The sequence below is a fragment of the Ochotona curzoniae genome, unplaced genomic scaffold (assembly GCF_017591425.1).
Source record: "Ochotona curzoniae isolate NIBS_2020 unplaced genomic scaffold, NIBS_Ocur_1.0 scaffold_3171, whole genome shotgun sequence".
In the NCBI taxonomy this organism is placed as follows: domain Eukaryota; kingdom Metazoa; phylum Chordata; class Mammalia; order Lagomorpha; family Ochotonidae; genus Ochotona; species Ochotona curzoniae.
In genome coordinates this window covers 3,679,043-3,751,131 of record NW_024467104.1, presented here as the reverse complement: position 1 = coordinate 3,751,131, position 72,089 = coordinate 3,679,043, and the positions used below count along the sequence as shown (strand labels likewise).

Sequence of the window (72,089 nt, the reverse complement as noted above, 5' to 3'; positions counted from 1 at the left end):
CATGCGATAGAATCCCATACAACACAGTAGTATGAAAACCCACTGTGAAAGTTCAGACACAAATCACCCTGAGCAAGAAAAAAAGGAAAAAGAATACGGATGATGTTATGTCAGCATCTCTCTTTCTCTTATTAGAATTTAGAGATTGATATTTGAAATTCCCAACCAGACCCTGGAATACTAGATTATTGTTACCTAATAGATCTTTCTGTGATTATTTAAATACACTTCATGTTATCCAATATTGTAGGTGGCAATTGATAACCTGAAATATCACAAGTACAATCAAGACAGGGAATTTTAAATCTCATTTAATTTTACATTGTATGTAAATCAGCCATGTGGCTCATGGTCACCATATTGCAAAGTACGATACAAAATAATGTTTCCAGGTGAGAAACATGTGGGTTTTGTCACACAGAAAATAACCCCCACAATGAGCATGTAGCAGGCTCGGGGAGACAAGATGTGGCTTCAGGGTAGGTTTACATTCACCAGTGACATCTAGCTAGTTGTGAATTCTACTGTCCTTACGTATCACACCAGCCCTTTGAGACTGTGTAGAGTGTCGCCTCCAGTAAAGGTGAGTTGCTTCAAGACATGTTGTTGAGTTATTGTGCCTTTGACCATCACAAATTCCAGGAGCACGCCCTTTAATCAGCATTTGTAGAAATGTGATTCAATGCCGTAACTGCTAAGTTCTAAAAAGAAGCACGGTCTTATATGGTATTGAGTAGTGGTCTAACGCACAGCCTTGTGCAGGTCCTGGAGCATGCCTGCCTGTAGCAATAGTTCTCAGATCAGTCTTCGCTTAATCTGTCTGTTCTGTGAGTTGGAGTGGAGTGGAAGCCGCTTGTGAGATCATTTTATTAATTCTCCTGAAGTGATAAATGTGCAAAGGAGACCAAGGTTGGGGAATGAGACTGAGGAAATGGACTTTCAAGGAAGTGGAGAGAGTTAAAGTTAGTGCTGTGGTCAGAAATCACATCCTAAGCATTCCATTAGACCATTTTCTTCCTCCTCACACTACTGTCCCCACCTCAAAGCACTCCAGGTCTGTTCCCAGAATTCCTCTGTAGCCATGTATATATGGCCTTGAATATGCCATCCGTGTAATGGAGAGCCATGTAACCACACTGACATTCAATTGGTGTAATGTTTTTCTCTTTCATAATTTTCTTATAAATATTTACTTATTTTTAATAGAAAGGCAGATTTACAGAGAGAAGGAGAGAAATAGATAAAGATCTTTATTTACCGTTTCACTCCCTAAATGATTACAACAGCCAGAGCTAAGCCAATCTGAAGCCAGGAGACAGGACCTTCTTTCAGGTCTCCCACATGAATCCAGGGTTCCAAGGACCTGGGCCTTTCTCTGCTGCATTCCTAGATAGTATGCAGGGAGCTGAATGTGAAGTGGAGCAACCAGGACACAAATCAACACCCACATGGGATCCTGGAGCTTGTAAGGGGAGAATTAGTCAATTGAGCCATCATGCCAGGTCCTCTCATATAATGTTTGTTAAAATTTTTCCACTATAACTTCAATTGTTGATATTTTATACAATAATGTATCTGCTATTTTTTCCTTGAAAGACTAATAATATCACAGAGTGAGGAATTAATAAAAATTAATAAAATTAAAAATAATTATTAATTAATTTAAAAATTAATTAATAAAATTATCATCTGAAGCAGAGTATATTGTCATCTTCATAGTATGATTCAGTGAAGCATTTTTATTTTTAAATAACAAATGATATGACAACCACAAAGAACTTTTATACTAACTCTATCAACATCCACAAATAAAAGAAAAAACGTGATATTTGTCTGTTTGAATCTGGCTTATTTCTCCTCAGTTCCATCCACCTTTTTGCAAACATCAGTGCTTTATTTATTTTTTATGGCCTAGTAATACACCATCATGTATGCCTAAAGCACATTTGCTTTATCCAGTCATCCATTGGTGAATATCTAGGTTGAGAGGTGTGGTGTTGAAAGAGATCATGTGCAAAGCAGAGCAATCCACCCCCTGCTTCCTCCGTGTGATCGATGCTCCCAAGATGGGTTCCTGTGTGGGCTGCAGGGGCTGCTGTTTGCTCAGCCTTGGTTCACACTCTCCTGCAAACCCGTAAGACATAACCTCATGAGTCCCTGCTGTCTAAACAGGGTAAAGGAGCTAGAAGAATAACTCACTCTTTTATACCACTTCAGTACTGTCTGGTGGCATCTTATTTATGCGTTCATTTGCTCAGCCAAGTTTTGCTTTTTAAGATGAGAGATTTTTCTAGGCACCGTGAAAGGATACAGAAGTAAATGATGAATCCTAGCATGCCTATGGGAAGCTAATATGCAAAGTAAATTCTTGAGGTGTACTAACCAAGTGGCACCCAAGTCATTGGCCAATCCAAGTGGCTTGTGAGGAGTGGTTTTGATGGAGTGTTTCCTGTCCAGGTGCACAGCAGCCTGGCCACGAGCATTTTGAGTGTTCTGTTTGCTCTGATGGGTTCCATCATCCTCTCTGTCAACCTGTTGGCTTTGAGTCCTGCCTCCCAGCAGTGTCAGCTGAGCTTGTCAGCTTCACCATTCGCATATCACGGGGATTGTATCGTAGCCAAAGCCACTTTGACTGTAAGTATTTGTATTTTTTAAGTTTTCATTAATTTCTAGCCGTTCATAGATACAATTCTAAGAATATAAATACAATGATATTTCTTTCTTACTTTCCTTCCCCCTTTCTACCCTCCCTTCCTCTTCCTTGAAAAATCTATTCATTATAGTTTGGGTAGGGGAAGGCCAGGGTTACACAAATGAAAGGATATTTCAATAGTGAGATTAAGGGGTTTTGGTATGGTATTCTATACTAATATGAGTAGTGTGTAAGTGATTCATACATGTCAAATAGATTTGATGACTACAAACAAAGCTTACCATTGCTAAGTTTCCTTAATGTCATTTAGAAGCGTTAAATTTGAGCTTTTCAAACTGGGAATCTTTGTTTATGGACTGATGACTTAAGCACCGCATAATCAGGAGATGCCAACAATTAACCTTGGTCTGTGTGCAGTGGGAGCTTAAGTTAGCCTAGCTGCCTCCAGGACCAATCATGAGAAACAAAAAGTAGTGAGGTGCGGAGTTTGAAGGTAAGGACTTTCCTTCTTCCGCCCGATCATGAATAAGAGCAATACTAATCAGGTGAGAAGCTAACGTTGTTTTTTTGTTATAACTTAAAGAAGTGGGGCTTACTAACTTGGGAGATTGGACATAGTAGGAGATGGAGAATGTTAACATAAGATGGCTTTAAGGGAAATCTTCTTGGAAGATGGGAAAAAGATGTTTGGCTAACAGAAACAGTATGGATGAGAGCTCTCAGGAGATGCATACCGTCAACAATGCACTGGAAGAAAAATGGGTGACAGAACAATATAAGGGCAGCAGAAAACTTATTTTCCATAACTGAAAAAGAGATATAAGTCAAAAATTCATCTGTATGGTGGCGACACAGAAAACTCTGGTCAAACTTGGAGTGGCCACCAGGCACTTCTCCCTCAAGTAATGACATTATGATAAGAGGTGCATGCAAATGAAGGTGAGAGAAATTCATTCTATTTCCTGTGCAGCCAAGTCTGACCTTCAGAAAGAAGTAGGGGTTTTGCTTTGTGCATAATGCATCAATTCATGCTGAGATAATTTTTCCACTATAAAGGAAAAAAAATTATGTTGAGTTTATGGCTGAGATGTTTTTTGGGTGATGTAGAAAAGTTGCATCTCTTTTTTTATGTGTAAACAAATGAGAGATTTATGCACATCTCCCCCCTTTTCTGTGAGATGGTCAGTTCTGTATGAGGGTTTTTCATGTAATTGTAAAATTTGCCCTCTTGATCACATGCCCTTGGTTTGTGTGCAACTCTAGCAGTTTGCTACCTGCATGGTTTTTTCAAACTTTTACTACCACCAGAAGCAGACAAGAAAATTATTCATAGGGTTCCTACAGAAAAATGTGTCACTACAAATTTTTGCAAAGTATTTGCTCATTCCCAATCTTATTGGCCTCGCGAATAAATTAGAAGGAAATATTATTATGCACATTTGATAAATGAGAAAACAGAACTAGAGAGATCTAAGCCCATGTGGGTACTAAGTGATAAAACTGGGGCTAGACTGGGATATCAAGGAAACAAGTGGTTTTTAAAAAGTAAAATAAGTCAATTTTTAGGTTTGGGAGTAGAAATTTCATCTTTCTGGGAATGTTCTGACTTCATTTTCTGGTAGTTGCAATGGTCTTCACTTCTACACCCAACTTCCACCCAGGCATGAAGGCCTTAGGTCAACTCGAGACGCAATGCTTCTCTTTGCTGTGTTTCAGGGAGCCTTGTCAATGATGCTCATTTACACTATGCTGGAGTTGTGCCTTGCAGTCCCTACTGCTGTGCTATGGTGGAAACAGGCTCATTCCAACTTTGCTGGGGTGAGTGCGCTGACTGGCCTCGTTGAACTTTGGTGTAATTCTCAGATGCATCGGTGCATAACACAAAGGGTGGGCTAAAGAATGGTCAGTCAGTCAGCCATTAAATAAAGCTGAGAGGTGGTTGAACCTGAAACAGCCACTGGTTAGAATAAGCCATTTTGCAAATAAAGAAAAGGCAGTGTGGGGGAGATAAATGCCTTTCCACGAATTATGCTATGGGTTTGGGCTTATGCTCAGGATGCTATGACCACCTTATGCTGTGCGTTTTCCCTTCCTCTGAATGCAAAATTTCAACTCCCTGCAAAGACAGTAAAGAAATATTATTGAATCAAATTCCACAGAATGTTGCTATAGCACTGTTCATCACTATACACTCATTTAAGTGAACTGAAAGTCTTTTGTTTGGCCAATGCATCACTTACAGAGAGTGGAGTGTGTCCGAAGCTGATGAACAGCAATAGTTTTTCCAGCTTAAGATGTGCTACATTCATCTTGGAGTAGTGAAAAGTCTATCCGTAAGAGGAAATGACTTCTAGATACACATGGAGCTGAACGTGAATGAAAATCTATGTTCTCTTCTAGGGTGTGCTTTTCTTGCCGGGGAATTACAAGAATAAACCAAGCATGTCCTCAAAAGTGATTGGTGATTGTGACTATGAAGAACTATTGACTTCTTAGGAAAATAAACAAGAAGGACATTCATCAGAAAGTTGGTTTTCATGAAGTACATAAAATCTAAGCATTTCAGGAGAGAAAAATTTGAGTTCTCTGAAATATTGGCTTCTTATAGAATAAATATCAAAATATTGCTGAGTACTAATGGTTCTTGATCTTTCTGATACTGACTTTAGCAAAAAGCCCAGTGTTATAAATATTGATGCACTAGAGCAATCAGAGAGTCACATTCATTTCCCAGAAAACCAAGCAGTGTGGAAATTCAGTGGATCACAGCAAAGCAAAGGAAAACCTTTTTCTTGTACCCTTTAATTACTCAAACTTCAAAGGAGCCATTGATTTGTTGTGTCACCCCAACCCTTCCACAGTAGGTGATAATGCCTCATCATATGTGTTAGACTTATTAATGCATGGAGCCAAGACCCTTCCAATAAAGTCCCAGGTGCTATAGAAGTAGTTGTTTTCAAAGCAAAATTTTAATGTAATTGTATATATTGGGGTAGTGTCTATTTTGTTAGTTTCCTTTAAACAAACACGAGCGAGTCAAATGATATAAAATTAAATTCCTCTTTACTATCCAATAAATATCCGAACAAAATAAACACATAAAGCTAACCAGGACTACTTAGCTATTATTAGGAGACAATAGGTTTATTCTTTTCTTCTGATTTCAAAATATAACAAACAACTGTCCCATTGTAAATGCCAAACCTCAGCACACACATATCCTCAGTTTTGTAGATACTCCATTTCTTTGTAATATCATGTCGTATTTTTTCCTGTTCCGATCTACATGGTGACATCCACAGTATAAGGCCTTCTGATTCTCGGTTTTCCTGTTGCTTTCTTTATAACTGAGACTGTAATGTCAGTTTCTTGGATGTTATTCTTGGGTTATACCTGGCTGGGTTAAGCTGCAACACCCACCAGTAAGCTAAGACTATGTGTGTGGGCTATGCGAGACTGGTTTGGAACACCCATCAGCACATCGAAGACCTGGGGCTGGAAATGGACTTGGTAGGAGAACTCTAGGGACTCTGCACTGATGGGCTGAAGTTCCCACTGATAAATGCAGGAGCCATGGATAATGCAGGCTGTAGTTAGTCCAGGTTGACAAGGCTACAGCTCATGTTGACATGCATATGAGCTGATTCTGGGGTGGGCCCTGGGTTAGGTTCAAGCACCTGCTGGTAGTCATGAGAGCCAGAATGGTTGTGTGGCAGGATAGGGTGGGTAGCAGCACCTGCCGGGTCACGTGAGAACCAGGTCTTATGTTGGTTGGGCCAGGCTAGATAGACTGTCTCAACCATTAATGAGAGACAGACCTCCCCTGTGGATGCAGGAGGGGAAAAAAGAAAAAAAATGCAAACATTTGTCCCATCTAACTCCCTCTGTACCTAAACTCCCATACCCTGGCCTGAGGCCAATATAGACATGCATCACTCTCAACTATGTAAGCGATATTAGAGAGAACGTGAACAAAAATTTTTTAAAAATTAATTTGAATCAAGTAAGTTTGAAGGGGATGACAATAAAATTAGGAGCATATTTTATGCTGCATAAATCTATTTGAGTAATACTCTCTTCAGCCTGAAACATATAGAGAATCAATGTGTGTATATGTATATATGAGAGAGATGCAGACACACAGAAAAAAAGTAAACTGACTCTTTCATTTGAAAGTTCCATCTCACCTGTGTCAATCGCACAGTGACATCTCCCCACCACAAGAAATAGCATCCAGAACACACAATTGTATCCATCCACTGTGCATCCCACCCTGGTAACTAGATCTTCAAATTCGGTTATGGAAGAGAGATCATCTCTACCACCTCCACAGAACTAAAAGAATTAAAAGAGAATACAATGAACAACTAATGCCAAAAGTTCACACTAGTTGACATAACGGAAGAAGTCATGGGAAGGCATAAGTTACCTGAAATGACTCAAGAAGAAATTGGAGAAAGGACAGAAATATGAATATAGCCATAACAATAACAATAAAAAGAAAACATTCAACAGCGACAACAAAAAACATCATTCAAACACCTTTCCAGCAAGTAAGATCCGTGCCCAGATAATGTCGCTAGTGCATTATGTTAAACTTTTAAGAAATAAAAACACAAATTTCTCACAAACCTACTTAAAAAGACAGAAGAGGAGGAACACCCAACTCAATCTGTGACGATAACATCCTGGAACCACTGTCAAAGACATTTGAACAAAATAAAGCTACCAAAAATATGTCTTGCAAATGGCATTTAGACCTTTTTGTGGCCTCAATGGTAAAATGTCTGTCTCTGTCACTACAGTATAAATCGTAATCAACGTGAGAAGGATGCTGATCAGAATCTTCCATTTTCACAGACGTTCCATGGGGCCAGCCAAGGCAGACTGGCTTCTGTGGGCTCTGACTGTGCGTTTCACAAAAGTGGGGCCTCAGGGCCCTGCTCTCCCTTGGGCAGGCACCACTCACACCCCCGCCCCTTAATTCATTCTGATAAATTCCCCAGGCCCATTTTAGCACGAATGGCAAATGAATCTATAGAGTGCTCCAGCTTCCTTTGTTTGGGGCTGGACCCACCTGCCAGAAAGGAGTTTACATTTATTTTCATTGAATGGGATCACTAAAGAAGAATTTTTAGTTCATCCACAGCATTTTTATGTAAGTTTCCTTCTCTATCATTTTGCTATATCTTGAGATTTTCTTATCACTTCCCTTTTTTTTTTAGATTTATTTTTATTGAAAAGTCAGATATACAGAGAGGAGGAGCAGAGACAGAGAGAAAGATCTTCCGTCCGATGATTCACTCCCCGAGTGATTACAACGGCCGGTGCTGTGCCATCCGAAGCCGAGAACCAGAACCCTCTTCCGGATATTCCACATGGATGCAGGGTCCCAAAGCATTGGACCGCCTTCGACTGCTTTCCCAGGCCACAAGCAGGGAGCTGAATGGGAACTGGAGCTGCCGGGATTCGAACTGATGCCCATATGTGATCCTGGCGCGTACAAGGCGAGGACTTTAACCACCACGCTATCGCACCAGGCCCAAGATTTTCTTATCACTTTCATACAAAACTGGAAAGTTTTATTGTAGATTGATTCTAAGTCTTTGCTACTTCAAATTAGAGTCTCAGTTGTCACTCCAGCATTACAATTTGCTTCCATTCTCTAATTTTTTTTTTTTAGAGATTTTATCTTACTTACTGGAAAAGCAGAGATTCTCTTTCTCTCTCTATCTCTCTCTCTCTGTCTCACACACACACACACAGAAAGAGAGAAACACAGAGAGAGACACACACACACGCACACACAGATTTTCCACCCAAAAGGCCCTAACATCCAGGGTTGGACTAGGCTGAAGCCTGGAGCCTGAACTCTATCCTGGTTTCTAATGTGGGTGGCAGAAGTCCAAACACTTGAGCCCTCTTCTGTTGCTTTGCCGGTTGCATAAGCAGGGAGCTCTACCGAAAGTGGAGCTGTGAGGACAAAAACTAGCACCGGATAAGGTATATCAGTATCAGAGATGCCTCAAAGCCAACCCCTGTCCCCATTATCTTAACCATGCATGGTTTTGAGAGTAAATAAATTGTCAACAAGCATTATAGCTAAAGACAACTCTGGTCTTTCAATGAAATGATATTTCTGATGGTAAGTGCCCTGAAAATGGCAGAGTTCAGTTGCAAGGGGGACTAAAAGGACCCTATGTGACAGTGTTTACAAATTTATGGTTTGTTGCAGTGACAGAGTACACCACAGCAACAACTTCAGGGTTAAGATGAACATGCCAACAAGATGTCCCAAAGTAGAGATCAGAAAGGTCAGGCTTGAGTTTCAGCTTCTCCTGGGTCTCTAACGTGGATGCAGGAGCCCAAGACCTTGAGCTATCCTCTATTGCTTCCCCAAGCCATCTTCAGGGAACTCATTCAGGAGTGGAACAGCTGGCATTAAAACTGGTATACACACAGGATGCCAATGCCACAGGCAGAGTAACAGCTTGCTATACCACCATGCAAACTCTGAAGTAACTTTTAAATTAGTGTTCCTTCAAAGATTGACACAATCTCCCAATACCATATTCATTCCTGAGTTTTGGAATCTTATCCTAATGCTATTCTGCATCCCTACACATCTGGGGTGCATCCCTATACATTGAATCTTTATTTGACACAGTTTTCACATATTCAAAGTGATAATAGTAACATAAAACTCAGTGGCAGATTAAATATTTAACATATATCAGTTAGGATATACTTGTATTGTAGCAGCACGTAGCCAAAGACCCAAACTAACATAGCTTAACATGTTTAACATCAAAAACAGCATCATTTCACAATAGCTCTGTGACTAGTCATTTCCAGTGTTAACTCAGTGATGTAAGGAGTTTATGAGGATCACGGGTAGGCCATCAGACCTACTGACACATCTTGTCTTTCATGCATCTTATACAAAGAGGCTTGCAGAAAAAATCATGCAAAGTGTAATTATAAGGCATATTTCCTATATGTTTTTCAAGAAACGTCATAGGCATAGGTCATATAAATTATGGACAAAGCTAATGAACTTGTCACTATTGACTTGGACTAATCAAGAGTCACTTCTGTGGCTAAGAATTGTTCACCCTACTCTGAACTCAATACAAAACTACACACAATGAAGTTTTTAGCAAGTAAGAAAAGGAGACATGGTTGATATGGGGACAAGCTATAGTGGCCAGTTCAGCACATTCCAGCAGTGTCAGCCTATAAAATGGAATTGTTATTTGGCAAGTTTTGTTTCATAAATTTAATAAACATAACTAAAATTGTAATGAATTTAAGGAAGCTAAAATACGTTTGTCCAAAACAAAACACAAGGGATTTTTTTTTTCTGAAAAGTGAGTGTATAACTTGGATATGTAATATCATGTTGCATTTACTGAGAAGACGGTGATAAAATATATAAGCTAGATTTATCCTAGAAACAGGGAACAGATTCAGCTGGGTGGGGTTTCCATTCAAAATGCTGGGACTGAAATAATTTACTATTTTATTATAGAGCTGTTTTTTGCGTATCCCGTTTACAACAAAGTATAATATTTGATGAACTGTAAATGCAGACGTGTTTCTAGAATGTTGCAGAATATATGTCTGATAATTATAATGTTAATGATGGCTTTCATTGAATTATTGCTGTCATCTGGCATAGCTGCACCACAACTTCTGACGGAGGTTTTATACTTATCCTTATTTTACTGATGAAGAAATTGAGACTGAGAGATATTGAGCAATTTGCCCAACTTACTCAATTTACGCAACTATTTAGTCCAGGAATCGGGAATCAAATAGTGTCAATCCAATTACAGAACTTCGTACACTTAGCCTCGCTAGTTTTCTGATTCCCCTTTCATTTCCCTTTCAAAACTTTTTTTGGAAGACAGTTTATGTAATGCTGTCTTTGGACGTGTTTAGTGCAGTGTTAGAAACTGCACCAGCCGCTTGTCAACTGAACTGTCATTCAGACTATTCTAGGTATCCCACCAGATGAATCTTTGCTTAGTTGAAATTTTTATTTTTGCTACTAACTTTATATTTCTTCAAATCCCAGGTATAAAATCTTCTTTTCTCTTTTCTACAGTATAAGTAACAACTTTTAAGTAGTGTTTTACATTGTAGAGTTTTATTTTTTGTTTATTTTTGTTTTGAATATTCAATTTTGGTAGTTTCAATGTTTTATGTTTTTTTTTAATACAGTTGAAATTGAATGTTTTTTGAGAAGCATGTTATGTTGCCACAGAAATCTATCTGACAGAATTTCTTTGTTCTTTCTGAGAAAAAGAGAGATTTACTTGGAAGTCTTCATATTTCTTCCAAGACAACTATTCTGTCAAACTTATCTCTTTCGTTTAAGTATAAATTTAGGAAGCTATGATTGCAAATATTTGTTTAACAATTTTATTGTACAGTTCTCCTCTTTTTCTAGTTTATTGTTTCAGGAGCCTTTCAAGTGCAGTAGAAACTAGAGTGACAAAAGATCTGACAAGTAATAATCTCCTCCCCTCCACCCACATTTGCCCTATGCTACCAAATGAGGTAAGGTTAATCAAATAACTAGCCTAGCAAAGAAAAAACATTTCTAGCAGACTTTTTACTCTAAGTGAATTTTAAGGTAAAAATATATATACACTTAAGGTAGGTATGATAATATTTTATATATACAGTGAATTGCTTAACAACTGACAGTGTCGACAGATCTGTGTTCATTTCTGTGAACTCTGGGGAAGAATCAGCATTCTCATCTTTTCTGGCTATGTTGGTCATTAACCCCATCAACATTGTTTAAAGAAAGCAGTGCAGCCCCTATACGTTTGTCTCAAACTCTTTTGCCTCCTGTTTCCATGTAAAAGAATGCTGTAGTATCACTCCAGGATAATCCCTGCTCTCGACTCAGCTAGGAAATCTCCTTCATTGCATCTGCCAAGTTAGCTCCTCTCTGCCATGTTTGTTGGTAATGGGGAGTGTGATGTGAACCTACTTGGAGGACTACCTTCACAATCATTTAGATTTTAAAAATCCTATTATTGTGTCAACCACATGGAATTACTACTGCTTTAAGTGGCTAATTTGATAATTATCTTTATACTCTCTCCCACCCTAGTTCTTTCTTTGTTAAAATATTTATTTATATTTGAAAGTCAGAGTTACAAAGGGAGGGAGAGCTTTTCTGTCCTCTGCTTCAGTCTCCAGGTGGCTTCAATGGCTAGGGCAGAGCCAGGAACTACTTGTGGGTCTTCCACATGAATGTAGAGACTTAAGTGCTTGTGCCGTCTTCCTCTGTTTTCTGAGATCATTAGCAGGGAACTGGATCAAAAATAAAACAGCTGGGACTTGAACCACTGCCCATTTAGGATATTGGCATCACAGGTGACCACTTCACCTGATATGCCACAATGCTGGTCCCCGACCCCTACTCTCCCAAAGCAAGCTTCACATTCTGCATTCACAATAGTATTGAGGTACAATATTGAGGGGGGAAATACTGTGGTTGTTTCACCAAGGAAAAATGGCAAGAGGATAGCAAGTAACATTCAGCTCTCAATAATGTATCAAGACTTTCTGGGAATTTGGCTGAAATTAGAAGCCAATTTGCTCTTCTAACTGGTGGCCAATACTTGTATCTATTTTGGCATTGTAATCAGTAATCAGTGTTTGGGAACTTGACATCTCTGTCCCTTATATTACTTTGTTATTAATTTACTGCCAGGGTTTGGATGATATAATGTTCCTTTTGAAGGTGCTCAAGTGCTGCATTGCTGCCTTTGGATTCAAAGCAATCTGCCTGGTGGGGTAGTAGTGTGCCCATATACAGAGCATTCAATATGTCTATATTCATTTTTCTTGCTATATAATGAGTTATATGATCTTAGATGTTCAAAATCACACACATTTCTTATCTCCAGTTTCCATATATCAGGAATCTGATTACTGCCTTACAAGTCCTCTATTTAGGGTCTCATAAAGGAATTACTAGAGGTGTTTCCTGGGACCTTGGTTTTACCTGAGCTTCTTCTGGTCTTTTTCCAACATTGCATGACAAAACCATTGCCTCTCAGCTGTAGGTTGCATGACAATGTACTTCCTTTTGGAGGAAAGCACAATAATGGAAATTTCAAGTGCTTGAATGTCTGTTTAAAACACTCATAGAGTGAGATTGGGTCCATGCATGATGTCCTTTTTGAAAAACAGAATCGGCCCATGCACAGCAGTAATATCCCACCAGGTACACAGGACTCACACAGCCCCAAGAGGTGAATCCCAACACAGACGCAACACTACAGTGAGCTTTCACCTCATCTGAGTTAGAACGACTGTCATCCAAAAGTCAAAAAATTACTACATGCTGACAAGAGTGTGGAGAATAAAGTATCCAAACACATCGTTAGTGGTAATGGATACAAGAACAACCATTTTGGAACAGTGTGTAAATTCCTAGAAGTGAGATACGTCTCTCCTTCTCTCTGTATATCTGCATATGGTCAGACCATATGCAGATATACAGAGAGCATATATGGTCATACATACTGCTGACCATAGGTTGTTACAGCATAACTCTATAAAGCTGATACTACAAGATTTTCTTTTCCTCTACACGTTTGTGTCCAGTAAGTATGTATATTTAAGCAGAGGAAGCAGTTTTGCAATTTCCTTGTGGTTTCCTTTCTGTGTATTTCCATGGACACTTTTTAGCCAAGATGACATTTTTCCTCTGTGCACATTGCCAGGACAGCTTGTTTTAATTCTTCCCGACACCAGATGCAGACTCACCCCAAACAGTCTCTGAGTTGCTCTCGTCCCTGGAGTGGGAGCATTCAGGTTGCCCTGGAGGGACTGGGCATGAAGAGGAGGAAAGCCACAGTTTGGGCAGAGCCAAGGACCTCACTGCTCAGTTATTCTTTAAACGTTAAGATCAATAACTATCAAGGTGAATGTTTTTGTAATTAATATTCTCTCCTCATCTCAATGAAAAAAAGTAGAGGGCAATGAAAACTTTCCCATTCTACCTCCAGCTCTGAAAGTGTAGAAACTGTGGCCAAGCAGAAAATTCTATATGATCCAAGTTATGTATGCTCATACATATACATATGTGTACTATATACTACATAACCATGAATACCCAAAATATACATATATAAACTACATAAATACTTGGGGCTCTAAAAAGTGAGGGCTTCTTTTAAAATTTTATTGAATTTCACCACAAGACATACTACAACCATTCTCTCCAAAGTTATAGGCTGGCCTATCAAACCCAAAAGAGAAAAGAAGCAAATAAAATAATAATAAAGATTTTCAATTTACTATACTGCAGACTTCTCAGTGAAAGCCCTGTGGAACAGCAGGATGTGGCATGAAATTTTCACAACAAAGAAGGAAAAGAAATACAACTGAAGAATGGTGTGCCTAGCAAGTTATCTTTGATATTAAAAATAAGAAATAATAAACATTACTACACAAACCAAAACTGAGAAAACTTATCATCAGAAGAGGCTTGCAAGAGATGATAAAGGGATTTCCTCAAAGTAAAGGAGATACTATTGCATAAGAAGCAAGTATCAGAATGTAGAAAACTCATTCACTGCCAAGAACAATTATATAAACAAAGGCAGAATGCTCTAATGGTGGCATAAGTGTAGTAAGTAAAATATTCCTATATTTAGTAGGAATAACTACAGGACAATGCAAGAAATACAGAAAAAACAAAACAGAAAAAGAAGTCCGAATACATAGAGTTCTTTATTTCTACTCCTTATCTATTCTCCTTTGCTTCTTTCCCTATCTTCATAATGATTACGTTGCTAACATTTCACAATAGCTTATTATGACACAAAGAAGTGAACTGCAAGCCGCATGATAACCACAAAGTACAGTCTTTAAAAGACATATCATTATAGTTTCCAGTTGTGCCCATTTAGCCACAAAGAACTGCATTTTGTTTTTTTTAATAGCTGAGTAGTATTCCATGGAGTAGATGAACCAAAGCTTTCTTATCCAATCTTCTGCTGATGGGCATTTTGGTTGCTTCCATGTTTTTGCAATTACTGATTGTGCTGCAATGAACATAGGGGTGCATGTTGGTTTGTCGTAAAACAGGTGTTTTGGATATATTCCTAGGAGTGCTATTGCTGGGTCATATGGTATGCAGATTTTGAGTTGTTTGAGTGTTCTCCAGACTGATTTCCATAAAGGCTGTACCAATTTGCAGCTCCACCAGCAGTGGAGTAGGGTTCCCTTTTCCCCACATCCTCGCCAGCAAGCGTCGTTGGTGTTCTTGTTTATGTGGGCCAATCTTACTGGTGTTAGGTGGTACCTCATCGATGTTTTAATTTGGATTTCCCTTATTGCTAGGGAGCTGGAACATTTTTTCATATGTTTGTTTGCCATTTGGACTTGTTCCTTTGTGAAATGTTTGCCCATTTCCGTGCCCATTTCTTAAGTGGCTTGTTTGTTTTGGTTTTTTGGTTGTTTTGAAGTTCTTTGTATATCCTGGAAATTAGCCCCCTGTCGCCTATATCGTGTGCAAAGATCTTCTCCCACTCTGTGGGTTGCTTTTTTACTTTGTTGATTGTTTCCCTTGCTGTACAGATGAAGACATGGAAGTGTTACCAGTAGGAACTTTTGATAGGATCATATGATGAGCTAGAGTGAAAACCTGGGACTTTCTGAGAACTCAGCTAAAACCAAAGGTTTAGTAATGACATTCTCAATGTGTTTATAAGAATGTAACTCCACCATAAGTCACAGAACATCTATATTTGCTGCCAACAGATCTACTCTGAAGTAACTGCTAACTGATGGTCTTGATAGAAAAATACTAAAAACGAAAGATTACTTGAAATGCCTAAAATGAATGAAGAATAATGAGACTGGAAATATATGCAAAAAATATAGTAGACTGCTCCTCTGAAGCTGCCTGCAGTGATGCCTGCTTCTGTTTAAGCATCAGTTTAAGTCCAGACTGCTCCACTCCCATTTCGACCCTCCAGCTAATGCACCAAAGAAACAGTGGATTTGCATGTCCTTGAACCCTACTGATGTGGGAGATGCAGATGAAGGTCCTGGATCTTAAGCATGGTCCAGCTCTGGCTGTTGCTGTCATTTAGAAAGAGAACTGTTGAATGGAAGTTCATTCTCTTTCTCTCTCTCTCTCCTCTCTCTTTCAAATATTTTTATAATATATATGTAAATGTAAATATTATATAATATTGTGTATAACATGCCTGGGTCTGGTACACTGCTCAATTGTCTAATGTTCCACTTCCAAGCACTGGGATCCCATACCTGTTTGTGGTATGGGAAAGCAGTGGAGGATGGCCCAAAGCCTTGGGACCCTATACCCACGTGGGAACCCAGAAAGAAGCTTCTGGCTCCTTGTTCCTGGCTCCTGGCTTCAGATCAACTCAGCTCCAGCCCTTGTAGCCATTTGGGGAGTGAACCAGTGAATGAATCTTTTGCTCTGTCTAACCTCTCTGTGAATTTGCCTTTCCAATAACAATAAATCTTTTAAAAAATTATGTCTAATTACATAATTAAAAATTTTAACGTTGGACAATATAGTTCTAAATACCTATAGATTAATAGTTAAGACAGCTAGAAATGTTATAAATGTGTTATAGATGAGATGATGTGAAGATCATTTTCTACTTGAGACAGCTGTATTCCATAACAGAATCTCCTGGTTTGAGTCCTAGTTCTCTCTTCTGATTATTCTGAAGTAATAATCAAGTGCTTCTCTTTGTTTAAAAACAAAAAAGTCATCTCTAAACCAAGAAATCTGAAACCAGTTCCTCTTTCATAGCCTCAGAGCTATTCCTGCTGATAATTTAGACTCTGCTATGTTCTGAACATTCATGTTTTCTACAATTCAAGTTGAAATGGCCACTCACAGGGCCCTTCACAGGTGATCCAGTCACTGGCGTTGGTCCCTCCTGAATCAAATGAGTGTCTTCGTGAAGAAACTTGAGATTCCTCATTCCTTCCACTATGGGAAGGCACAGCAACAAAGAGCTTTGTGTAAGCTACAAAGTGGGTCCTCAGCTGATACCAGATTCAGAGGCGCATTGCTCTTGGATTTCCCAACCTCCAGTACTGTGTGAGATAAATGATTGTAAAACACCACTGTGCTACCATAATTTTGTTAGCAGTCCCAGAAGACTGGGACACACTTCTAACCTTCAAAACTTTGAGAATGATGAATTCTGGACTCGAAGCAACTCAGTCCAGAGCACTTTATTAGAGTAGCCCTGAAAAACTCACACAGCTTTTGGGGGCAAGAAAGTGGTAAAGCTGTTGTTCAAAATATGGGTGACTTTGGAATCACGTGGATGGGTAAAAGCTGGGAGAATGTGTTAGTGCCACACTAGAAAGGGCTGTGTGAGTGGGCTTGCTCTGGTTCTTCTGCTCTACTCTCACGTGAAATAGGCATATGAAAGAATTATCTGCATCTCCATGTATATAGCAACACACATCACAAGATTTGGAATCAACAGATATCCATCAACTGATGACTGAATAAAGAAATCATATTTGTATGTCAATGGAGTAGTCACAGGATGTAGTTAAGAACTTGCATTATTTTTAATATATTGTTACTCAATACTATGTCAATTAATACCATAACATTGTATATTGTTGCTGATGTTATATTGGGGCTTTTGATTGATTGGGATTTTACTCTGTTGGCTCTGCCTTCAGACCAGAGAAAGTCTCCCCAAGAAGCCATTGAACTTATCTGGTCAATAAGATGCTTACAGTGAAGAAATCTCAACTGAACTTGAACTGTGGTTATGCAACAAGGTGGAGGAATCCACCACGGGGGGAGGGTTATGGGAGGGAATCCCAGTACCTATAAAACTGTGTCACATAATACAATGTTATTAATTTAAAAATAATAAATAAAATAAAAAATAAAATAAAACACAGAAAAATCATATCTGTATATATCAATAATAAATTCTATGAATAATTATGAATAAGGAAATCATATTGAAGGATTCTTCAGGTGTACATCTCAACAGTTTACTTGTCCACAACGTCTTCCATTAATACGGTAGTACTACTAAGTCCAAACTTCAAGGTACCTTTTTCCACACAATGCAATTTGTTCTGAATTTACTCAATTGTGTGCCTTTGGGCTTTTGGGTAGTAAGCTACTCAAGGGAGAAGACGTTATCATATACACATGTATGTTCAGATATATACACTCATATATACATATATATACACACACACAAACATATGACTTTTAATAAATAACCTACAGCCTCAGGCATCTGTCAAGGATGACTGGAGCTTGGCTTGGCATCTTCCTATGCCTATCAGGCGGGTGGCCCTGGCACCAATGGTGCTGGGCAAAGCCTTTGGGCTACCTGATAGCATACTCTAGGGACTTGCGGATGTGGGGTTACAGGGGGTCTGGGTGAAGGCACAGGGGAGGCAAGTGGAGACCTGAGGGTTCTCATCCAGGTGAGGAATTACTACCGAGCGACGTCCATAGACAAAGCTACTGTACATGCAGGTAAGTCAGGGGACTGAAATCAAACGCTTTGGAGGGGGGAAAGGGAGGACTTTTTAGGGTCTGATCAAAGTACCAGCACAAGTGGGAGACTTGAGATGGGGCAGTTAGCAGCTAGATCACAGTACCCACCAGTGAGAGTCAGAACAGGGGACAGGTGATGCTAGGCTGGGCCACAATAACCAGCATATGAGAATCAGGTCTGGGGGAAGAATCTGGAGTGGTGTTGGGGGTATATGGACTCATGCTTACAGAACTGCAATCTTCATTGGCATTGCAAGAGCTATAACTGGGAACAGGCCTGGTTGGGTAGCTAAGAGAACACCCCACTTGGGTTAGGATTCACACTGGTGAGAAAGAGAGCTAGAATGGGGGCAGTGGGTTGGACTGGACATAGCTGCAGCCTCCTTCAGCCTGGGTGTTGATTGAATCTGGGGAGTGACAGCCTGGGCTAGAGTCCAGGATCCACTGGTATTTGTGAGAGCCAGGGTAGGTATACAACAAGCCAGGCTAGGTCCCGCTTCCCACTGAACCACATAAGAACTATGTCTGGGCACAGACCAGGTGTGGCTGGGCTGTAACACCCAGCAGTAAGAACCAGATTGAGTATGGGCCAGTTGGCCAAGGACGTTGTTCCTGCCAGGACAACAGCTGGACAAAGTCAACCTGGACCAAGGACCTACCAGGAGGAGACCAGATAGAGCAACTTGGGAAATTCTTTTGTCAGGACAGTCCCTACAGGTGGACACAATCACCAAGGCAAGGAGCAGTCTAGACCTGGCCAGATTACAATACCAGCCAGTATACATGTGGGTCAGGTCTAAGGACAGACTAGGCTGGGCAGTTCATAACATCCACTAGCAGATCGGAGAACCAGGACGGGGTGCAGGAGGTGCTGGGTCAGGTTACAACACCAGTCAGATCACATTAGGGCCTGGCTGGGCTGGATTAGCCTTCAGAATTAACCACCATGAGCTGAAACTGGGGACAGTGGATGTCAGATCCATGAGCCCTAAGGGTGGGAGATCTGGCAGGGCCCAGGTCACTTGATCCAGGTCCTTGGCCCACCTGCATTTTGAGCACTGTGTTTGTAAGCTCCAGGGGTGGGGGTCCAGTAGGGCTAGGGTCGTGTGGCCTGGGTCATTAGGCCCATCTGCACAGTGAGTGCCGGGTCCATGAGCCCCAGGGCAAGGGGTTCTGGGGTGGAGGGACCAAAGTCTCCTGTCCCAGGTCCTTGGATCCACCTGCCTCCTCACTGAAAAAGACAGAGCAATGGACTTCAGGTCCTGATGCATTTGAAGAATATGACAGACTGTTGGGGCTTGTGGAGCATCTAGTGCCATAGCAGAGGAACAAGAATAGAACAAACGATTACAGCAAAACCTGGGCGAATGGAAATTCTAGACTGTGTCAGCCCAGTGGACATTAGAAGGGTTTCCTCACCCTTGGACTGGTAAAATTGACAGCATTTCAGAACTATCCAAACCACTTGTGTAGGACCCTCAGAGCACTTATTGCATCAGGACCTTGGATTGGTATTGGGTTCCCTCTCCTCTGGTATTCAGGCAATCAGGAGATTGAATATGGCCTCTCCCCTTATCTCCCTCTTCTCCCAAAAACAGGAATAAATAGAAACTTTGGGAATAATAATCAACCCACTTTTCCTTAACCCTCAATCCCTCCTGATCAATTATGTAAATGTCATCAAAAAGAAATATACAAACAAACAAATAGATAAATAAATAACAAAGGTGATACAGAAGACTAGAGCATATATGCATTTAATAATTGTCTAAGAAATTGATGGAATAACCACTTCATTTTAGAAGTTGAATGGAACAACATAGTCACAGACATGCCCCTTTGAATGAAGAGCACTATGTGACAGCAAAGGGAATAATACAGCTCTCTGAAGAAAAAAAAACAATGAAATACTCCATTAGCCATAAAAATAAGTAGTAGATGACAATGAGAATCTATTTTTAATGTCTAAAAATATGTGGGAGTGAGTTTTTACAAAGTGGAATCAAGTTGAATTTATTGATATGCCAATATCAATATCAAAAATTCTGCATTTAAGGTTGCAACTCAAGGTGTTATGAAAGGCACTAACTATCTGGTTAGCTGTCTAACCATCCATGAAGGGGGATGCATGGGAGAAGGAAATTCAAAGGCTTAGAGACTCCAGGACATAAACTAGAGCTCCCTAAAGTTCCCAGGCTGCTATACTACTCTGCTTGCTTGGTTCTAACACTGCTGCATTTGAACTAAGCCAGGCTATGTGCATGCCAGATCTTTGGCTTGTAGAAAGTCTGTCATGACTTCTTACCTCTGTAAGAATGTGAGCCAACTCCCTGAATAAATCTCCCATCTATCATTATCTATTGACATGGAAATCAGCCTGTTAAGTGTGTAAAAACGAAGATCACCTGCAGATACAGTAGTTGTGAACCAAGAAACCAGGTTTCTTGGGAAGAACAAAGTCAGCTAAAGAAAAGAATGCTAGAATAAAAGAGTTAAGGGAATGCCGGCTGCAACAATTCAGGATACTTCTGGAGTTGTAATAGCCCACAAGTGAACCACTGTGCACATACCTCTGTATTCCCCACTTGCTTGCCCCCACCAGTGCTAAAAGTATCACATGCCACCATGCTATAAACATGGCCCAGCCATTCTGGAGGGATCCAGGCTGATGCCCTCTGGAGTGAAATAAAGCCTCCTTCCTTTCCATACTTGGTTATTGAGTCTCTGGTGGTCAATTTAAATAATGCTATCTTTACCAATCTATCTCTATCTCTATCGCATATTTCTAGCTATTACCTACCTAAATCTATCATCTGTTTATATCTACCTAGCATCTATGTCATCTAGAAGTTAGCATCCACTAAATCTATCATGTATTTATATCTTTCTAGTATCTGTCATCTAGCACTTACCATGTGTCTGTCATCTATCTAACCCCCAGCCTATCATCTATCTAACATAAAAGCCCATCTATAATCCATTATCTATCTATTCATTCATCATCTCCTATTTTTCTGTTTCCTAATTCGGACTCACAAGCAGAAAAGACTTCCCCAAGTCCACACAGCATAGCAAACAAGTTAGGGCCAGGACTAACTTGTGACTATGGATTCTGGTCTCTTTCAAATTAATTTGACCATTTATTGCCAAGAGATAAGTAATGATTATACTTACAGTCTTTTGTATGCACATTTTTATGAATTTCTTATTAGAATAAGTGTTGAAAAGGAGAAAAACTCTAGAAGTTATTCTTGGTCCCTGGAATAATGTAACTGATTATTACATTGTGCATTGCCACAATTTCAAAGTTTAGATCAATCCCCAGCCAGTCTTCTTACTGTATCTACACAGTCAGTGACACATGTGAAATGTTAATTGACTATTTAAGGGTGGTTATGGGATAGTGATGTAAAACAGGAAAATAGAGATTATTACATCTATAAATGGGGAGAGGGATATGTTTAAGTGAACAGATACAACAAAAATTAAAACACTTCCATCTGGAGGATAAATACAATGTCGTAATAGCATGGGGAGCAAACAGACATTTTCCCTGTAACCTTTTAAGCAGGTACTCTCCACACCTCTACTCTGAATCAGAATGACTTTTATCAATCAATGGGAGTAGTCTCTTCCCCCTTGGTCTCCAGCTCACTGTAAATTGGTGCATAAATGTTCAATTCTTCATAAAGACGTTCATCTGGAACCTGAGAAAAGAGAAGCCATTCCAAATTCATCACCAAGAATCTTGTCCAAAAGGGACTTTTCTCCCTTTGTCTTTCTGAATCCCACTCTCTCCCGTTATTTTCTAGTGAATCTCTGCATCTTCAGGGAGCCAAACCAGACTGATACCCTGGGTGGGCCCAAAAGGAATCACATCAAAGGATGTTGAATTGATGTTGGGCTGACTGTATGTATGAGCTTCAGCATATCTGCTGTTGTACTTATCTTTGGAGGCACATGATCAAAGTAGTTGACTGCTTCAGGAAAGGGAACACACAGAACGTGTTTCATCCATCAGATTTGTGTTAAGTACATATGTACCACATCAAAATCACCTTGGGGAATTCTCATCGTAATTGTAAGTGGATTGGATTTGTGAGGCAAATGTAAATACAGTTGGTAGTCAAAGGTTAGGTAGGGGAAAAAAAAAAAACCTGGGGCTTCAGATTAAGTGGAAAGAAAAAGAACAAAAGCATAAAGCAAGAGCCAATGCAAGGAAGCTGTTTGGGGACGTAAGGCCAGATGTCTGAGCGGTTCTATCCATTCTGCCTATGTGCTCATTTCTCAGCTCAAAGCACTTGAAGGCATCTGCTTTTCTAAAATTGTGAAGATCGTATTTCCTGACCTTCAGTCGGGGGGTACACCAGGAGATTTGTGATCCCTGTGAGTGTATGAGGGTTGATTAAGAGGATTTTATCAACAAATACAACAGAAGAGCTTGAAATCTCCAAACATAAATGATTTTCAGGGAGCGGAAAACATTAATTATTCTAATTTGATCTGTACATATTCTATCATACATTAAGGGAACTATCACATTACATCCCATTAGCATGGATAATGAAGAAGTGTTAAGTTTTTTCAATATTGTTAGATGAAAATGCTGATTTGATCATCACACATTATCATAACATATAAACCAGTACAATTAATAACTTATAATGGCAATTTTAATAAATGAGACAAACTATACAGGTAGAAAATACCAGATGAAAATTAGAAAAATAATTTTTGAAATAGATATTTCAAAAAATTCAGGACACATGTTTAAGGCCACATCAGGACACATGACAAGGCCAAATTGTTTAGCCTGTCAGTCATGATTTAGTATCAGGGTCCTACTTACCTTTTTTCTTCTGAATTCTTCTCCAACTCCATACACTATAAGTGCCACAGCACTGCAAAATCCCAAAATAGTGACAACCAGCATCATCACCACAATTTCCTGTTGAACAACAACCAACAACCACAAAGACTAAGCCGCATGGCAGGTGTTCCAAAAATCCCTTCCTTTATAGCAAACCCCATTCCCCCAACGCAATCAGCTCTTACGAAGCGGCACAGGCACAGAGAAAACCTGGAGCAGTTACTCAGGGATTTAGTCACAAATAGGGTGGAGGGCCCTCCACAATTTCCCAAACTGCATGAACATACCTGGAACCAAATGATGGAGGCTGCAAAAATGATTGTGTTCATGGGAAAAGCAAAGAGGACTTCTTTCTTAGGTTGGGAACCAGGATCTCAGCCTCCATGGAAAAAAATACGTACTGTGGAAAAAGAAGCCACAAAGCAGTCTTCAACCTCATAAACATTCCTGCAGTATGCAGCGAAGGCCAAACTCTTCTGTAGGTTGAAGATGAGGACGAGGGTCCCTGTGACTGCAACGATACTGGTGACAGAGTTTGCCCCCAGACTTCCTCGGGCCTGGTGAGAAGAAAACCCATTCAGAATCTGGGTCTGCACCTGTCAGCACTGGCAATGAATTGATTTGCCTTTCAGACCTGGAAGCAAAGCCTATGTGAGCCGAAAATTTATGTTGAAAGGGGGAACCCTGAAAATGAACTGGTTGTCAAACTAACATGATTGCTTGTGTTGTGGGCTAAGAAGTTGATTAGTGCTCATTAGCCTGGGCAGGAACAGGAACTGGGCTTGTGGATAAAAAGTCCTAGACTAATTGGATTCATCTCTATCCAATATCATGCTAAATGAGGATGTGTGGGGAAGAGTATATAAGAAGAGGTGAAGGGGCAATAAAGAGAGACTTCACAGAGACGTCTGCCATCACTGGTTTCCTGTCGGTGCTTCATCCCCAGACCCTCTCCCTGTTCACGTTACAGGCTCTGCTGGCCAGAGCATGCTTCCATACTAAATCAGTTCCACGAATTAAATTTAAGAAGAACCACACAAACGTGCAAGAATAATGCCCTTAATTGGAAAGTAATCATTTATTTGATCAAGTGAGTATACCTACCAGGAAAAAGCCTATCTAGGACCTTTTTATTCAAAACAAGTACTAAAGAAATTATCTCATTGTATCAAATGACATAATTTGTTGTAACGATCCTGTACAACTTCTATTACAAAGGCCCCCCAACACAAAATGCGTTGGGAAAAATAATAGCATAGCCATATACACCATAGCATATAGACATAGCTCACTCAGGATTCTGACAACTCCACTTTGTTACCTTCTGAATGAACAAGGTAAAACTGCAACTCACCAGATATAATTTCTTTTTCTCTTCAGCCATAACTGACAAAAATCCAGAAGTAGCAAACTGTCCATAAAGAACGGGGAAAAGCAATGAGTCACTACAATCCAGTGTCACCCTCTTATTCCATCCTCCCACTACAAAGCAGAATTTGGAGTAACCTGTAAAGTTATCTATGAAAGTACCTCATGAATGCAGCAGATTTTTTTTAATTCTTATTTTCTAATTTCTAAAAATTAAGTGGGCATCTGTATCACATGAAAGCATTCTTCAACTCTAAGTTGTTATTTGTGAGGTCCTGGAGGGCACCCTGAGATTCTTGACATCAGTCATTATCCCAGGTGATGTGATAATGACGATCTGTGGGCCACTCCCAAGTGGCGATGACCAGCTTCACCTAGCACACAACTCAGTTACAATGCTACCATCATTTTACTGTCACTGTTTAAACGGGCATTCTCTGTGTTGGACTTTTAGCTCTTTTAGCCAAGAAACGTGTTTTCTGATGTGTCCATCTCCAAATCCTAACAATTACAATGTAGACATTAACTAGATGTGAAGATGTGCTTGACAAAATATGTAATAGAAGCAAACAATAGCACAAATCCCAATTTCTTAATGACTCAGGCTACATGATAGGTTGAGGGATATGTGAACAGTTAAATGAAGGACAAAGAAGCTTCTAACAGGACGTGTTCAAGTTTTGAAGAGCATCTTGCACAAGTGATCGGAATGCTAAGTAATCCGTAGACTGCCAACATCATTTTTTTTAGTTAAAACACTAAACTATCCTTGTAAGTAAAGTATTGATAGAAAAAAAATCAGCCTCAACCATCACAAAATAATTACACTGATTGAAAGAAGATAGCAAAGAAAACACGCTGCTTACTTGAATCTACATAATATTCTGGAAAATGCAAACTTATACACAGTTATAGAAAGCAGAACAGTGATGGTTTAAGAATAGAGAGCAGAGGGCCCGGCGCGATGGTGCAGTGGTTAAGATGCTCGCCTTGCATGCCTGGGATCCCATATGGGTGCTGGCTCTAATCCCAGCAGCCCCACTTCCCTTCCAGCTCCCTGCCTGTGGCCCGGGAAAGCAGTCGAGGATGGCCCAAAGCTTTGGGACCCTGCACCTGCATGGGAGACCCAGAAGAGACTCCTGGCTTCGGACCGGAATAGCATCGGCTGTTGTGCTCACTTGGGGAGTGAATCATCGGACGGAAGATCTTTCTCTCTGTCTCTCCTCTCTGTATATCCACCTTTCCAATAAAAATAAAATAAATCTTTAAAAAGAAAAAAAAAAGAATAGAGAGCAGGGGCAGAGAGGAATTATAAACAAGCATAGGGAGATTTGGAGAGATGGATGGCTATGTGGTGATTTTATTACCTGTGTATATGTGCCAACATATATCAAATTGCACACCTTAAAGATGTACTAGTTATGAAGGCATGTATCCTTTTGATCTCATGCAGAATCACATTTGCATATGAAATTATTGCTGGATAGTTCTAGGAATATTTTCCTAGAAATACATTCTAGAAATTCAGGTCTGATTTCTGCTAGCTAACATTCCTTGGGTAAGTCAATTAACATCTACTATTCTCATGTTTCCTACCTGATAAAAGTATGTTAAATGGTTCATCCACACTTAACAACTATAAGAATCCTTTATTGTTTTTCATAACACATTTTTTCAAAACATGAGTATTTATGAAAAACTCTAACATGCATATATATAAATATCAATACATGAACACATGCATATTAGAGACATCAATACAAGCAGTTTACATATATACACACATATATTAGTAATGACATAAATATTATCTTAATATTTCAGATAAACAATTGGTTAGATATGAATAGAAGAAACCATCTGTTCAGTGTTATTTCAGCAACTCTAGTAGACATATACTCACAAACAATGCTCCCCACAATGGATATCCTGCTTTAAATGATGAAAAAACATCTTCAAATTCTGAAACATTGAAGGCAGAGTAGATCGTTGTTCCCAAATAAAGGCATATGAAACTAATCAGAATTTGTGTCACCTATAAAGAAAATCAGCATGGTTTGTGCAACTGGGATATATTTTCTGAAGATTGTAGTCAGATTTCTTATAACTAAAGAATTATTGTAATGTCTTAGACTGTTTCAAAAAATGATCTAAATGCGATATTTTTCCAGTATCCCTAGGCCACTATAAGAATGGACACTAGCATTACTGGATGCATAGAAAGCTAATACATTTCTTGCATGCCTTTATTAACACCACAGTGACATCATTTTTTCCATTAAGTTAAGCATAGGCATTAATAGTCTTTCATGCTTAGTTGCCATTCTCATCTTAGAAATTTTAAGTTTTACTGAAGAGATTTTCCGGCCAGCCCTACAGATTCCAAAGACTCTCAACTTCTCTCTTACCAGGTGTTTAAGACCTTCCATACTTTGTGATTCGAGGGCAGAAACGGTTGTATGACTAAATACTCTTTCCTATGGCCAAACTTTATTCATTATTGAAGGGGCTCACTCACCCCCAGGAATTCCATCTCTTTCTTCAAGAATATGAACCATTTCCATCCTGGTGAGCGCAGAGGAGGCTTCTGCAGTGAAGTTTCACGACGTGGTGAGATTTCTGAGAGTTCAATTTCAGACACACTGTGAAATTTGATGGACATTTGATTGTGAGGAAATCCCTAATTCCTTGGGCAAACTTCTTAATTGACAGAGGAATTTTACCTGGACCTTTTTATTTTTCCAAAACAGCCCTGCAATAAATGTTTCTATTACAATGACTAAAAAACTATGGCTCCTGGATATATACAAATGACGAAATAGGACCAGATTCATACTGAATCATCTAAACCCAGGGTTACTACCAAACCTTCCACATTCATTTATGTTAGCATTAACACTGAAAATGAGCAAATAGCACTTTTACCTGTACATTTGACGGCCCTTTAAACAAAGATGTATCTGAATACATTTTGTAAATAATACACTGAAGTTCGTGTATACAGAGGACAGGAAAGGGATGGATTGAAGCCATAGTTAAGTTTTTGTACCTATTTTCCTTTTCAGAGCAAGATACCTCAGCCAAAGGTACACAACTACCAACTCAGAAGGCTATTTTATGAAACTGATGTGCAGCAAATTAGACATTCAAAATTCTCATGGCATATGTGTATTATGGAAACACTATGCATGATTTTTAAAATTTACATACTATAATAAACTTATCTTTCAATTCAATATTCCTCAACCATTTTGAAGCATGCTTGATTATTACATTGAGAGAGATCTATCTGGGCAGAAAGAACTCTTCTGTCTCATGCCGGAGGATCACCCTCTGGGGCTAGGATTCCTATTAAATCCGCTCACATGATGAATGAAAAATCTCCTTCCTATCCAGTAACAGAGAATCACTAGGAAAGTGTAGCCAACATACTAACTAAACTAGATAGGTCCATGGCAAAACCCATGCTTTGACACCTGCTCAGCACTGAAGTGATTGAAAAAAAATAACAATAAAGCCTGTACCTACCTGGAGGGGCCTCTTGGGGTTGGGAGGGCAATATCTGTTCTACTCCTAGGTCCCGTTTCCATCTTTCATTCACTACCCAGGAGCAAACTATCTTTGAGTGAAAGATGTTGTTCTGTGGAGTGCAGAGAGACTTCCTCTTCCATGGGCAGTCTAAATAAGCAGTTATAATGGGTTGAGTCATGACATCAATGATAATCTTCAGACATAAGCCATGGGTCGGAAAGATAAATTTACTGAGATAAATTAAGATAAATTAAGATCAATGGGTTTTCTTATTACAATGGAGAGCAAACCTGAGGAATTTGCTAAATAGGAACAAGCATGATATGTGAGACAACGGAGCATAATCCTGTCTGATACCAGAAGGATTTACAGAAATGGAAAATGAGGCATTTTCATGAGAGTTGGAGATGATGAGAAAAAGTTGTGACTACAAAAGAATTGCACCATTGTTCAGCCATTGCTGTAAGAAGTTTTCCAGTCACACATTTTGAAAAGCCTGACATGCCCATGGACTGTACAGATAGAACCAAGGCTGGGGCACTGCTTGGATAAATATGCCTTGGTCTCTGACCTTCTGGAAGCATCTTCCAACTCTGACTTCTGTGTCTGTCAACACATCTTTCTCTCTCTGTCTTTCGGGAACTGTTTGTATGACTCCTCAGCAGAGAGTTTTGAAAACAGATACAGGGTATGAAATATAAGATGTTTTCACAAAACTCCAAGGTGTGGTGAGACATTAAACTGGTTGTTTGTTGCTTGGATTTTTTTTTATTGCATTTAATTTTCTAACAACGTTTCTTAGGCTCTGATGATACCCCTTCCTCTCCCCTTGTCCTCCCCCCATGGTGGATTGCTCCACCTTATTGCAGTATTCCAGTTCAAATCTAGTCTTGTTTATTTCAATGCAAGCATGTGTCTTGCATAGTGTCCAGTATCTTATTGCCCAGCTGAATTCAACAGTTTCTTGAGAAGACTAACTCTGGTCTGGAGACATAGCTGGCAGATTGTCGTTCCAACCAATTAAAAGCCATAACATAACATCAACAACCGTTTCCAACATTATGGGGTTAATTAACAATGTAATACTACATTTCACAGGTACCCTTTTACAAATTGACAGCATTTCAACTTAAATTAAGGCAAACATGTGGTATCTGACCTTTTGGGATTGACTCATTTCCCTTAGCATGATGGGCCATCATGATGGCCTATTTGGCCACAAAGAACTGCATTTTGTTTTTTTTAATACCTGAGTAGTATTCCATGGAGTAAATAAACCATAGCTTTCTTATCCAGTCTTCTGTTGATGGGCATTTCGTTTGCTGCTTGGATCTTTGTCATGGAAAGAATGGGACATGAAAACAGAGACAGGAACTTGATAACAAATCCTACAAGGAAATCCAAATGGATTTGGATTGAGAAGAACGTCTACATTAGAATTGCAGTAAAACCAATGTGATCATTCTAATAGCATGCCTACTTAGGGCATAACGTAAAATTATCAAATGCTGTAGGGAGGGATTCACAGAAGTTTGGATTATATTTCGGCCTAATTATAGGAAAAATCTTAAATTATGAAAATAATTTTAATTACTATTTAATGAACTGCCACAGTGCTGAAAATTGTACATTTAGTCACCTGTGTGGATTAAATAGGATGTGACAAAATGTCTTCTCCTGGAAAAATAAAATATTTACATGAACAAGATACCAAAAGATAGATTGGCAGCTCTTTCATAATGAAAAAATGTATTGATCCAGGTGCTATCTTCCCACTGGGTCTTGGACAATTAGTGAAATTAACCAATGAGCTATTGGGATTCAAATATAAACCTTATTCATTTATACATTCATCCAAAGGGATTTAGTACTTTAGGCTGGGCACTGCTGTACCACCCACATGCCAGCATGGATATATGTCATGGTGCCAGTCATATCTGGCCCATAACTTGGCAGAGTAGAGAAAGATAAATTCTATAGTATTACCCAGTATATCAGAGGCTACAGGCTGTTAGAGATTCATTTCCACCTCACATGGGATATGCAGAGCTCATGGAAGGAATTCCCAGAGGTGACATTTGAACCCAGACTTGAAACAATAGACAGGAATTTTCCTTTGTTCGTTCCTTCCTCAGTGAAATGATCCCATCTTTTCAGGGAGAAATCTTGAATAAATTGTTATGATAGTTCTTAGAAGTATCTAATAGCTCATTTTATATGCAAACAAAATCAAGAACTGGACTGGAGATTTAGACAAAACATTACTTGAGGATGTTTTCAGCGCATCAGTATTGCCCTTTGGTGAGAATTTCCAACAGAAACTCGCAAGATGCAAATCAGAAACTGAAAGCTACCATCCTCCCTCCTAATTGTTTCCCATCCTCCTTGTTTCCAGCACCTTCTACTTTTTTCTGACGTGCCTATCACCAACTGTTTCTGTGCTGCGTTTCCTACAGCTAAGCCTTTTCATCTTACAGAAACACACAAAATGATTTTTTTAATTGGACAAAATTATCAAGTTAACCACTCTAACTATAGCTCTGTTTGGCTGGAATGGCTCACATTGTACCCCAACATGGATCAGTCCTCTGAGAGTGCCTTGGCCACATGCCTTTCCCTCTTATCCATCTCAAGCTTCCTCTTGAAAAGACAAATGCTTCCTCTCAGTTGTGTACTGGGATTATTTCTCAAAACTGAAAAATTTGCTTTCAGACCCTGCACAAACAAGTTTCTCAAACTGAATATTCACTTCAGTTGTTTTTTTTTTAAGTGCATGAATGTGCATGTTGCAAATTGAAAGCCATATCATCCCTTAGGTGGTATTTTTTCAAAAACTTTTTAAAAAATGTATTTATTTTACTGGAAATTCAAAGTTACAGAGAGAGGAGGAGGAGATAGAAAAAAAGTGAAAGAGACCTTCTATCCATTGGTTAACTTCCCAAATGACCATAACGCCCAGAGCTGGGCTGATCTGCTGCTGGGAACCAGGAACTTCTTCCAGGTCTCCCAAGTGAGTGCAGGGGACCAAGGCCTCAACCCATCCTCTGTTGCTTTTGCAAGCCATAAGCAGGAGGACAGATCAGAAGCCGAGCAGCCAGGACTCATAGCAGCACATATATGGGATGTTGGCACTGGAAACAGAACTAGCATGTCATGTTGTGGTACTGGCCCCTCTTAATGGGGTATTTTATGAAATTCCTAAAGTTATCACCTTGGGATCCCTTCTCTCCTCATTGCCTATCCTCTCCTGCATCTCTCTCTTCCACCACTTCTTTCCAGATATGACTGCATTACACAGCAAAGTAGCATCTTTCTAAACTTGGATAAGAGATTGGGTAAGCCCAATACTAACATCAAGTTCCAATGTTCCATGGGATATATTCACCGAAACAAGGGGTATGAGAAAGTATTCACAAAACAAAAGACTTAAAGCTAAGTATAAAGGGAAAGCCTTTATATTTTATATGACTTCAGTAATATGCCACAATGCACATACCCAATATATCTGAATATATATTTTTTAATTCAATATATTTGAAAGGCATAGGGAGAGGTGGGAGAGAAGGGGTGAGACAGAATTTTCTATCTTCTGGTTCACTCCTCAAATAGCCAGAATGGCCAGTGCTGATCCAGGCCAAACCAAGAACTCCACCCTGATCTTCCCTGCAGATTATAGGGGTCCAGCATTTAGGCCTTTCCTTGCCACTTCCCAGGAGAATGGTTGGGTGCAGGAAGCAGAGCAACCCAGGACTTAAATGGTCCTCTGCTATGGGATGACTGCATAGGAAATAATGCATGAACCAATCCCGCCATAACACCAGCCCCATCTGGATATTTAACACAATATCGCGTGTCTGATGGGAATTCAATAGTTTTTAGATGAATGAGTAAACCAATTGGCTACTTATTGAAAGTCCTCAATTCCCTGGAAAATTCAAAGATGACTAGATGGTGTTTATTGTAAATTCACATGTTCTCAGATTGCTAATTTATCTAAGAATCAAGTGGAAGCAAAAAAAAACAAAATCTTCAATGGGGACTTTTCATAGTATTCTTTTTTAATTTAAAAAAATAATTTTATGATACAATTCCATAAGTGCTGGGATTTCCCCCTCTCACCTCCCAACTCCCTTACCATTCCTGATTTCCTCTATATTATTACAACAGCATAGTCCTTTAAAAATAGTCATTAAGTCCATCATTCTGCTATTCAAGTACATCCAACATTATAGGTACAGACAGTGGTAGGCAGTCCAGTATCCTACTGGCATGATATATTTAACGGGAGAAACAAGGTGGTAGAATAGGTTAAGAACATGTTTAAACAGACAGAGAATCATTAGGGTGAAGCAGAGAGACATGATCCCGGGAAATAGGAGAAGACTGGCCAACAGCAGTGCTAGAGACCAGCTCCAGCTGAGTTCAGAGCTCAAGAAGGGTGTGTGGGGTCAGCAAGAGAGAAGAGACGGACCGCTGGAACTCAGTAATCATAATGAACAACTCAAGAAAACTATTCTATTTATACAGAAACCACCACAAGCTTATCATACACTGGTTTACTACATGATCAAGTGGCTATTTTCAAAGATAATTCTGCAAATCATTTCACTTTAAAGTAGGCCATTACTCATTCTGATCTTGCAGCCAGGAATTCCTTGGCTGGTAGCACATATTAGTCAATAATACACTTCTACTACATTTCTCTTTCTACAACTTATTGTATCATTTAAAGGAGAAAATATAACATAACAGGAGAAACAACAAACTGATTTTCAAATCAGTTTAAAAGCGTGTTTTAGTTTCTCTAGCCAAAGGGTCATGGGAGTAGCCAAAACAGCATAAATTATTAAAGGCCTACTCACGTTATTAATGACGTCAGTTCCTAAGTTCACATCACTTACAGAAACTTTCTCACCAAGGCAGACAATAAAGCCTCAACAGATTACAGGATTTTTTGAAGGGGTGATTGAGTGTCTGTGCAAAGCAGATGACACTGCATTGAAGTGGTTAGAGACATATCCTCCAAACATTGCCATACAGCTGGGAGCTCCTTATGGCCTTTCTGTCAGAGGACCTGTTCTCTTCATACCTTTGCATCAGTCACCTGGAGGCCCATAGACACAGGGAAGCAGTGGAGACAGTAGAGTAGAGTTGCAGTGACCAGAAACCCCAGTGGTGGTTGACAGTTGGCAACTGGAGCTCCACCAGTGGGGAGGGGAGTTCACTAAGAGCTCAGATGAATCCAGGCACAGAACTACCCATCTACCCATCCTGTTGATTTGCTGGATTCAACTACAAACAGAAGCAGAGTGCCAGAGCCCAAGCAGGTGGGTGCAGGAATAGTGTGGATTTCACAACTCAAACTCTCCCCCCAGTGCCACATTGGGTACCATTTTGCGTAGTAAGCAAAAGGCTGTGGGGACTGAAGGGAAAAAAAAATGAGTTGTGCAGGCACTGATCCAGGAGCAAACTCACTTCCAACTCCACACATTGTACTGGTCTCATAGGAGAAATAGTACCAACCTGGCATCTTTCTTTCTGTCTCTCCTTTCTGTGGACTGCCTTTCCAATACAAAAACAAGTAAATATTTTAAATAGATGAGAAGAGAGAAAGAGAGGAAGAGAAAGAGGGGGAGGGGAAGAGAAAGACGCACACTGCATTGTAGCTTCATTGAATAGTCCCTATTATACTGTTAAAGATTTATTTATTTTTACCAGAAAGGAAGATTTTACAGAGAGAAAAGACAGAGAGAAAGATCTCCCATCCATTGGTTCACTTCTTAAATCGTCACAATGGCCAGAGCTGAACTGATGTGCAGTCAGGAATCAGGAGTCTCTAGCAGGTCTCCCACATGGGTGCAGAGTCCCAAGGAGCTGAGCCATCCTCCATCTCTTTCCCAAGCTACAAGCAGGGAGCTGGATGTGAAGTGGTACAGCTGGGATATGAACCAGCACCCATACGGGATCCTAGTGCCTACAAGGGGAGAGTTAGCCAATCAGACCATCATACATGCACAATCTGCTTACTCTTAACCAACCTTCCTCCCACTTATTCCTTCCAATGCACTCCATCACTTTACCCTAGTCATATTTCTAAATTCCAAATAGTACAGAGCCTGTTTGTATATATGGTGTCCTACCAAATGTTTAACAACTGGCTTTCAAAGAGGATAATGATGGGTAAGAATATGGTTTTTGGCTTCTGTCAATCCACTGTTAATTTTCCTGTCATAACCAATTTTAAAACACCCAAATGATGTTGACTTATGCTCCCTAGTACATCACTGCATACATTTTCAATTCCTTCTTAGGACTTGCAGACTTAAGATCTGTGGTTTATATTCTTCCCTCTCCAAAATTTTTCCATCTCCAAGATTATCCCTAGATTAGTACATATTTAATTATGTTCTTTTCTCTCTTCATCATGCCTGAAGAAGCTCTCTGCTATTTCTCTCCAGTCCATCAGACCACAGTCCCATCTCAGGTTTAAAAGAACCAGCAAGACCACAAACAGCAACATCCCTATCAAGCAGCTGGGGTCCAAGTTCACATTTGCCTTGCTTTTGCTTAAACGTTATAACAACTGATAAGGTAGTTGATGCCATAATGTCTGTCTTACATATGAGGAAAAAGGCATTACAAAGATTAACTAGCTGCCTAAGTGCAAACAAATCGTAATTTGAACTCAGGTATGTTAAATGCTAAAGCTCTTGTTCTTCATTTTTCTGCTTTGCAGTTTCTCAGAGTCCTTTGAAGAATGGATGTGGGCCAAACCATCATTTTTATATGAAGGCATATGGAAATCCCAGTAGCTGACTGAAATAGAATCTCTTGGGCTTGTTCAATCCACCTTAAACATCATGAAAAGTTATCTTGAGGACAACTTTCTTTTAGCTTAGCAGCTTTGTGATGGTGATGTAGGCTAAATCCAAGTTTTCTTCCTTAATTCATTGTCCACCCCCACTGGATGGATGGAATCTGGGTTTTAATGAGCATGCATCACATAAGGAGCTTCTTCTGGGTCTCCCACGTGAGTATAGGGTCCCAAGGCTTTGGGTCATCCTCAACTGCTTTCTCAGGCCACAAGCAGGGAGATGGATGGGAAGTGGAGCAGCTGGGGTACAAACTGGCACCCCCATGTGATTCCAGAGGATGCAAGGCAAGGATTTAGCTGTGATAGCCAAAAGGATCTCTGGTAGAGATACTCTGAGCTCACAGCCCTGAAGCTACAGTGTTCCAGGGCGGCAAGCACCTCCAGGTTGGTAGAGGCAGACAACACAAGGAAAAGAAGACAGAAAGTCAACAGAGTGAAGTTGAACAGGTCTCTGTCAGTCATGGAAAGGTTCTGAATTTGTTGTTGAAGGATTTCAGGAAAGAGGAGATAAACAGTTTTGCAATTTTAAGGGATGACTCTGTCTCCACTACAATAAGTTCAAGGGTGGTAACAGGAAGTCTGAATAGGAGAGAGGGTGGTAGACTGGATGAAGTGTCAACGGGAGGAAGATAGGGTCAAACTGGGACGTAGCTTGAAGGTGGAGCCATCAGGATGACAAATCAGAGGTAGGATTGTCAATAAGAGTCAGCTTTATACTAAGATCTTGTCTTGAAATCTAGAAGTATGGAAGTTTGATTGACATGAGGAAAAGTAGAAATGTAGAAGAGTTGAAGGGAAAGATTAGGGATTGAGTTTTAGAACTGTTAAACATCTAAGTGGAAGCACTTTGACATTCCAGTTGAACACTCAGGTGAGAGATGTAGTTGAAAACTCAGGGGAGAGATGTAGTTTGGAAATATGGACATATACATTAAATTCAATGTTTATGAGTAAACTCGTATTTTTCAAGACCAAGAGAATGAACAGGATCATCAAAGGAATGATTATGGATTTAGAAGATTAGGTACCAAAGAATTGAAATCTGAGGCATCTAAACATTCAGAAGTCAAAAAGAATAAAAGGAACTGGAATAGAAGACCAAGGAGAGGCCAAGATGAGAGGAAAATCAGCCCATTAACAAGTGCTGGCAACCAAGTGAAGGAATTATTGGCAGGAAGAATGAATGTGCTAAATATTGCTGACAGTTAAAACAGATGGAAAGCAAGAGTGAACAAGTGGGAGACGTATTTGACCCAAGTGTTAAGATGCCTGCATCTGGTGTGACAGTACTAACGCTCCTGTCCTGGGTTTTCTTTTACTTCCAGTTCCTTAACAACATAGGCCCTGAGAGGGAAAATTGATGGTTCAAGTAGCGGGCTTCTTTCAACTACCTGGGAAACTTCAATGGGGTTCCTGGTTCCTGGATTCAGTTTGGTTCAACCCTGGCCAGTGTAGGCATTTGGGGAGTAAAATGGTGAATGGTAGTACACACTTGCTCTATCAAATTAAAAAAAACTTAAATAAATAACATCTAAATATGTTATTTTTCAAAATGATTGAACATTGTTTTTAACAATGTGAAAGTTTTCAGTGATATGAAAGAGAGCAGTTACAGGTCATGGTAGGAATGAAAATGAAGTCTAACTGAATTGAGTTCATTAGTAACTTGAAAGATAGAAAGTGGATTCAGAACCTGGCTGGCACCTTTAAAAAAGCTTAACTACAGAAAAAAAAAAGGTGCCTGTAATAACAAGGGAAGATGTGTCAATATATATTTTTCTCTTTTCAGTTGAGAACAGTAACTGTATGCTCATGCATTTGTATATGCGTAAAAAGGAATGGAAACCAATACTTAAGTAGATGGATTAGATCCACCCCGATGAGAGGCTAGAATGATCAATGCATCAGTACACGGCTGATCTGTAAAATATGTATCATAGAGGGTAACTGAAGATTCTCTTCTGAGAGCTTCACTTTTCTGAGCAGGAAATAAGGTCATCAGCAGAGATTAGGATTGAGAGAAGATGGGCTAGCACAGTGATAAGATAAAGATAGTGAAACAGCTGTCTGTGAGGAGGGTCACTGAATGAACATCAAACTGAGAATAACGAAGGCTGGGTAACTCATTTGCACCTACAAAGACACTTAGCCATTGCTTGATGCATGACCAAAGGAAAGGAATTCTTCACAATCAGTTATAGAACCAGTGGTTCAAACCAATTAGAACTGACTAAACTAAACACATACAAATGAAGACACCTTTTCCTACCATGCATAAACACCACACATATGGTCTCCTGATAACCTGCCATCCGAATGCTTTAATTTTCTTATGGATTAAACAAAAAGCAGTGTCTCAACTGGATCCTTCAACCTTAGCAACCCCTTGGTAATGGCTCATTTCTTTCTGTTCCTGTGGTCATAGAAAAAGAGGAAGAACTGTGCTTACCAGTATTCTTGCGGTTTCCTCCCTGCTACAACAGACGAGGATCCTGTACTAATTAACTGTTTAAAAATAGGAAGTAAAATAGATAGAGCAAAGAGTTGCTCCCATTTTTTTCCTTGACCCTCCACTGTTAACAGACACATTTCTTATCTCCCAAGCCAGGCACACCACCAGGCAATTCACCAATACTCACTTTCCGTTCAAATTTTTTTTTTTTTTTTTAGTATTCATAAATCTAACCTAAATATCAAGTTGATAGTTTGGACTTAATTTGTTCTGAGGAGATGTGTCTTTTTTATTGTTTAAAACAGAATCATGTGTATCAAGAAGTGTACATGTACGATCATAGCATGTAAACTTCAAATAATTCTCAACCATGCTTTGCTAGCCAAGTACTTGTAAGAGTGGCATCTAAGAAACCACCCATGGCTAGGAAATAGGAGCACTCAGAAACACAACTCCCCATATAGGACAGCCTGAGTAGCAGGTAAAGAAACAGAAATGCCTGAACACATGACACAGGTCATGTCAGGAAGCGTGAAAAGCACCCAGAGCCAAAACCACTGCTCCCTTCGAGATCTGAATGGCCTGGAAGGAGAAAAAGAAGAAAAAAGAAGAGGTGAAAAGTCACAGGATTCTGTTTCAATAGATAGGGTGGAAGCACTGTTCCTTTTTGATCAGATAGCTGCTTGCCTAACTCTCCAGCCTCATTCCTCATTGCCTGTTCCATTTCTTTCCGTCTCCATGAGTCTCCGTTGCTCAGCATCACTCCCCTCTTCTGGAGTATACTTCCCATCTTGTGTAACCTGGATGATTTCTGCTCTTCTGCCAGGCAAAGGGGGTCAGTACGACATCATTTGTTCAGGACACTTATGTTAATCCTGGCAGGCTAGATGATGCAATCCCTTTCAGCTATTCTCGGGATTCCTTCAACTTCCCTTCTCAAATACCACATCAGTCTGAGGTTTGTCTCAGACTGAATGTTTGTCTGTACCTCATTTTCTTCCCTCAAGCAATTCTCGTGCCTAGTGCAATATCTGCCATATGATGGGCACTTAGCTAATCCATGTTTAATAAACACACTTAAATCCCAGCCCCAAGGAGCCCCCATTAATAACAAGATTTATCTGCAAGCACTAAAGCTCTCTAATGAAACTACAGAACCATTCTGGAAGGGAGAAATCTATTGTAACTACATCATACAAGCTGACCTAAAAAATTGGGGAGAATTTTCAGGCTTCAGGTTAAACAACTAATGTTCTATAAATTTGTCAGTTTTTTAAAAAAGATTTGTTGGAAATGCAGATTTACAAAGAGAAGGAGAAACTGAAAGATCCATCTGCTGCTTCACTCCATAGGTGGCTACAGTGGATGGAACCAAGCTGATCCAAAGCCAGGAGCAAAGAACCAGGAGCTTCTTCTAGGTCTCACATGTGGGTGCAGGGTCTCAAGGCTTTGGGCCATTCTCTACTGCTTTCCCAGTTCACAAGCAGGGAGCTGGATTGAAAGTGCAACAGCTGGGAAAAGAAGCAATGCCCATATGGAATCCCAATAAATGCAAGATGACAATTTAACACTGAGCCATCGTGCCAGGCCTAATTTTCCTTTTAAAAAGATTCCAGAAATGTAGATTTCCTAAGGACGTATCCAGTTAATTTAACAACCCAGTTCTTGGGGTTTTATTCATCATAACCAATTTAGTTCTCACAATAGCCATATTCAGGGCTGTTGCTGTTATGACTTTTCTACCTTACAGAGGAGGAAGCCAAGAAATAGTAGGATTAACTTGGTTAAGGCCACATAGCCAGCACTTTGAGGAGCTAGAGATCATTACACTATCCTGACCTTGAAGCTTACACCAACACTCACTCACCAAACTCTAAGCCTCAGGAATGTCCACCTGTCATCCTCAGAGATACAGGTCAACTCAGATGCAGCCATTGGGACCTAATATACCTGAGGTCTAAGGTGTGTCCACACCTGCATCTTCCTAAAAACATGACTGTATTAAGTCTAGCGTCTTTCCTCAAGGTATCTATCACATTCTAAAGGGAATCCATCTTCGTGAAAAAATATTCCCAATCTGTCAACCCAAGATAAAACCTGCAGACAACCCAAGAAGCCCATGTAGAGGCACATTTAAGAGGAAAGAACTGGGGATTTCCACAGAAAGGGAAGCTTTAGGGTTTACTGTGGGGGTGTCAGGTTCGGGCAGACCTCTTTCCTCCCAAGTTCCTCCTAAGAGCAAGCAAGAGATGCTCAGTGATAACCGTGTGTCTTTTTCAGAATACAACAGGCTTTCTTTTTTGTCAAGGTCTCTTTGCCTTATGCAGCACTAGGGTGGAGTTGGTAAATGTTTTACTGAAGACTGCCGATCATGTCTGTATTTGGGGTTTCTCTACAGGTCCTGTTGCTCAGTGATATTAGGAACTGGCACCAGGAGGAACTGTCTTCCAGCAGTGACTGTGAGTAATGATTAGTTGTGGAACTAGGATAAAAGAAAAAAGTAAAGCAGGCAGTAGGACTAGTATCTGGAAGGCAGAGGATGGTGGGCCAATCATGTGTTTTTGTAAAATGTGCCTTTGTACCACAGATGAATGGTCACACCCGCTCTCCACAGGCTGAAAAACTACTTGTCTAATGTCACAAATTATAAACCATCATGTACAAGTCACTTGGACACTTAAATTAACTCATTCCATTCTCAACAATAACCCAAGTCCTAGCTACTGTTACTAACATTCACTTTCATGAAAGAACAAAGTATCACATAGAAAAGTTTAACCAGAGTTCCTAATATTTAACTGGTTGTGCTGCCAAACCACATTCCCAAACTGGCTGGAAGCATTGATGCAGAACCCCAACCTGGGTCCACTCACTAGATAGACTGAAAAACCATCACTGGCATCAGAGTGGCAGGGGAAAAAAGCATTTTTTAAGATTTTCTTTTTATTGAAAAGGCAGATTAACAGAGACTACCACTGGTTCACTCCCCAGATGACTGCAATGGCCAGAGCCGAGCAGATCCAGAGCCAGAAACTTCTTCTAGTTCTCCCACATGGGTGCAGGGTCCCAAGTCGTTGGGCCATCCTCTGCTGTTTTCCCAGGTCGCAATCAGGAAGCTGGATGGGAGGCAGAGCTGCCGGGACACAATCCAATGAGTATATGGGATCCTGGCACTTTCAGGGGGAGGATTACTGATAGAGTCATGTTGGGCTGTAGGTATTTATTGCAGAGCTCAGAACAGGGGTCCAGCAGCTATCACTTAAATCCTGCTTTTCCCTGAAGAGTTAAGAATACAGGTTCTTATAGGTTGAAATTGGGGTCGAGAGGCAGGTGATCAGCTGGTGTCCAAATGGTCAAGTACCCTGACCAGTGGACTCTATCACCTTTTTTTTTAGGTTAGTCAATGATGTCATGCTCTTTGGGGCACTTATAAAAATGGCCATCTGGGAGACCTGCAAGCAGCTGTTTCTGGTCTGGCCTAGCCGTAACTATTAAAACTAATTTGGAGAGTGAACCAAATGAATGTGTGATTGATCTTAGTCTTTAGTGGAAAAAACAAAAGGATTTAGGAGACATTTCATCACTGAAAGTAAGCTAAGAACTAGGGTCAAAATCAAGAGGCTACATTCTATAAGAAAAAAGTCCCAACTATCCTGGCAATTAAGCTAACAGTTGGAATGGCCACATTCTATATTTGAAATAGCTGAGTTCAAGTTCAAGCCCTGAGCTGCATTTCTATTAATGTACACTCATGAAGGTAGCAGGTGATGGCACAAATGGTTGGCTTCCTGCCACTGAAGCAGGAGAGCTGGATGGAGTTTCCTGTTGCTGACTTAGTCTGGTCCAGGTCCAGCCGGCATCAGCAGTTGGGAAATGAACTAGCATATGGGACTTTCTGTCCTTCTTTCTTCCAATTGGCAGATGACACCTATCTGAATGGATTCATCGGTGTTTACCTGTTCATTCACATTTGTACCTTTTAGCCATTTTAAATGGAATTTCTCAAGATTTGCTTGTCTTACTCCACAGTATTCACCTTGCACTTAGTTGATCCCATGTGTGGATGTATTACACACAAGATGCAGGTTTCTGTATCTGAACATGTCAACTCTTGAAGTTAATCATCTGACTTGAATTTATTAAACATTTGACTCATAGCTTATAATTTCATAGATTTTAAAGTCACTGTTTTGAATTTATATAGTGCCAAAAGTGATGCTTGCCATAATTATAAAACTAATATAAAATCAGACCAGGATTTTTACCACAGGATAAAAATATTGACTCAAATAAATTAAAAGCAACAATCCTACTAACCTTGATTCTTTCCTGTTCTGAACTTAGACTGTTTTTCAAAGAAAACACAGACTTGCTTAAGATTTAGAAATTTTAAGGAAGATATCACTTTTGTAGGGTTTCTCACAAAAAAAATTAATCATGAAATATTTTGGTTAATGGGGAAATACAAGAATATTTTTAAAAGTGAGAAATGAAATTACTGATGTTCATTTTGTTGCAAAAATGAAATTCTTCATGTGAGGAGTCTTAAAAGCTCACAGAACCATGTATGAGAAGACACGGATTTCAGAAAGTATATACAAATAAACTTATCCTAATATTTATCCATAAATATTTTGAACATTTATTCCTCATAGCCCAGGTAGAAAGGATCAACAAAGAGTACTTTCAGCTACTTAGAATGCTCTGGGGAATTTATACATTTTACTTCCTCTGAAGAAAACCTAGCATGAGCATTTATGGAACAAGGTCCCAGGGTAATTCAAATGTGAAGCCAGATTGGGTAAATCACTAAGTGAAACAGAAGATCTTTAAGATGAGATGATTGGAGATGGATATAAATGAACTGCTCCAAGAATAGGGGCCTCACCTATCGAAGTGGCTGTCATGCTTTATTGCAGGAGAGAAAGCTAAAAATTGGGGGTTCAGCAGACTTCACTGGCAAACATACAGGTTCATTCCTGTTCCTCTGCAGAACAAAACTAAGATGCACAGCTCTTTTAATCCTATCCTTTTCTTCCCTCGCCCTCTCCTTTATTTGCATTCTCCACATCGTACAGTAGCTGCCAGACCCATCTGCATCATCTCTTGCCACGGAACGGAAGAATGTCTTTGCCAATAGCGCCAGTCCCTGCATTGGTTATCAGGAGGTACCTGCTAGCAATGACTAGTGTACATTACAGAAAATAAGTTTATCTTTTCTCAAACTTGATGCATCTCCTCTGTCTTTTCTCAAGACATGAGGTAGGTATTATTTCCAAGCAGCGCCTCATGTGTAGGATCCTCCTTCCTAAACTCAAACCCATAGGTGCAGCAGGCTGATGTATCCACGGAATTGGGCTGGAATTGTGATCCTTGCTCTCCTACACGTAGGGAATCCTCATCCGTGATTGGTAGCTGGACCTCCTTATTCAATATTGTCAGTCAATTCGTTCAGGAACCTCAAGAGAATGAGTAAGTGATCTTTTCCATTAAGAAATCTCCAGCAACCTGCTGACTAATGGGTGGAGCTAGGTGGAAGGGGTGGCTAGAGTGTGGTTATGGCTTTCCATGGCCTCAATCTTCTTAGGATTAGACCATAAAGCAATTGGAATATTATCTTCCATATTGTCTCAAAGTAATTGGAAGAATAAATACTCAATTCAAAATGACTTAAAGTAGAAAATTTGTAAGTCAAAGATTGTTTTGAAAGTCTCCCAACTGTTAAAAACAACTATAAATAGTATAGATTATGAATCTGGAGAAAGGAAAAATAAAATAGAGGAGAGAAGATTTAGTTTGAAAGGGATGGATTTTACCCTGGGACTCTTAATTAGTGGGTAGAAAGTTAGTAGCTGAATCTTGAGAATGTTCCATCGTATGTTAGATCTATAACAAAAATACACTACATTTGAGCATCTCTCAATGTAGTTTTATTATCACCGCAATCTCAAAGAGTGATGACTTCACTTACAATGAATTCACCGAACATTTAAATCTATAGTACAGGTTCTCATTGTCAGATTTCAGAAGGTATTTCAACAGTGACAGAACATCAGTGGTACTGAAGCCAGTTCCCAGATGAGTAGGTACCACATGCTCCTTTGTCTCAGGGAGGAGAAGTCATGGTACAGGCACTGTCAACACAGTGACTCATCTGCTCCTACAGGAAAGGGGAGAAGGCAGTCAAGAGCTGCGTACATAAAATCCTACACAGAGAACTCAGGATGCTTAAATAGAAACAGCCTGAGGAAACAAATTCTTACTCTCAAATGTAATTTATAATCACGCAACTAAATCAAATATGTAAGTTAAACATTATGTTATCAGAAGTAACTGGAATCTAAATATGGATAGATCACTGCTTGTCCAAGATGATTACAGCATTAGCTACTGAGGTCACACGTTTCAACCTTAAGTTACTAACAGAACTCTGGTTGATATTCTGTAGGGAAATCAGCTTTGTTCTTTAGTCTATATGCACAAGCTTTGTGGTGATTTTTAAAATAAACTTCGTGAAAACATCCTTAAATTAATACGGTACTAATATCAGAATCTTATGTCCTGTTTTCATTATTTGGATATGTATAATACCCATACATGTGCATACAATATGCACATACACATTTCTCAGGTTTTTCAGAAGATCTAAACCTATACCCAGAGACCATCAAACTTTTGGAAAAAAAGTTGGACGTACTCTGCAAGACATAGGCGTGGGCAAAATCTTCCTAGAAAGAAACACCAAAAGCAAAAGAAGTCAAGGCCAAATTAAACAAATGGGACTACATTAAGCTAAGAAGTTTCTGCAAAGCAAAGGAAACAATCAACAAAATAGGAGTGGGTTTGTTTTTTTTTTTGCACACTACACAGAAGAAAAAGGGCTAATTTCCAGAATTTACACAGAGCTCCAGAACAATAATATCAAATCGAACCAGTCAAGAAATGGGCACAGGAAAAGGGCAGACACTTTACAAAGGAGCAAATTCAAATTTCTAACAAACACGTGAAAAATGCTCTAGCTCTCTGGCAATAAGGGAAATCCAAATAAAAACAAGGAGGTTCCACCTAATGCCTGAAAAAAATCACCCATATACAGAAAATACCAACAACATCTGCTGGTGAGATTGCGGAGAAAAGGGAACTACTGCACTGTTGGTAGGAACGCAGGCTAGTGCAACCTATGGAAGTCAGTATGGAGAACACTTAGGCAATGAAAAATTCACCTACCATATGACCCAGCAATACCACTTGTAGAAATATATCCAAAACACTTGTTATATAACAAAGCAACATGCACCCCAATGTTTATTGCAGCACAATCAACAATTGCAATAACTTGGAAGCAACCTAAATGCCCATCAACAGAGGACTGGATAAAGAAACTGGTTCATCTACACTATAGAATACTGCACAGTGATTTAAAAAAAAATGAAATACATTACTTTGTGGCCAAATAGGCCAAACTAGAGACCATTATGCTAAGGGAAATGAGCCAATCCCAAAAGGTCACATATCATATGTTTGCTCTAATATGTCAAATCTCCAGAGATATCATGTGAATCTTACACTGTTAATATTACTTCATACTTACTTGTACCTAATGTAACAAGAATTTGTGATGTAATTCATCAATTAACCATCCACAGGAGGTGGATTGTTTATAACCATCTGTGATTGTCACTGTCCACATATAACTTATTGGTACGGCCCATGAGCAATGAAGGTATAATCCTCACTGTACCTACATTAGGGCTCCAGGATACAAGAATTAACCTACAAGGAAATGTTATTCTCCACATGGCTGGGAGACACTTCAGTGTAAGCATGATGAACTTGGGAAACCACGATGGACACATATTATGAACCTAGAGGGGAAAACAATGGGAAGGGGAGGGAAATTGGGGAGGGAGAGAGGAGAGCCCACCGCCAACTAAATTTGTCAAAAAATAAGAAAACACAAATGGAAAATATCAGAATCTTGTGTCCTGTTTATTATTTGCATATTGTATATTACCCATACATGTGCATACAATATGAATATGCACATTTCAGAAAGTATTAATGTAGAGATCTGCTATATTCATTCCAAGATAACTTTCAGTAATTTTCACTTTCTCAATTTAAATTAAAAATATACAATCTTATATCTGACATAGAAGCAGAGGAAATGGATCATATGGAACCTGCTCAAACTTGCATGCCAACCACCAAGAAAACTGATTGCACCCAGCTACAGTTTATGACACTCAAGTCTAAATGGCACACATTAAGGTAGAACAATTTGAACAAACTACTGTAAAAGATAGGATCATTATTTTCCCACTAAAGTTATATTTGACCGATTACAATTAACCATGAGAAGGGAAACTTGGGTCTTCTCACCTTCACAACACTAACATGTGGTCCATCATTCTCACTGGCGGGGGGAGGGACAAACAACTGTTGGGCTACATTCGTTACTTGAGCTCTATCACTCAAGAGATTGATTTCATGCCCATTCATCCCAAAAGGTGCCAGAGACGGAAACTCAAGTCTAAAAGAGAAAGTTAAGGGAATGCACATGATTAGTAGGGACAAAAAAAATTTTTCTATGGGAAAAAAAATTTAAACCACTTCTCTTTTATTGTAAGTTATTATTTTCCAAAGTAACCAGGCTGGGGTAACAAGAAGTGTCAACTCAACTCTACAGAAGCTTATTATAGAATTCCAAAACTGCCAGTTCACATCCTTCTCATTTCATCGCAAGCTACATAAGACTTCTTTTCTAATGGCCTCTGACAAGAGCAGAGACTATAACCCATGTGTATTAAACCACGTAGGCAAGAAGAGTGACATATGAAATATATGTGTACGTAGATACACACACAAACATGTATAGTGACAGATACATACTTCTAACATGAGGGTTCTTAAGAATTTATGAAAAAAATAGGGAAAAAGCATGGGGCTGGTATTGTGGCATAGCAGTTAAAATATTGCCTGTAACTTCAGAATCCCACATGTGTGCTGTTTCAAGTCCTGGCTACTTCACTTCTGATCAGCAACTTTTTATGGTCTAGTAAAGCATTGGAGAATGATTTAAGCCCTTGGGTCCTGCACCCATGTGGGAGACCTGAAGGAAGTTCATGACTTTAAACCAGCCCAACTCTAACCACTAGAGGCATTTGGGGAGTGAGGCAGCAGATGGGAGATCTCTTGTTTTTCCTAACACTGCCTTTCCAACAAAAATACAAAGAGAAGTGTATTCATGTCTTCTATTGTAAATGAACCAAAAAGAATCATCGCATGAGTAAATGAGTGGGTGATCAAGTTTAGAAAAATCATATACTTAACTAATGTATGAATGTTTACTGAAAAAGTGCTTTTAACTCTTCTACATGCTTGAAATTTTTCCTAACAAAAAATAGAAAACTGGAGGAATTTTAGTTGTGACATAAGCATCCCCTAGGGCACTTTGATAGCTAAGGTTGCATCAGAAACAATGGATGGACTTAAGAACATAAAGGGAGTTTTTACTACACTTACCTCTTTACAAAGCAAACTACAGGGAAGGCATAGGTGGTATCCAATCTTGGTCTGTAATTGATCTCTGACAGTATGAAAGCATCCAAGCCTTGGAATACCTGAGATGATTGAGAGCTTTAACTAGACACCATTAAATTATTTGAACTGAACATGTCAGTTCTAGGAAAAAAACTCTAAAATGCCATTTAGCTTTAGTTCAACAAAAGCAACGCAGTAGAAATATTTTTTTTTCCCTCTAATCTTTTACCTTTTTATGATCATCTTCTTCAGAGAAGGAATAGGAGAGGGACAGTTTTAAAGACAATTTACCATCTCCAAATTAGCCCTTCATTTGTGCATACAATAACCACGAGGCTTAAAGTGGCAGTCTGACAGCAGGTTGGGTTTTGAAAATTAGAAATCATAATGCTAAACTTTTTAAAATCCTTTTATCTGAAAGACACTATCAAATGTTGCCCCCAGTTCTTATGTGAGAACTGTTCATTGCAAAAAGATCTGAGTGTCTTTTAAGGGAAGTAATTATGATACTTACAAATTTCTTGATTCCACAGTGAGTGACAGAATAAGAAAACTCATAGCTGAATGACAGTATCTTTGTCACAAGACAGTTGTTTCCCAGATGGATGTCGCCAATTCCAACTTCTGTGTCATTATCAAAGGGTTTCCTTTTGATTCTGGCTACCAGCCAGTCATCAGAACATACTGAAGTCACTGCTGCACAAAAATCCAAAAAGGCAACTGGTTGGCGTGCCAAAGCAAACACACTTTCTGTATCACTACTATTTGAAAGAAATGTAACTTCTACCATACACAGCCTTCAGTATTCCGGAAATCAATCAAAAATAAGAGGTACAATTTTTAACTTATTTTATTTTAACCTAATATGCTCTACATTATTTACATGTAGTAAAAAAAAGATTTCAAAGGTTGTTTTCATACTGATTTCGTATAGTCTGTGTACTGACTACTAGCACAGCCAAAATTAGTTACTCCAAGTGCTCAATAACCTCTGGATGGTGACAGCTAATCTACATTTCTATTTTACATTGTTATAGAAAGCCACCTAGAGATAAATTGGTTATTTCTTCTAACAATTTTCTCATGTTTAAGCTATAGTAATTATTACCTACCCTTTTGGGTTCAATGATAAATAAGATATAGAAATATATTAGAATAAAATCTAAAACTTAAATGTTTAATTAATGTCGATTTAAGGTAAAAGCAATTTAGAAGTCTTTTTGCAAGAGTCTGCAACCACAACTTCTTTATACATAGATTTGTTTGTCCTGCCAAAACATCAGTGATCCAGTCTAGAACAAAACATTAATACTGGATAGAAGACTTGTACACACAGCTCAATTAAACCAAAGGAGCTATGCTCTATCCCAATGGAAGTCCCCAGTGACCTGCAGTCATTTGTCTTTGGCAAAATATCTGTGTTACAAAGAGGGCTTCATCTGGCATAGAAATCTGAAGTGCGCAACTTCACACTATTGCTTATTTCAACCACTGAAAGAGGGCAGAAGCAAGCACAGTATACAGCACATCACTTTTCGGGAAAGTGATTTTGCTGTGAAGATTAATGGTACTGGTTTCTGAGGAGCTTCCATTGTGGCACAGCAGCTTAAGCTTCTGCCTGCAAAGCATCCCAGTGAGTATGAGTTCAAGTCCCAGCAGCTCCACTTCTGATATAGCTCCTGGATATGCTCCTGAGAAGCCAGAAGATGGTCCAAACATCCCTGCCACCCATGTGAAGACCTGGGTGGAGCTCCTGGCTTCAACCTGGCCAAGCCTGGCTCTTGTGGTCATTAGGAGGACAAACCAGTGAATGGAAGATCTTTATCACTGTCTTTCCCTCTGTCAAATAATCTTTTAAACCCAGGGCCTTTTTTCTCAAGAGAATGTTGACACATATTATAAGCATGGTGATAGAAACTGTACCAGTGAAGTTTTAGATGAAGATGAGAAATATGCAGTCCTTGGACCATTAATGGCAGGATTATGGTAGTTTCCATGGGACATATCAAAATGGGAATCAGATATTTATTCTCTTTTTCAAACTGAAAAGTCCTATATAGACTATGCAACATAATAGACTCAGTCATCATAAAAACAGAATGTTAAAGACGCTGGCTGTCCTTCATATCTGAAACTTATCTATAATACTCGTCCAATTGGACACACCCAAGTTTACTATTACCATAGTTACTAAGTTTTGCTGTGTATGTACCAGTTCCTAGGACATTTGTCACAGCCTGTGTTCTTCTTATTGAGCCCAACAAGGAAATTTTGAGTAGGCTGGGTGATCTATTACTCAGTTCCCAGCTAAGAAATTAAATGTTCAAACCAAGTCTCAGCAACTAACACCATGTCAGATCAGATTAGCTATGTTGACCATCACTAGCCGATTCAGCTGTTGCTAGAGTCTCAACAGTATCTCCAGTTTCTGAAGATTTTGATCTTAAATAGATATGAAACAATGAAGAGGCAAGAATCAGCATAAAAACGAATGCCTGATCTGCAGAGGGACGATACCAATACCACCTGAGCACCCATCAGAAACACTGAATTGCAGCTTTCATCCCTAACCTGCTGAACCTGTTTCCAGTTTAAATCGACTCAGATGGTTTGTATTACGCATAACCAACTCTGGAGAGTAACTTTTCTAAGGAACACCAGCATTCAGAGATGTGAAGCAGCAATTGTGAAAGCAGATAGGTGAAGAGAACCAGATGCAGTGTCAACATTTCTTATTCATCCTTTTCATATCACTAACACTTTATACTGCAAGGACTAAAGATCTTATATATGCCAAATATTATGGTAGTACTGAACTAGATAGTCAATGAAAAAATAGCCTGATAACTGCTAAAGCAGAAATTCGATTTTTTTTTAAAACTAGCTTTATGTTCTAAATTGTCCCTGGCTAATCTAATCTGATTTCAACATACTTCTCAATCCCAGTTTCAACCACATACAATTTTCCCCCTAAGAAACAGTAATAGAAAAGTTTGCCTCATAACAAAGTAAAACAGAATACTGTGTTCTCAAAATAAAAGGAAGATCAAACAAGCCCAGGCGTAGCTGGTAGAGCTGAGAGACTAGGTTGATGGACTCTACTGAAGCCAATTCTGATTATGAAATAAAATTATCAGAAAATTGATTTGAGGTGTGCTACCGATTATGCTTCCAAAGTCTTTATTCACTAAGATTCATTGAAAGAAGAAAGTGATTAGCTTCTGTTATTAGAAGTCAAGGGGCTGGCACTGTGGCACAAGTTAAGCTTCCACGTATGACGCCAGCATTCCCTGTAAGTGCTGCTTCTGGCTGCTCCATTTCCAAGTCAGCACCTTGCTAGTCTACCTGGGAAAGCAGCAAGAAAATTGCCTCAGTATTTGCGACCCTGCTGCCCACATCAGAGTTTGAGATGGAGCTGCAGCCTCTGTCATTCAACCTAGCCCAGCCTTAGCTGGTACATGCATTAAGACGGTTAATCAGTGGAAGAAAGAGCTCTCTGTAACTACCTTTCAAATGTGATTGCAGAAACATCAAAAACTGCATGAAATGTAGCAGTGATTTCATGCATGGAACTAGTTCTGCAGAGTGAACAAGTCTCACAAAATACCTCTATGCAGAAAGGAAACGCTCCAAGGCTAGATTTCTACTCAGCCCTACTGGAGTTGGTTGTTGCTATTGGTTGTATGCTACAGAATTGCATAGTAGCCTTCTTGATCATTATCCACTATATACCAGTAGCAACCCCAGTTGTGACAACCAAGTATACCTGTAGATGTTGCCAAATACCCGTTGGAGTGGCACACAACCATGGGGTCCAAGCAACATGTTTAGATACAGGACACAGTCTGCAGGATTTGCTCGGCAAACCTTTCACACCAGTATTAGACACAACTAACATCAGGTGGACCCACTAAGGCGAACAGTAGATAACCTCTCAATTCACTTCACATTTGAGACCTTCACTCCATTGGGTCTCATTGTACTGCAAAGTGCAAATATAACCCCTGTAACTATTAACAGTGGCCAAAATTAAACTCAGTGTCTTAAGTAATTTGCCCAACTTCATGCATTAACAAGTACCAGAGTTGGGGTTAAAATGTTTCCAAAACGAAGCTTCATAGGAAGTCATTTGAACTTACGCAAGCTCATTTACTAGCTGTCTGTTTTAGTCTGCCTGCCAAGCACTGCAAATAGGCCAAAAATCTTCACCTAGAACTCTGAATAAGACAGCCTTTCCTTTCCCTGGTTCTCTCAGATCATATGAGGCCTCGTTACATCAGAAACATGCGTCTAGCCATCAGAAGATGGCAACTACATCAGATAAACCTGAAGAATCTTACAATTTTTTAAATGAAAGAAAATTCCCAAGTATAGCTTAAACACAAAATGATTCATGGCGATAACACTGTTTAAAAAAAAAATACAGTTGAGTTGGAAACACACAACCCTAACAGTTTATAATTGAGGAGGTATAGTTCAATTTTATATACAGCAGTGTTCTAGAAAGCAGTCTTGTCGCTCTATTGTCACCAACTCTAAAGACATTTCTTGTTCATACCTGGCTCACCTCCTAAAGAACTCCAAAACAGCAGAGAAAGGAGAAAGAGCCCGCCTAAGAGCAGAGAGGACTTCATCACGCCAAACTCCAGGACACAGCACGCTCAAGGAAAAGGCAACAGCAAGGGTCCGGGCTTTGCTAAGTCTTATAAACCTTTGACCACATTCAGCTGTATACAATTACACCCTACTTGGGTAGCCCAGGAGAATCTGTTCTCCGTAAAGAATGGTCCATCTGCCAACTGGAGCGTCATGACCTCACCTGAGAACTTGTTAGTTACACAATATGTCCCACTGTAGAGCTATCGCATCAGCATATGCACAATACATATGGGTGCAAGAGTCTGACAAGCATTCAAAGTACATCTGAAATTTGAGAGGCACTTCTCTTGGCAATTTAGGCTCCGACTATGGTCTTTATTTTTTACTTGTTGAGCTCTTAATTAGTGGAATGATAAGCCTTAGAGGATAGGGCAAATTCAAAATATTTTATCTCAAAAATAAGAAGATTTTGATATTAGAGATTATACCTTAAATAAAATCAGCAATTCTATTGTCGACTTCAAGGTACATGGTGTACCTCTGGGACGATCCACATGCCTATATAATGCATGTCAATGAACTTATATAAAACAAGAGATTTAGTGTTTAACAAGCATCAGGAGGCACAGACGATGCCTCTGTGACTGAGAGTCTTACTCATTCTCGCATTGTTCATTTTAAGTTTCATGAGCTACTCACAAATTTGAACACTCATGTTGACTGATGTTATGGATGCCTTCCTGTATAAAGCATCTCTGCAGTTTTCCACTTATATGTCTTTAAGTTTTAAAGATTTGTTTTTACATGAAAGGCAGATTTTTAGAGAGAGGAGAGAAAGAGAGGTCTTCCATCTACTGAGTTATTCCTCAAATGGCCACAAGAGCCCAAACCTGGCTGATCCACAGCCAGGAGTCAGGAACTTCTTCCCAGCCTATTCATGTGGGCGCAGGCCATAAAGCAAAGAGCTGGATCAAAAGTGGAGGAGCTGAGACACAAACTGACACCACGTGGGATGCTGGCAATTTCAGATGCATGATTAACCACTACGCAAGTTCTGTATTTAGATGTCTTTATTTTAAACACCAATTTGTAAATGTCTAGGTAGGAACCTTTTGGTTTACACATATGATGAATATCCTCTAACCTATCTGATGTGCGTGTGATTATAAAAATTTTATGCCAATTTGATTGGGACACTTGATTCCCTGGGATTCAGTTAAACACTATCCTTGTCTATCCAGATAAATTGGCTAGGTTGTTTCTTAGTGAGAACACCTTATTCAGAGAATGAACAGATAAGTCACCAGCTGGGGACTATTATTCAAAAATACATAGCGAACTCTTACACTGAGCAATTGGAAAACAACTCGGCTTAAAAAGGACCAAGTACCCGAGCTGACATTCCTTCAAAGATATGCATTTAGTCAATAAACGGAGAAGACTTCTACACCAGCAAGTGAAATTCAAATAATGAGATCTACTACACACACCTGTGAGTATGGCCAAAACCCAGAACACTGACAAAAAGATTTGGAGAAGCAGAAAATCAAATCAATGGCAGTCAAAATGTGAGGTGGTTAGAAAACGTTAGAAAACGGATAGACACTTGTTAATAGTACTTTGATGAAAAACCTCATCCTGAATTACCTATGAAGATGCTGGATTTCATTTTCTAATACTATACATTTCTGGATCGTATAGTTTTTTTCCTACATGTATATTTTCATATATGGGGCAGCAATGTGTGTCTTTATGTAATCCTAGTCATTGAGCACACATTTAAGACATACTTGCTTTGGGGTGGCATTACGGTTCCAGAATCCATGCTGGAGCTCCAGCTGGAGTCCTGGCTGCTTCACTTCTGATGTAGCTCCCAGCTCAAGCACCTGCAAAAGCAGCAGAAGGTGGCTCAAGTGTCTGGGGTCCTGCCAGGACCGAGCCCATCCAGGCCCATTCCCAACAATGCAGCCATTTGAGGAATGAACCAGCTGGTCAAAATCTCTTTCTCTGCCACAGACTTCCCTCTTCTCTCCCTACTCAGTGTCATTCTGCCTTTTAAATAAATAAACACATTTTTAAAATATTTTTATTTAACATATTTTAAGGCTTTTTGTAATATGTCAGTCAATGTCATTTTTTGTACATTTCTAATAACTGTTTTAAGCTTATTTAGATAAAGTAAATAATTTTCGTGTATTTCTCTTTTTTTTTAAGATTTATTTTTATTATTTTTTTATTGGAAAGGCGGGTATACAGAGAGGAGAGACAGAGAGGAAGATCTTCCGTCCGATGATTCAATCCCTAAGTGAGCGCAACGGCTGATGCTATGCCGATCCAAAGCCAGGAGACTCTTCCGGGTCTCCCATGCGGGTGCAGGGCCCCAAAGCTTTGGGCCATCCTCGACTGCTTTCCCGGGCCACAGGCAGGGAGCTGGATGGGAAGCGGGGTTGCTGGGATAGAACCGGCACACATATGGGATCCCGGGCGTGCAAGGCGAGGACCTTAACCACTTGCGCCACCGCGCCGGGCCCAATTTTCATGTATTTCACAGTGCAGATTTGGGAACACAGTGATACTTCCGCCTCTACCCACCTTCCTGTCTTGTCCACCTGCCCTCCTTACTTCTTGCTTTTTAAGTTTTTACAATAGCATGCTTCCATTTCCACTTTGCTATCATAGGCTTCACACTGCAATGAGTAAAGATTTCAACAAGTAACAGGCAGTAAAAAAAAAAAAAAAAAAAAAAAAAACTACTCTTCTTACAGCATAAGTATTGACTTTTAAGTGGGTCTCTGTCGCTAGACTGTCAGGAGCCGTGTACTGTAGCCACACTGAAGCCATTTTGAATATAGAACTATGGGCCAGTGGAAAACCCCCGGCTGACTAGATGCTTGGGAAAGAAGTTATAAAACTAATCACATGCTTAGCTTCAATTGTTTCTAGCAACTGTTTCAGAATGTGATTTATGCTGTACCTGCCGACATCCTGTTACTGGTTCCCTACACTGTTGTTGATATGGTGGTTACTATTGTTGATGTGGTGGCTGCTCAAGAACAATCGGTCTTGAGACCATGGCTTGTGTCCCAGTTTCTCCTTTCCTCCCTGAGCCTTAGTTACTGAAGAATATAAAAACTCTCAATTAAAATCAATAGACTGACAGCTTGATCAGACATCCTGCCTTGCTGTCCATTCTTCGTGTCTCTTGTCCATTCTTTCCTAGGTTGGTTGCAACTCCTGTTGACTGTCCTGCTGGACGGGACACTAGACTTTCTGCACCATGAATTTCCCTGCTAACATCAAAAGATTGTTCATTTCATTCTAATTTTCAAATGTATTGTTCCAAGATCATATTACATTCGTAATGACTATAATTATGAAACTCTTAGGAGGGGCGTGTAAACCATTCGCATGTTCTAGAATCGGTGATTTTACAGTATCCTTGCTAGAGGTGTGTGTGTTTACTGATTTTTCTTTTTAAATTTTAAATTAGATTTTTTAACTTTCATACATTGTGATTTTTTTCCCCCAAGCTGCTCTGGCCCACCTTCATTTATTTGAAAGACTGTGGCTATTGAGGTAGACAAAAGTGACATATGTGATTCTGGCAGTGACTCCATGTCTCCACACAAAATGTGAGTCATCTATGCAACCAAAGCAGTAAGCATATCCATAATCTCAAATTCTTTATGATGAACTTTGCACCTGTTAACCAACCTTGTACGACCCTTTCTCCTCTTTCCTAAGGCTTATTTTTGCTTCCATGACATGGACTTTTTTTAAACCCCAGTAGTTGCAACAGCTACAGCTGAGCTGATTTGAAGTCAGGAGACAGGAGCAATTTCTGGGTCTCCCATGTCGATGCAGGGTCCCAAAGCTTTGGGCCATCCTTTGCAGCTTTCCCAAGCCACAGGGAGGGAGCTGGATGAGAAGTGGAGCATCTGGGACACAAACTGGTGCCCATATGGGAACCCTGCAGATGCAAGTTGAGGATTTGGACCACTGAGCCATAGCTCCTGGTCATGATGGCTAATCACGCTTTTTAAAAAGGGTTTATTTGGGCCTGGAGTTGTGGCCTAGCAGCTGAAGTCCTCGTCTTGCAAGCGCTGGGATTCCACATGGGCACTGGTTCTAATCCCGGCAGCTCCACTTCCCATCCAGCTCTCTGCTTGTGGCCTGGGAAAGCAGTAGAGGACAGCCCAAAGCCTTGGGACCCTGCACCTGCGTGGGAGACCTGGAGGAGGTTCCTGCTCCTGGCTTCGGATCAGTGCAGCACCAGCCGTTGCAGTCACTTGGGGAGTGAATCATTGGACGGGGGATCTTCCTCTGACTTTGCAATATAAATAAATAAATCTTTTTAAAAGGGGGGGGGGGACTTAAAAGCTAAAAGAGAGCACTCCCACCCAGCAATTCACAACATTTGGGTCTGGACCAGGCCAAGACCAGGAGCTTTTTTGTCTCCCACATGAAGGGCAGAAGCCCAAATACTTGAGCCATATTTTACTTCTTTTTCCAGGCCACCAACAAGGAGTTGAATGGGAAGTACTGCTCATATGGGATGCCAACATGGCAGGTGGTAGGTTTTATCTGCTATAGCTCCCAATACCTTAAGAACAAGGAAGTTCTAATGGTTCAAGAGAAGTGAAAAATTCATTGGTTGAAGTGAAAATCATGTTCTTAAAATTATAAAGAGCTTATTGATACAACAGGGATTATATCTTGTTAGAAAGCAGACAGGGTAAAGAAGAAAATGAAAACTGGACAGAAAATTCAGTCCTAACTCCATTTGTGAGGCAGGTGAGGTTGTTTGGCACATTTGCCTTGCTTTCTGTCCTCCTTTTTTGTAATCTGCCTGGCTCTTGCAGTATAGAAACTCAAGAAGGGCAGACTTTCAAAAAAAAAAAAAAAAGCTTCATTTTAGTCTAGGAATTAATCCCTTTTACAAGTTTTATAAGGAGTACATACTGTAGTACTACAGTGAGTTGTTGCTTTTGTCAGTTGGCCCAAAGCATATAGACTCAAAAAAACTCCAAGTCTGTATAAGTTAGTCCAAAAGATTCATTTTGCAGTGAAAGCTATCAGAAAATCTGAATCAAGTAGATTCTGTGCCCACCACCATTACTACATGTAATGTATATAATATGTATATTGTACATATATGAGCCAGAAGGATGAACCTACATTCTCAAATTAGTGAAGTCATCACTACACAGAAAAGGAAGAGGATGTAAAATTATGTGTGGGTGATGGGGGAAGGGGTCAGCTACAAATAGGAAATGATCCACTCTTCTTGCAGAGGAAACTCAGGTTTCATTTCACATACATCATTAGAAGCAAGGCAAATTAGGATTGATCAGAGAACTACAGCAGAGCAGTAGTCACACAGCCTCCACGTGGTTGGGCCATGAGTATTCCTTTTCCCTTCAGAAACCAACATTTCTTAAGTAAAAAAGCAATAGTCATCCAGATATTCAAATTTTTATTTTTAAAACTGCCTTTATTACAAATTTAAAAGTCTCAAAAAGTTTCTTTGCCTCCACATAGAGTTCATGGTGGTATCCAGAAGCACAACTTCACTTTAAAAAGATTAAAAAGGAATACAGTGGTATCCAAAGGCACTAGTTCAGCTTTATAAAAATACAGTCAATCCCCAGAGAGTACCCATGTTAGTAAAACTGCCTTAACCACCAGAACTTATTACTTCATTTCTTAATGTGAAAAAAGCACAATTAGAACTCCCAAGGAAAAAGCTGTTCCTGTAAGGAAGAAAATGAAAGTCAATTGAGATTACTATTGGCAAAATGATTACATTTCTTTAACATCTTAGATATACATGAAGACATCAATTTAAAACTTCACAAACTATTATAATGTTGTAATAATTCAGATATACGTGATTATTCATGTGTGACTATTTGTAGTCTTTATATAACAGTACATCAAAGTTTTGAATAAAATGGTTAATGGATACCTAAGGTAACAAATAAATACTTTGGCCCTGCTGGAATGCTGAGTCCAAGGGCTGTGCAGCATTTGAACATTCTTGGGTTTCTTCCTCGCATTCCAAAGGGTTTCTGCTTACAGCCAATGCGTGCTTACAGACCAAAGCTCAGGCATTTAAACACACAGGTCAATCCCTGTCTTCATAGAAATTCTTGGAAACTTCTAGTCCTATTCTAGAATCATGTTTTTGTTTTTTTTTTTCCCTGATGCTAGCATCACAGTGTAGCGGGCAGCTGCTGGAATCCCATATGGGTCTGAGCCCTGGTTGCTCCATTTCTGATCCAGCTCCCTGCCAACAGCCTAGAGAAAACAATGGAGGGCAGTGCCACAACTTGGGCCCCTGCACCCAGGTGGGAGAAAGCAGCAGTTGACTCCCTGGCTTCAGTTCTTGTCCAGCTCTAGCCCTATGGCCATTTGTGAAATGAACCAATGAATGGAAAGATTTCTCTCTCTCCCTCCTTCTTTCTCTGAAACTCTGCCTTTCAATCCTCCAGTTGTATTGGGATGGATAACATTAATAGCTACTAAGGCTTCCTCTAAAATCTATTTTATTGAGAAACTTAGAGAGGCCATGACAAAATATGTCCCCAGTGAACACTAAGGCATGGTCACAATGATTCTAAACTGAAATCATAGGAACACCTGGTACACCATGCGCAATATGTGCCATCTTGAATCCTCATCTTTTGTCATGAATACGTTAGAAAATATTCACAATGCAAAGTCAAAATACTCACACCAACGATGGCCCTGGCTGGGCCTCCGTACTGCTTGCCTGACACGTTGAAGTATTGTTTCTCAACAGCTCTTGAGATGCTTCTCCAGATGCACTACTATTAGTTGCTACCTCTTTTGATGCAAAGTTAAATGAGAACTTTCTGAAAAGATACAAGTCTGAGGTTAGTGTCACATTACTGTTATATCTTTAATGACTGGAAACATGATAAAAACTATATGAGACAACTCTTTGTATGGAATAAAAATGTCAAATCAAAATATGACTCCATGTAAAAATGCAAGTGGATTTTTGTTGGTTTTTAATAGATAAGGAAAAGTTTCTATCAGAATATCCATTCAGACTTTGTTACCTTAGAACCAGTGATTTGTGATCCAGAAGTAAAGTCTGAAGTAATGCCAACTGCCATTGATCTTTAGAGCTGTCATCTAGAATCACCTCATTTCATAGCTGGCAAAAGGGATCAGAGTTTTGTGTTCCTGGCCCAGTGCGTGAGCAGATAGGAAACTGCTTCCTCTTTTAGAAGGCAAGTTAAGTGTTCTAAAGGAAGCCTGTAATACAGAGTAGCTCACTGCCGGGTGGCTATCTGCTAAGCCTCTTTGGTACCTAGATAAAAAGGGAGAGGGCCATCATTGTGGGGCCATGAGCCGAACTGCAGTTTGCAATACCAGTCTACAAATCACTGACTCAAGCCTGTTGCTCCATTTCCAGTATAGTTTCCTGCTAATGCACTTGGGGAAAGCAGCAGAGGATAAACACTTGTGCCCTTGCTAACCATGTGGAAAGGAACAAAGATGCCATTCCTATTTCCTCAGTTTGATCTAGACGAGCCCCAGTCATTGCAGTTATTTGAAGAATGAAAACAGTAGACAGCCAAGCTTGCTCTTTTTAAAATAAACATATTTTTAAAAATTAATACATTGAGATGACTGATTTTATATATGGATATGCATGTTATTTGATGCTACATCTATTCATGGCCTTTTAATCAAAATCAATCTCAGGGCCCGGCAGCGTGGCCTAGTGGCTAAAGCTCTTACCTTGAACACGCCAGGATCCCATATGGGTGCCAGGTTAATCCTGACTTTCCATCCAGCTCCCTGTTTGTGGCCTTGGAAAGTAGCAAAGGATGGCCCAAAGCTTGGGACCCTGCACCTCCGTTGGAGACCTGGAGGAAGTTCCTGGCTCCTGGCTTTGGATCGGCACAGCACCGGCCGTTGTGCTCACTTGGGGAGTGAACCATCGGATGGAAGATCTTCCTCTCTGTCTCTCCTCCTCTCTGTATCTCTGACTTTGCAATGAAAATAAATCTTTACAAAAAATCAATCTCAGTATATTTTCAAACATTTTTACTCTCATCAGAAACATCTAGTAGCCAAGAAAGCATTAAATAATACCAACCTCTCAATGATGCACCCTATTGGGGTATAACTTCTGAGATTTAGAAAGACTGGTTCGTATGAAAGTGAACTTTCAATTAGGATACACCAAATGCGGTCCTGAAGAGCAAGAATTAATGTTAATTCTGATGGGTAAGAAAAACATCTTCAAATTAAAATTAGAATAATACAGAATTCATTTTATATTAAGGAGGGACCAGTGTTGTGCTTAGTGGACTAAGCTATAACCTCTATGATTCCAAATTGAGTCCCTGCTGCTTCACTTTAACTCTAGCTTCTTGCTAACATAGTTCCAGGCTCCCATCTTCAACCTAGACCAACCTTGGCCATTATGGCTGTTTGAAGAGTGAACCAGAAGATGAAATATTTGATTTCCTTCTCTGTGTAACCCTGCTTATCAAACAAGTAAGTCTTAAAAAAAAAAAAAAACGAAACACAGAGGAGAGAGGGGAACACAAGGATGTAGACCTTGAGGACAGCAGAGCTAAGTGGCACAATGTCTACATTTAGACAAAAATCCAAGCACTGCAAGACCCCCAAAGATAATGTCAGGAATGTTGTATTTATCTGGCAAGTAGGGCTACAAACACAACTATGGGTCATCGCAGTTGTTTGAGTCAAGGTGTGATTTTTGCTAAATCTGGAGTACATCCCAAACTCTCCAGTCTCTTCTGAGTAATAAACTTGGAGTATTTTATCATTTCAGACCAAGTTCTACATAATTGTAAAATGGTGATAGTATAAATCAAAGCTGCTTAAACTTGAAAATCCATCCAGAATATCTAGAAAATATTGTAAGTCTTTATAGAACTGTTTTGAAAATAGCTACTTCTGCCACTACACCAGGAGAGCCACCATACCCTATCTAAATGAATGTGCTCATCTTTCGGTGAAATCTTGTCCTACACAAGCAGCTATTGAATTTGGCCAGAATTGCAGAGTAGATGTAAGCTATTATTCATAAATGAGTTAATGTTTTTACTGGAAAATTATACAAAAACGTAAGGCAGAGAAGTCAAAATTATATGAAACGTAATAGCAACTGACAATTACCACAATATTAATAAGCAGATCTTCACTTTAAAATAGAAAAGCCATTTATTAATAATTGTTCTTACATGTTTCCGGATGCCACAGGAAGAGACGGTATAGAGGAACTCAAAGAAAGAAGGCAGCACTCTGCTGACAGGACAGCCAGTCCCAAGGTACAGTTCATGCCTCTGGGGATGCAGCTCATCCACATAAGGTGTTCGCCTAATTCTGACTCGCAGCCAGTGTTCGGTACAGCTTACAAACACTGATCAGAAAGAGAAAAATCACAGATTCATCTCCAACCAACACCTTCACAATGTTCCACCCAGAGGTGACCTGAACACCACACTAGAGTGTAAATGCACTGGTTTCTGTATTTTCTTGATAGCTTGGAGGTGTTCTTCACATCTAAATGTGAGTGAAATAACTATTTCCTGGGATTCACGCAGCATGCAACTGGAGGAAGCTGTGATGTACACAGATGCTAGGAACAGTCAAGAACAATTCTTGCTATTACTAGTAAGAAAAAAATTCGCCTCTTATCTGACAGTGGTCTTGGTATGTTAGACTCATTCTCTAGCATAACTGTACCATCCAGGTTTAAGCCAGTGAATGTGCATTTTTAGAAAACGGTAACTCTTTACTAAGTAGAACACTTACTGACCAGAGGTCTTTCAAAAACCTTTTCCATGAACTTTTAAGAACTATGTATGAATGTCGAAAGATTTTGATACCGAAATGCTTGAAGTTCACTATTCCATGAACTTTTAAAATACCCTCATTAGACACATTGTGGTGCTTACTTGAATTTTTTTTACACTTTTAAGCAGTACCTCACTCTTCAATGTTATATATGTATCTTCACATTTATGCAATTTGCCATAGCCATATATTTATTTGATTACTGGATTACACAAATATTTTTAGAGTTCATGGAAAATTCCTATTTAAAAACTACACATGGATTTTCAAAAATTCTGGTTCAGATATTCTTATCTCAATAATTCTATAAGCTTTTAGAAGCACATTCATATTATCTTTTTATATCTGCTAAGAGAAGCCAACTACATTTGCTTTCTGCAAGAGGTTAATTGTTTAATATGAGATGGCTCAGTATTACTAGAGCTATCTGGCAGTTTATAGAAACCAGGCTTTAGCCAGAATTTCTTATTTTGGTAAAACATTTGCCCTGTGTTAATAAAGCAAGCAACCAATAAAGACATTAGCAGTCTAACAAAAATGCATTCATTTATGACCATAGACCAGCCATAAAGATTAAGCAGAGGCACAGACACATATTTTAATATAATCATATTGTCGGGTTTTACAGGCTGTCACCAGCCAATAATGTTAGAAGTAACAATACTTTGAATCAAAGACAATTTTTAAAATCACTTAAACTCAAATAGAGCACGCATTTACTCAAATGAGTTCAATTTCTTCTTTATCCACACAGAATAAATCCAGAAAACCTTCTCTACCCCATTTCCTATACAAATACTTAGAATTCCCTTTTTTCTTCATCTACCCATACAGTATGAATACTTAAGAATCCTTTCTTATTTCTGCCTCCTTCACTTCCTAGAACTTAGGGTTCCCTACAACTTTGTACTAGTTTGAATGCCTTGAAGCAGAGTAGATGATCTCAATCAGTGGTTCTCACCATGAACCAACAGGCAAACACCATCTAGTGATTTCTTAGGAATTCAAACTCCCCAGTACCAGCCTGGTTGTGTATCTGACACCAAAGTTGGGACCCAGAAATAAATGTTGTAACCGAATCTCCAAGGCAACCGAAAATTTTACAACCACTTCTTCAAAGGATTTTTATCATATTTTATCATTAGCCATTATCACATATTTAAATATCTATTTAGCTTGAAATGAACTGTTTATCTAGACATTAATCTCTTCCCTTTTTCTACCACCATCTTTGTCAACTGCTGATAATGAAGTGACTGTTTAGTTTTTCTAAGTAAAAATTACCAACATGTCAAGCAAATTAATTGGGGGAGTGCTTTTGGTGTAAGTTCTTTAAGGTACAGCTGAAAGAAAACAAGATGAGAAATCAGAGGGAATGGAGATAAAAGGAAGAAGAAAATGAGGCATAGCTGAAAGAAAACCTGAGCTCAGGCATGCCATCCAGCTGATGGTATGTTACAAAGGGCTAACCTGCCACTTGGGTCAACCACACTCCATGCTGGGATGCTTGTTCAAGTCACAGCTTTTCCACTTTTAACCCTGTCTCCTGTTAGTGCTCAGGAGTCAGCAGGTTACAGCACAGGTGCTTGGGCCTCTGCCACACACAGGGAGCCTTGCGTGGAATTCCTGCCTCCTGGCTACAGCCTAAATCAGTCCCAGCGGCTGGGGATTATTGAGGCTTAAATCAGTGGAAGTCAGATTTGTCAGTCTAGCATTCAAAAACACAAATATTTTTAAAAGAAAAACATGCATTTGAGGGTGTCTGTACAATACTGTAAGACTTGTGGTTAATAATCCCCCTCAGTAAGAGGAAATATTAACTTTTCCCTCACAACGCAAGATGGCTAGCAATTTGGGAGATTCAAGTCATACATGTTTATGGCAAGCCCTTTATAGAGTGAAGTGTCCAGAATCCTTAGAAATTACTCAAATTTCACATATAAGATAGCCTGTGAATATTTTGAAAATTTTCCATGCATATCAGATCTGGACTAGCGATGGGCCCATTTTTGAGAAATATGCTTCAGCTGCTTTGATTTACGGACTCAAATCTGTTTCACCAGTTAACACTAGCTTGATAATCTACATGAAAGGAGTTTCTGTAAATAAATAATTTATAATTGAAAGTAGTTGATCACTCTGTCCAACCTATGTACCATGTTCACAAAATCATTTGAAACTCCCTTTGATATCTGACCAGTACTCCCGATTGATCCATTCATCAATTCTTTAAGTTTTGAAAGGGTGACAAACATGTCTGAGACAGATGAAAATATGAGGGGTCTTCAAAGAGCTCATGGAAATGCACATTATAAGATAATTTGCACAGATATATATTTTTGCCTTCTTTTACTCTGATTTTTCATGAGCTTTCTGAAGAGCTCAAAAACACTTGCAAGTGAAGAGTAAAAACAGCAGCACTTTGCAATCACCTTAGGATGGGGTAGAGAGAAACACAGTGAAGATGCACCAACCGGTTACCTAACCGAAAACTGAAAGCCATCAGATATTACCAGATGATAAAACCCCAACGTCCAAACTAGACAAGCACTCCATGGCTTGCAGCACCACCCTCCGCAGCTCCCTCTTGTTCTTACAATTCTGTAAACTGTGAACAGGCACAAGAAGCAGGAAGAGCCCTCCCAGCACATCAAAGACCTTCATGGCGTCGGGTCTAGAGCCAGAGTATGGTAGGAAGCAGGAAGTCAGAGGCGGTGAACTTCTGCAGAAGGTTATAAGCCCTCCTGGCCTTGTCGGCTGTGGCTGATGAAGTGTCATCCGGGAAAGCTGAGAAACCCTCAACCCTATTCCTGCTCCTGACAAGAGTCCTCATCATCCACAGTCAGGCAATCAGAGAGAAAATGTGGCAAAGGTGGTTCTGCGCTGCGCTACCTTGCACTCAAGATGTCTCCCTCAAACATATGGTATGACTGACATTATATCTTCTGTGACCTGGGATATATTTATTTGGGAATGTTAAGCACAGAACTGTATTTATCAATCTGGAGTTTTGTGGGGGAACCAAAAAAAAAAAAAAAAAAAAACTTCATTTCCTGGCCTCCATTTGTAGTAGATGATTCTAGCATAAGGAGCTCATTAATTTGATCTAAGCAACTCCAGGTGACCCTTCTTCTGGTCAACAAATTTGCAAAATTGCCCTCTATGCTTGGAAAAGCTCTGCTTTCTGTTTTATTTGCTTGCCTGGGAGTATTTTATCACAAATATCTTCATCTATGATTACCTGAAGAAAAATTTCAGGAGAGAATTTTTGTCATGTGAAACCTAGGTATGCAAAATCCTGATGAAGAGAGTGATTGAGAGTGAGAATAATTTTGCCCCATGATGTCTTGGCGGAAAACATATAGAAGTTCCATATAAAACATGAGAATTTGTTAAATTATCTCCAAAAGTACCTGATTTATCATACAAATTGCCTCAGCTTCTAAGGGAAGCATACCTGCAGGGGCATTATCAAAATTAGCTATCAGAACCTCCAGGATTATGGGCTGATACAGAAAGAAGCAAGAAAAAAGACTTACGAATGATTATCAGAAATCACAGATGAAAGCTCTTGCCTTGATATATTGTAATTGAGATGCTGCTTTTAGGCTGTGGAAATGAGACCTCACCAAGGATCACTCTCTGCCTTTATTGGGGTTCTTGAGAACAATGCTCCTATATCATTATTAGCTGGCTTCTTGTTTTATTACATTCATTGTACAAATTTGTCTGGCACAGTGTGATAATTTGATAAACATATTCAACTTGTGATGATCAAATCAGATTAGCATTTCCATCTTCTTATAGAAACACATTTAAAAGGGTTTTTTAAATTAAGAATTGTATGTAGTTCTGTGGTATAATGTAACATTTGAATAAATGCATACAGTAAAATGTGTACTGATTAAATCAGGATAATTACCATTTCCCTTACCTAGTCATTACTTCTATGTTTGAAGTCTGCAAGCTCGTCTCTTTTATTTGTTCATAGAATGTATCATAGATTACGGTGAACTTAGTCACTCCACTGTGCTATACAACACTAGGACTTCTTCCGACCATGATTTTGTATTTCCCAGCAGTCAGCTTGTTGCCTCTTACCTTCAACCTTTCTGAGCCCCTAGTCATGATTATTCTACTTTCAAAGAAACTTTTTATACCATCCATATCATGAAAGATACGTATCTATTTAGGGAACAGTGTTATGGTGTATCAGGTGAACCTGCAATCTACAGCACCAGAGTCTGATGTGGGCACTTTCAAGTTCTAGCTGCTCACTTTCTGATCCAGGTCCCTGTTAATGTGGCCTGGGAAAGCAGCAGGGGATGGCCCGAAACCTTGGGTCCTGGCACCCATGTGGAGATCTGAAAGAGGCTTCTGTCTCCTGGTTCCTGGCTTCAGGCCAGCTCAACTCTGGCCATTGTGATCATTTGGGGAGTGAACCAACAGATAGAAAAGTCTCTCTTTTTCTCTGTCTCTTTCTCTCCCCCGCTCCCGCCCCACCCGTGTATGTGTCTGCACCTCTGTCTCTGCCACTCTGCATTTCCTAATATGTATTTATTTATTTGAAAGGCAGAGAGAGATTTTCCTTTACCTGGTTCATGCCCCAAGTATCTGCAACAGCCAGTGAGGGGCCCCATTGAAGCCAGGAGCTGGGAAATCTGTGATCTCCCACATGGGTGGCAAGAACTCAAAGCTTTTACCATCGTTCTCTGCCTTCCCGTGATGTGCATTAGCAGGAAAGAAGACAGGAAGCGGAGGATCCAGGACTCCAACCGACACTCCGATATGGGATGCATGCATTCCAAGTGCTGGCTTTATGCACTGCACTGTAACAATTCCCCCGAGAGCATTTACCTTTCTGAATCTTAGCACCGCTAGTGTTTCAGGCTGGTGTGTAATTTCTCTTTTCTTCATGATTAGTGGCTTTTATGTGTACTTTGATACCCTCATTATTTTGAAGTGATAAAGAGATAATCCTCTATTCTTTTCTGAAATGTAACAAATATACGCTTGACATTGAGGTTCTTTTTTTTTTTTTGGCTTCAATTGAGGTTCTTAACCCACTTGGAATTAAGGAGCTTTTCTGACTAGGGAAAGGTGATTAACCATTTGCATGCACTGATGACTACCCAAACATCCCAGATCCGTATTTTAAAAAGTCTAACCTAATCCACCTCTTTCAGTCAGACTTCAAAAATATTGTTAGTAAATATATGTTATGAAAATGTAAGTGTAGTTTCCAGAGCTGTTTTGCAGCAGAATATACTTCTAACTTCATTTTTTGTGAGCACTTTGAAGAGCCCTCAAGTATGTGCATGTGTACAAGGACCTGGTGTCTGTGGAGCCTTTACACCACAGCAGCCGAATACACACCCTAATCAGCAGTGCATGAAACATTCTCAGGTCTCAAACAAGCCTCAAAAAACTCAAAAAGAGTGAAATCATATCGGTACTTCTTCTCTGACCACAATGGAATGAAGTTGAGAATTAACTACCAAATTTGAAAAACAAATAAATAAAAAGACACATGGAGACTAACATGTTCCTGAATGAATGGTGAGTCATAGAAGAAATCAAAAAGTAAATGTAAAAAACTCCTAGAAATGAGTGGATATCACACAACATAGCAAGACTAATGAGATATAGGGGAAAAAAGAAAGTGTTGCTAGGCAAGTTCAGGAGCCAGTGTCACGGTGTAGTAGACCAAGCCTTTGACATGCCATATGGGTATCACATCATGTCCCGGCTGCTCCACTTCTGATCCAGCTCCCTGCTAACATGTCTGGGGAAGCAGCAGAGGATAGCTCTGCACATATGTGGGAGACCAGAAGAAGCTGTTGGCTCTTGGTTTCAGCTCAGCCCGGTTCTGAACATGGCAATCATTTGGGGAGTAAACCAGCAGATCTCTTTTTCTCTCCATCTGTCTCTGTAACTCTTCCTTTCAAATAAACTTTTTAAATAAATCTTTTTTTTATCACTTCTTTTTTTTATTTTTTTATTTTTTTTAATTGCATAAATTTTATTTCTGATAATTTTTTTTTAATTTTGACAATCCTTACAAATTTAATTGGGGTAAAAAAAGGTCCAAGGTCTAAAGGGGGATATAGAGGAAGAAGCCCCACCCAGTTTCCCGCCCGCCCCAAGTCCCGGATGTGGGGCATGCTCTGGGATACTCGATCAAGTGGTTCCAATAGTTCACCATTCATGGGTCACTGCCAGTCTCGCCACTCCAAGCACAATGTGGTCATTGAAGAGTCCATTGATTGACACAGTCCCTTCCAGAGTCTCCATTTGCCCAGTTTTTTGCTGCCAACAGATAGCTGAGGTTGCTGCTTGACTTGTCCTGTCTTTCCTTGGTTAGGACTCTGGGTCCAGTGTCTCGAATGGGGAGATCCTCGAAGAAATTTTGAGGTATTCCCAGTCCAGATTCCTGCATGTTCTAGTAGCATAGGGCCCAGCACAGTCCATTGCCCCAATCAGCTGGTGGTTGCAGTTGCTGGGTCGGCTCTGTCTCCACCCGTGTCCTCTTGTAGTCCCACCTGGTTCCGCCCTGGACGCACTTGTCCCTCGCACGTACCAGTAGGAGTTGCAGCCCAGTCAGGGCGGCCCCCAGTAACCTCAACCAGGCCCACCCCCTACCCTGGCTTGCCAGTATATATGGCATGCTCGCCCAGTCTGTCCCAAATACCCTTCTGTTCGTGTACTTGCCAACAGGTGTTGCAACCTGTTTCCATCCAACCATCTCCTTCTACCGTCCCTAACGGATATTGTTGGGTGTCTGTCTAGTCACCCCATCTCCTGTCCTAGTTCCCATGCCCTCCTGTGGAAGGTGTTAACCCACAAGGGAGGAGCCCACTATTTCCCTCCCAGGTCGCTCCCATTCCAGTTGTGCCCTCTCGAGTTGGCCCTGCGGTTCAACTCAACGTGTCTAGCCCTTTGTACCAGCTTCCGCCAGTTGATGCTACAGCTAAGCCCCAACAACCCTCATCAACTCTGATTGTAGCTTACACCAGTGGGAATAGTCAGCCCAGCCTGGTTTTCACCCAATCTGGTCCACATGAGGTGCACAGGCGTTGTGTCCCTGCCTGGTCTGGCCTACCCCCCACCCAGCTCACGCTCCTCAGTGCAAGTTGCTGTTCAGCTAGGGAACCTACCCTTATTCCCCTGTCAGCTCTGCCTCCTCCTTTGCTGGTTCTCACGTGTGTTGGTTGGTTGGGTGCTGCGGCTGTATCCGGCTCAGGCTACCTCACCTTGGCATTCTAACTTGTGTGTTGCTTTTGTCACGACCGGACCTGGTTCGACCCACACTCTGTTCTGGCGGTCAGATTTACCAGTGGATGACATGAACAAATTCAGCCTGGTCTGCCCCCAACCCATGCCAAATGCATGCCAGTGGGACACTTTCTATGACCTCTTGGCTGTAGCCTTCCATGTTCCTTGCGCTGACCTGCTGGGTCTGTGTCCTGCCAGAGGAACTGCCTGAGCTCCTCCATCAGAACCCCTCCATGTGCCAGGTTTCGCGTTTATCAGTGGGTCCATGTGCCAGTTCGCCTCTTGTCCTAGCAGGAACAGTGGCTTTTCCTAACTGGCCATCATCCCATTCTGGTTCTTGCTGTAGAGTGTTTCAGCCCAGCCACGGTCGTCCATGTCCTCATATAGCTCGTATATGGCTCAGTTGAGGTTGGGACCTAGCCTAGTCCGTCCCACATCCGCCCTGGTACTCCAAAGCACCAGAAGGTGTTACTGTCTGGCCCGGCCCGGTACATCTTTTTCCAATCCACATTAATGCCAGGGGAGACGACAGCTGTATCCAGACCCTGCCGCAGCCCCATCCACCTGTCATGACCACTGCCTTAGACCCTGTGGCTCAATTCTGTGCTTAATGTGGACCAGTTGCAGCCAAAACCAAGCTGGCATGACCTGTGTTGCACCCTGTGTTCCAGTCATGCTAGTGGACTAAGGTTTGCTTAGTACGAACATTCAGCTCTCAGTCCCACACTTACAATAAGGTTTCATGTCCCGGTTCCGGGGAATCACCAGAAATTAGTGTTTCACCTACGCTAACGCTGGTCTTACTTTGGGTGTCCAAAAGCAGCTATTTCATATCATCAAAACCCCAGAGCTCGCCGCTGGGCGGCCAGCAGGCAGAGCCTGGCACCATTTGGTGCACTGGCCGCCCAAGGCCGGGGTTGTGGCTGAGAGCCCGGCAGGGTTCCGTCCGGCCGGCAGAGGCACCCCCCATCGAGAGCCACTTCGATGAAGGTTTGAACTCGCCCCTTAGCCTGAGACTCGACCCGCCCAAGTCTGTCCTGCCGCCAGCTTTTGGCTGGTGGGGACAGGGGGGAGCCAGGATTTCACCCCCAGCCCCCCCGCCAGCCCCTGCGGGTACTCACCCACGAGGGGGCTTAGGTGCTCCTGGGCCAGGAGAGGCCGGGGTCTCTGCCCCCGTCTTGCAACGAGGGTTGTGCTAAATAAATCTTTAAAAAGAAGAAAATTTATAATAATAAATTCCTACATCAAAAAAGAAAAGGCATCAAATAAATGATCTAACAATGCATCTGAAGGACCCCTAAAAACGACATAAAACCAAACCAAAAATTAGTAGGAGGAAAGAAATAATACAATAAACAAAATACGCATTTTAAAAACTTAAACAAAAGATCAGTTAAATGAAGAGCTTCTTTTTGGAAAAATAAACATATTTGATAAACCATTCATCTAATTAACCAAAAATAAAAGGAAGAAAGTCCAAATTAACAAAATCAAAGGTGGAAAAGATGTCCCAACTGATACCATAGATATGCAAAGCATCATTGGAAAATTTCCAATCAATTGGCAAATTTAGAATAGATTGCTGAACACATATGCTTTACAATTATTGAGGGAAGAAGACATAGCAAACCTGAACAGATAAATAACCAAGAATGAGATCAGAACAGTAATAAAAAAAAAAGAAAGAAAAGCCAAGATTTGAATAGCTTCACTGTCAAACTAATGTAATCATTATGGAAGTTAATGTGGAGATTCTTCCGAAAATTAAGATCACAAGTATCAGTTGACTAGTTTTGTAACTTCTGGGCAATGTATGTAAAGGAAATGAGAGCCATGCTGGTGATGCCTGCACTCCTGTGTTTATAAAGCTCTCAGTTCACCTAGTAATACTGCCAACTTGTTCCTCATCTTTTCCTCTCTGTGTAATGGCCTTTCAAATAAATGAATAAAAATCTCTTTTAAGATGAGAAAAGTCATGAAATGGAGGAAGAGAACTCTCCTTTCCCTTCTAAATCACGTTCTCCTTCCTTTCCCTTAAAGCTTCTACACAAGCAACACAGTCTCTGTATTAGCAAAGTTAGCTCGTTTTCACTTTCCATACGGTTACAGCACCTTGGAAATTAAGAGTGTAAATAATTACCATCTCAGTAACAGATCTTCTGCAGTTGGTGTATGACCTGGTAGCTAAGATGCCAGTTGGCATGTCCACATCTCACAGTGATGGACTGGGTCCTTTTTTTCGGGTTCTTGATTCCAGCTTTCTGCTAATGCATGCTGTGAGGCTCTAGCAATAGATCCAAAGGAAATGAAAGCAGCATAGGGAAGAGTTATCTGAACTTCCATGATTGTAGCAGCTCACTTCATAGCAGCTAAAATACGGCATCAATATAGATATACATCAGCTGATAACTGGATAAAAATATGATGTATATGTATATGTGTGATTGGACGTTACTCAGACATAAGAAAGAATGAAATCCTAGCATTTGCAAAAAAAAAAAAAAGATGCAATCAGAGGTCATTCTCAGTGTAATAAATCAGACACAAAAGACAAATAGCACAAGTTTGCTCTTGTTTGTGTTAATTAGTATAGAAAGATTGTTTTAAGTGCTGGCATTATGATTTTGTGCATTAAGCAATTGCCTGTGATGCTGGCATATGAAGCTGATTCATGTCTCAGCTGGTTTAAGTCTCATGAATGTGGTTCAGGTCTCACTGCTCCACTCCAGTCCAACACCTGGGAAGGCAACAGAAGACAGTACAAAGCCTCCAGACCCTGCCACACATACAGGGAACAGGCGTAGATTTCCAGGTTCCTTCCAACCACTTGGGGAGTGAAGCAGGGGATAGAAGATCTCTGTCTCTCCCTTTAACTCTGCCTTTCAAATCAAGTTAACTCTACAAATAGTTTGAAAATAGTTTGAATATCGTATATTTTGGTATATAAGTAGTGCTTTAATCGCACAACATAAATGGAAATGTACACTTATTTCACGTGTTAAAGAAATGAAGAAGAGGGAATAATCAAGACTCCCTAGGGTACTAGTAACCCTTTGCCTTTAATTTGGGTGTTGGTTATGAGCATAATTAAATGACAAAAAAAAACCACTTTCATCTATATGCTTCCATACATTTCTTGGTACGTATAGTGTATTTCAGTAAAATCTTTACTTTAAAAAACATTCTAGGTTTGTAGAATAATGAAAATTGTTTCTTTTGAATTTTCTGAAAGGTTTTTAGATTATTTTCTTTCTAAAATTTTGGTATGAATACAAAATGAAGCTAGTTAGTCCTGGAATCTGGTTTATGAAAGGCTTTTGATAATTTCTTTAGTGGCTATGGGACTAACTTTTTTTTTCTTGTTTGTTTTTACAAAATAATTGCAGTCAGCTTTGGTGGGTAACAAATTTCTTAGTATTTGTCAAATATCACCTAATTTCAGAAATATTGTCATGACATGATTCTCTCATTTCATCCTTGACATTC

At 39.9% G+C, this 72,089-nt stretch overlaps 4 protein-coding genes across 4 annotated transcripts in view; 1 reads left to right on the top strand and 3 right to left on the bottom strand.

Moving 5' to 3' along the window:
- Positions 1-5,287, top strand: part of LOC121172196 (membrane-spanning 4-domains subfamily A member 6D-like) — a 12,931-nt gene extending 7,644 nt beyond the window's left edge. The window contains exons 5-7 of the mRNA XM_041004042.1: positions 2,458-2,563; positions 4,370-4,471; positions 5,054-5,287. Of these exons, the coding sequence (XP_040859976.1) occupies positions 2,458-2,563; positions 4,370-4,471; positions 5,054-5,088 (243 nt within the window). The 3' untranslated portion in view covers positions 5,089-5,287. The remainder of the gene's footprint in view (positions 1-2,457; positions 2,564-4,369; positions 4,472-5,053) is intronic.
- A 14,675-nt stretch (positions 5,288-19,962) lies between these two features.
- Positions 19,963-28,107, bottom strand: MS4A2 (membrane spanning 4-domains A2). The gene is made up of 7 exons (XM_041004076.1): positions 27,988-28,107; positions 26,978-27,101; positions 26,363-26,494; positions 24,446-24,502; positions 23,493-23,648; positions 23,071-23,169; positions 19,963-21,928 (listed from the first exon to the last, which is right to left on the bottom strand). Exons 1-7 carry the CDS (start codon positions 28,047-28,049, stop codon positions 21,833-21,835), a joined length of 726 nt encoding a protein of 241 aa, XP_040860010.1. The 5' UTR covers positions 28,050-28,107; the 3' UTR covers positions 19,963-21,832.
- Positions 28,108-37,833: 9,726 nt separating this feature from the next.
- LOC121172301 (oocyte-secreted protein 4B-like) lies at positions 37,834-47,649 on the bottom strand. Its single transcript, XM_041004152.1, has 5 exons — positions 47,374-47,649; positions 46,842-46,939; positions 45,699-45,849; positions 44,014-44,044; positions 37,834-37,898 (listed from the first exon to the last, which is right to left on the bottom strand). The coding sequence occupies exons 1-5, from the start codon at positions 47,647-47,649 to the stop codon at positions 37,834-37,836; spliced, it is 621 nt and encodes a 206-aa protein (XP_040860086.1).
- Positions 47,650-56,758: 9,109 nt separating this feature from the next.
- LOC121172300 (oocyte-secreted protein 4A-like) lies at positions 56,759-63,992 on the bottom strand. The gene is made up of 5 exons (XM_041004151.1): positions 63,842-63,992; positions 60,713-60,891; positions 59,596-59,693; positions 58,196-58,336; positions 56,759-57,211 (listed from the first exon to the last, which is right to left on the bottom strand). The coding sequence occupies exons 1-5, from the start codon at positions 63,990-63,992 to the stop codon at positions 57,136-57,138; spliced, it is 645 nt and encodes a 214-aa protein (XP_040860085.1). The 3' UTR covers positions 56,759-57,135.
- Between the last annotated feature and the right edge of the window lie 8,097 nt (positions 63,993-72,089).

Bases quoted from the DNA above. Each gene is read 5' to 3' on its own strand.
- MS4A2 (XM_041004076.1), bottom strand. From the start codon at position 28,049: ATGGAAACGGGACCTAGGAGTAGAACAGATATTGCCCTCCCAACCCCA. The intron at 26,495-26,977 runs GTGAGTGAGCCC...TTTTCTTTATAG, and splicing joins AAGAGATGGAATTCCTGGGG to GTGACACAAATTCTGATTAG. The intron at 21,929-23,070 runs GTAAGTAGGACC...CTCTTTTCTCAG, and splicing joins AAGAATTCAGAAGAAAAAAG to GTTCCAGATGAACGTCTTTA.
- LOC121172300 (XM_041004151.1), bottom strand. From the start codon at position 63,992: ATGAAGGTCTTTGATGTGCTGGGAGGGCTCTTCCTGCTTCTTGTGCCT. The intron at 60,892-63,841 runs GTAATATCTGAT...CTTTCTGATCAG, and splicing joins CGTTGGGGTTTTATCATCTG to TGTTTGTAAGCTGTACCGAA. The intron at 57,212-58,195 runs GTGAGTATTTTG...TCTTCCTTACAG, and splicing joins CAGCCAGGGCCATCGTTGGT to GAACAGCTTTTTCCTTGGGA.
- LOC121172301 (XM_041004152.1), bottom strand. From the start codon at position 47,649: ATGGTAGAAGTTACATTTCTTTCAAATAGTAGTGATACAGAAAGTGTG. The intron at 46,940-47,373 runs GTAAGTATCATA...CAATCATCTCAG, and splicing joins ACTGTGGAATCAAGAAATTT to GTATTCCAAGGCTTGGATGC. The intron at 37,899-44,013 runs GTACGTCCAACT...TTCTCCTTCCAG, and splicing joins CCACGCCTATGTCTTGCAGA to GCCATTCAGATCTCGAAGGG.